We start from the raw sequence: 72,089 nt of genomic DNA, 5'->3' as shown, positions 1-72,089 counted from the left end.
CCTGTTCCTAAGCGTTTATGCTCAAGGCTAGCACACAATTGAATGAAAGACAGCAGAACTTCTGGGTTTTTTGTTTATGTGCACTGAGGAATCAAACCCAGTGCTTCATGCTTCCTTGGTGAACATTCAACCACTGAGCCCCAGGAGTGAATGAGATATAAATAGATAGAGATTGTTGTATACAAATATTATATACACAAAAAGAGAGATGTCTGGATATTATTAAATCATAGATAGTATTACTACCAATTATTAGGTATTAAATTATGTTTCCATTTAATGATGTGTCCCAGTTAACAATTAATAAAGCATTAATTAAAATTACTCCATATCCTGTTATTGTTTACCACATATGTACGTTCATTCCTACTATAATTATGTATTTTATAGAATGAGACATATTCCTATATATTATTAAATTATGCATCGTGTGTTACTACCAATTATTAGGTATTCGTGTTTCCATGAAATGTTTATTCTGTTAATGCTTAATAAAATATTAAACTTAATCCACGTCCTATAATTTTTGTGTTTAATTTTTTCTTAGAATGATTCCCTACTAATTCAATCTTTTTTTCATTTATTGTAATGACAATTCTTCCACCTATGACATTTTTTACATTTATTACATCCTATTACATAGCATATAGATTTGCATCTGAATTATACATCCTACCTGTCACTGAGCACTTTCAAAGAAAAAGAAAACATGTTTCACGCTCGGCTTCTCACATCTGAACTCACAGTCTACAAAGCCCAGTTCATTAATGGGTAAGTGTCAGCATTCCAGCCTGGAGCATATTAAGCTGACTAGCATTTCTAGCACCTGAGATTGAGCCCTAAGAGTTGACAAAATAAAAACACATTGATATGCAGATTGTAGTACACAAATAAATATAGATCATTATAGAGTGCCGGAGATGTCTACACATTATTCAGCTATATAGGCTATATTCCTGACAATTCTTGGGTGTTTATTATGCCTTCATGTAATTAATATTATTGTTTTCAGCCTTAATGAATTATTAATTAAATCAACCACTGTCCTGAAACTATAGCATACATGTAATTAATAGTATTTTTGAATATGTCAAAAAGCATTCATTAAAATCAATTGGCCTCCTAAAATCACTCTAATTGTATAATAGTATTCAGAAATAACTAATTCAACCTTGCTATTCATAATCTTCCATCGGTATTCCTATGATTAGGAACGAGACTCTTAGATATCTTAGGGGTAAAGACTGGGATTCAAACACAGGGCCTATGTTGCTGTGTTGGCCTATGGCTTCCTTGGTAGCCTGCCAGCTTTCAGCAATGCCAGGTTACCAACATTTTTCAACTGTGTCATTCAGACCCAGTATGGTCACCTAGCAAAAAAAAAAAAAAATGGAAAATTGGCAGCCATCTGCAAATTGCCAGTGTTTTTTCTGTTTTGCATTAAATTTTTTTTCCTGTCAGCCATTGGGACCCAGGAACCCAGGTTCGGCTATGGGTCCAGTGGCTGCACCCCAACCTAGAGTGATCAAACCTGAGGCAGAACTGCCACTACCTGAGTTCAAGCTCAGTGCTTGACAAAATAAAAATACATACAGGAGTTCCAGGAAGATGGCAGAGGAGAAGCTGGAGGCTAAACAAGCTCTCACATAGAAAGCAGTTTTAGTGCTCCAGTGAACCGTCCTAAGCCAGAGAATCACACCAAGTGTGCCATCACAGTCCACAGAGTTAGGCCAGAGAGAGAAAATCCAGCAAGGAAACAGATCTGTGCACTTGTCAGCAGCCACTGCTGTGGCGGCCATAGCCGCCATACCTGCAACACAGAGAGTCCAGGGCAACGACTCCAGATGCAGCAGGCGAGTTGATTCTACTCAACACCAGGAAGAACTGACAAGGAACAGACATCTTCATCCTGCAGATTGCAGAGACGTCCCAAGAACCAAGAATCTGGCATGAGTAGAAGCCTGACATCCTCACTCCTTCTCAGGGAGCAGAGGAGGTAAGAACATCCCTCCCCTCCCCAATACCAGAGATCTCCATCTTTGATACTGACAAAGGCCTGGCTGAGCAGCTAGCTCCAACTCAGGCCTTGAAAGAATACAAGAGTCATTTACCAGGTCACAGGAACCTATTCTGACATTCCAGGCTCAGCTACACCCAGCTGAAAGTGACCCAGCACAGCTGGAAAGCTCCACCAGCCCCAGGAGTGGCTTTCTTCTCTGGGTAAACAGAGCCAGAGGCTGCACCTCCCTATAGTAGCCTTGACAATCAATTGACATTCAGTAAACATAAACCCTGAGAATGGCTCCAGGCTGGGCTCTGTCGGTGTCTTAGAAGCTAGCCCCCAGGGAAAAGCTACTGTTTGCTAAAAGGCCTCCACCCTACCAGAAACTAGCCTCATCACAGCATCTCCAAACTAGAAGAAACAGCCATCTCCCTCTTTTGTGAAACTCAAAGCAGATCTCCTTCTCATTGAACTAGCCTGGGAGGAGGATCACAAAATTCTGGGTAAACAGAGCATTTTTCTGCCTGCTCAAACAAACTGACTTAAGAGACCAACCAAGCCACAGTAAAATCAAACACCACAAGCAGACCAGAGACTCCAACTAGAGACAGTTACAGACACAAGGGAGATACAGGATCTACCCATCCCCACCAAAAAATACCAAAGAATTCTTTTTTTTTGTACATTTTATAATTTTTTTAACTTTTTAATTTTTATCTTTAAAAAATATTTTTTATTAACTCTTTTTTTCTTGCTCTTATACTTTTTATTTTAAGGGTATATGTGTGTGTGTGTGTGTGTGATTTTTTCTTTTTTTTCTTTTTATTCATTTTTTTGTTTAGCTCTACAGACTTTTGATCCTTTTCTTTCTTTCTTTCTTTCTTCCTTTCTTCCTTCCTTTCTTTCTTTGTTTCTCATTCTTTTCACTTTTCCTCTCTTTCGTTCGTCTTTGTGTGACTTAATTGCTGTTCTGCTCATCCTCAGATATACCCGTAGTCGATTATTAAACATTATCCCCCATTTTGTACACACTTAATCCAGAAATTTATTACTCAGTTCAAAAACTCTTAGACTTAAATTCCTTAATAGCAGTATCACTTCTATGTACCTATATGATATTTTAAGCATTTTTATTTTTAAGTTTTTCACATCTCATTCTATCCCTTCACTTCTCTTATCCTATCCTCGTTCTTCTCTGAATATTACTTTGTTAATTTGCATAATTTATGTGTTTCACTTTTAATTTTTAATTTTTGTTTCTATTTTTTCTTGCCCTTTTTTTTCTTTCTTTTTTCTCTCTCTCTACTATCATTCTATCCAACCTATTTCCCACTTAGATATTAGTATTTAGTCAAGTTAACTCTCCCTCTACATTTCCACATCCCTCTATTCCTATTTTTATCCACATTTCTCCCTTAACCTAATAATGTCTGCTTTGCCAAATTCTTCTTTGCAGTTCGCAGCACACTAATACATACTTGTTTGATGTTGAATATATATATCTGTTGAACTAGATTGTATCTGCAGACTTTTTACTTTGCAACTACAGATTTTGGTTGATGCTTGCCTAAAGATAGTGTTCTAGCACAAAACTGGTGTTTCATTCATCCCAAATGGGCAGAACAAACCTGAAAAACACAAGAAAAATGGTAAATCCGGGTATCTCAACTCCCACTCATGGTAATCAGGGGACAGAACAGAAAATGAATAATCCAGAGGAGAGTTCCCAAAAAACTCTGCAAACACTACTGGTAAACATGATAAATGAAAAGATTGAAAACCTGCAAAGACTTCGTGTGAGCATGATAGGAAGAGAGAGAAGACAAACGAAAGGTCAATACAGGAATATCATGAGCCTGAGGAAGCTACTCAAAGATTGATACAGGAATTGTATGAGCAGCTTGAGAACACTCAAAGAGAAATAAAAGAATGGTGTGAGCAGGCTGAGATCAGTCAAAGAGATAGACAGGAATTGCGGGAGTTGGAGTAGAAGAGACAAAGAGAAAGTCAGGAATGGTGTTAGGAGGCTGAGAACACTCAAAGAGAACTACAGGAATTGAGTGAACATAAGGAAGCTAATCAAATAGTGATACAGGAATTGAGAGAGCAGCATGAGAATACACAAAGATCACTAAAGGCATCCATGGAATCTATAAACAGAGAGCTGAAAGAAGTCAGGAAGTCCACAAAGGGAACGCTGACTGAAACCCAACAGAAGTAATGGGAGTCCAAGGAAACCATAACCAATCAACTAAGTGACTTGAGAATAAACACTGAACATTAAATTAAGGAAGTAAAGAAGTTCATACAAGATCTAAAACAAAGCTCCAACAAAGAATTGCAAGCCATCAAAGCCAACCAACTAGAAGGAAAAGAAATAAATAACAAAGTAGAAAGTCTTGATAGTAGGTCCAATCTCAGGGATTGAAGACAGCCTAGATAATATAGAGAAAGAACATACAACCATTCAAGAAAAATCCAGGAAATACGATAGATCTATTCAACACATGGAAGAAACCATCAGAAAGCCTAATCTGAGGATAATGGGTGTAGAGGAGCACCTAGAAACAGAAGTTAATGGTCTAGGAAATTTGTTTAACAGGATCCTAGCAGAGAACTTCCCAAACATGCAAAAAGATAGGCCTATTAAGATACAAGAAGCTTTTAGAAATACAAATAGACATGGCCAAAACAGGACATCCCACTCTCACAGTATAATCCTCGCAGGATCAATTCAGACCAAGGAAAAGATCCTTAAAGCTATCAAGGAGAAAATATCAATCACTTATAAAGGGAAACCAATTAGAATCACCTCAGATTTCTCAGCAGAGATAATTCAAGCAGGAAGACCTTGGAACGATATATGCCATGCCCTAATGACAAACAAATATCAACCAACAATACTTTACCCAGCTAAACTCTCATTCATAACCCAAGGTCAAAGAAAGTCCTTCCATAGCAATGAAAAATTTAAACAATTTATCTCCACCAAACCAGCCCTACAAAAGATTCTTAAAGATGTCCTACACATAGAAAACCAACAAGACCGCCATAAAGGCCAAGAAACTAAACCCAAACTGAGAATCCAAGCAGCATAGGAAGAACTCAGTTGCCTCAGCCCCCAAGAAGGTGGATAAAATGGCAGGAACTCCCTAATACCTCTCAGTCCTCTCTCTCAACATTGATGAACTTAACTCTCCAATTAAGCTACATAGACTGTCTAGTTCAATTAAAAAGCAAGATCCTTCCATCTTCTGCCTTCAGGATTCACGTCTTGCTCATAAAAACAAAAATATTTTCAATATGAAAGGCTGGAACAAAATCTACCAAGCAAACAGCCCCCATTATCAAGTGGGAGTTGCAATACTAATATCAGATAAAATACACTTCAAACTAAAACTAGTGAGAAGAGATAAAGAAGGTCACTACAAACTAATTAAAGGATATCTACTTCTGGAGGATATTACAATTCTAAATATCTTTTCGCCAAACAACGGAGCACCCAAATTTATCCAAGCAACACTACTTTCCCTCAAATCCCAAATAGATCCAAGGACATTAATTGTTGGGGACATTAGCACACCACTTTCCCCACTAGATAGATCAACTCGGCAAAAACTGAAAAGAGAAATTGCGGATCTAAACAACTGCATAGGTAAATTAGATTTAACAGACACCTACCGAATATTTCAACCAGCAGCATCAGAATACATGGTTTTCTCAGCAGCACATGGAACATTTTCCAAAATAGACCACATTTTAGTCCACAAAGCAAACTTGTCCAAATTCAGATACATTGAATTTATACCTTACTTTCTCTCAGAACACAAGGGAATAAAATTAGAACTCAACACTGAAAACCACCAAAGAGGATCCTGTAACAACGCAAGGACCCGGAACAACACACTGCTGAATCACGATTGGTTCATGGAAGAGATTAGAAAGGAAATTCAAGTGTTCATGTTATTCAACAAAAATGAGCATACAAACTACCAGCTCCTCTGTGAAACAGCAATGGCAGTACTCAGAGGCAAGTTTATAGCTCTCAGTTCTTACATCAACAAATTGGAGAGATCTGAAACCAAAAATTTAATGAGACATCTGGGCCTCCTTGCAAAAGAGCAGTAAAATAAACCCCAATGCAGTAGACTAAAACAAATGATTAAAATTAAATCAGAATAAAATGAATTAGAATAAAAAAAAAACAGAAAGAATCAACACAACAAAGAGTTGATTCTTTGAAAAATCAAAGTGATTGACAGACACTTAGCAAATCTTATCAGAAAAAAAGAGAACACACCCATAATATGTATTATAATTTAGGTCAGGTGGTAGGAAAGGAAGTGGAAAACAATACTACATCCAGTAAAGCTGACATTCCTATTACATCACTAAGGAAAGAGTGTTAAGACCTGCACGATTCATAGGGTGGTTGCATGTGACATTACTATGTAAAACACTATTAACTATCATCTCAGACATCCATAACATTTTGCTTTCATTTTCAAGATCAATAGCCAAATATCTATGACTTTTTATTAATTTTGTGTGTTTCTTAGGAAGGAAGAAGGAGGGTTTGGTAGTTGATGATGGAAAAAAATATATGTATTATCTCCTTGTCCAAATATTTTGCAGTTTTATTTATTTATTTTTCTTCTTTATATTATTTTTATTGTGAAAATACTGTACAGAGGGGTTACAATTACATGGGCAAAATAATGAGTACATTTCTTAGCAAGCGTAGTAGCCTCCTCTTTTGATTCCCCTTCCCATCCCTTCCCATGTCCCCCCACTCAATCCTCCCCGCTACCCTCCCCCACCAAAGTTGTAACGTTCATTTTTCGACATAACGTCTTCTACATCTCATTGTTGCAATGGGTCCACCTGTATCTCTATTTAAACGAAGTTTTGCAGTTTGAAAAAGTGCTACTGATGAACTCACACTTACAGCTAATTGACTTGCTGTCTGCACAAGATGCATATAAATGAAGACATTTATTCTGTTGGATAGTCACATATATTAACAAAATCCATTTCTGGAAAATAAAAGATACTAGATAAGAAATTATAAAGTATTGTTTTTAAAATGGTTTATTTTCTTGGAGAACAAAAGGTAGTATTGAAATGATTAATCCAGCTTTCTTCGAGATTTTATGCTGTCTCAGTATCAAAATGTTCTCTAATTCCTGTAACATCCAAGCATAAAAGACGTGATTTGAAAATCTCAGTAGTTTTAGAATCAAAGGTATATAATACCTTCTTTCCTGCAGAGACATGTGAGCACAAGTATGATTGATTATATTATAGTTCTCTTTTTTTTCTCTTTATCTCAAGTGTTGCATACCTTAGTATATTACTTTATTTGTTGCATCAGCTTCTGTAGGTGAGATTTACTTCTACCTGCAATGTCAAAATGGGTTATATGAGTTATTTCAGCTTACAAAAGTGAACCAGAAGTGGAGAAAGATTATTTCTAGAGGAAGATTTCTATCTCATTGTCTGTGTCTAAAAGCTGACTTGTTTTCCCTTAGCCATAAAAATAGCATATTTCAGAGGGAGTCTTCCTTCAGTTTATATACTTGAAGAATATAGCATGTGAAATTGAAGCAAAACTCAAATACAGCCTCATACATATAAGACAGGCAGAATTAAGCTAATATTAGAAGGTGATATTAAGATGTTAGTTTCTTACCATCCTTGTACACCATTATGATAGTTGACTATAGCACACCAGAATTAAACAAATCCTAACCAAGAACTTAACAAATAGATAAAATTTTCTGTAGGAAATTATTACAATATTTTATAAATAAGCATTCTCCATGTGATCACTTGTAGGGTTATCTTTTCTATAGATGGGTTTAATCACTCTAGAGCACTGTATCTAATATCCATTATCATTATCCGGACCTTGTGATTTTGATGAGGAAGAATAAAATATCTAGATTTCTTCTTCTCTTTCCCTCTTTTCCTATTTCTAGTGTGAATTCTCTTCCTTTCTACAAATTCTATTAATAATGGAAGAATGACACATTGTGGATATCAAGCAAAAGGCTTCAAATCAAGAATTTCATTCTTTCAGAAACAAATGAAGTAAATCAGATTGGCTCAAGGGAGAATAAAATCAGGATTTTTTTCCCTTCTCTGGCTTTCACCTTAGAGTCTGAACATGACTCTAAATATCTAATAAACCATTTCCCTCGACTAATTTTTAAAAATATATTTTATAAAATAAATGATAATTTAAAAATAAATAGTAATTTTGTGTTTGTTTTTGGCAAGCATGAAATAAGACTGCATTAACAATGTGTGAGTTGAGAGACTAAATTATATCAGAATCTTATATAATGAAAAATAGTCTTTTTTAAGATAAATAGCTTGTAGATATATTTTTAATGTAATATACCCACAAAGTCATCAATTTTCTTCCTTTCCTCTCCATGCTGATTCAACTTCAATAAGCAGTTCATGTAACTCAAATGGCTGCCTTTCTTTCAAAAATAGATTAGACCCAAAAAAGTTAGAATAAGAGAACCAGTATTGGGTGATGCATTCTTTAAAAATAACAGTCAAATAAATATTAACCATAATTCCAAAATAATAACAATCAAATGCTCTTGAAAAGAGAAGAATGTATGCAGAATATATAAAATGTGATAGTGCCAGAACTGCTTCAAGCATTTATGATTTCTAGTACATGACAATGTTTTAATCAGGATTAATTGCTTTCAGGGAATAAATATTTTCTAGTTATATTTCATTGAAGAAATATCTTGTTCAAGTTAATGAAAGGATAACAGCTTATAATAGAAAGAATGCTACACACTCATTGTACATAGCAAAATACCTTCACAGAATATCTGTCTTTCCCACATACCTAATCCTTCAATTGTAGATTTGCATTATATATATATGTTTGTAAAATAATAACCTCTCATTACCCAAGGAGAACAAATTTGAATAATTATCATATGGGGGAAGTATACTCAAAGGTAGTTAAAATTCCCAGGTGTAGTTCAAAAGGGACATGATTAGGTAAGAACCATCAAAAAGATATAAAGATGCTACATTAGAAGATAAAGGAAAAAATAACAACCCAGATTCTGAATTTCTGGGAGGCAGAACAGGAGATAAATGTCTTTTCCACTATAATCATTTGAAAAATATTTTAGCTCTGTGGGTGTCTCTATTTTAATCTAGTGAGACTTCTTTTAGATTTCTGTCCTTTAGAACTGTAAAATGGTAAATACGGATTATTTAAGCCAAATAACTTGCAGAAATACTTTACAGCAGATTTGGTTTAGTAAATTAATTCAACTATAGCCTTTTCCTAATGAAACTACAGGGACACCATGTTTCCTAGTTTCTGAGAATAAGAAAAAGTTGCTGCCAGCTTAGTACACATGTATGATGTACATACTACTAAGGGCCTGGAATTAATGAAGCCTTGAAATTCTAAATAATATCTAAATAAGAAGCTCCCTGTCTTTATTTGCACATTTGGGGATCACTAAGTACCAAAATTATGTTGAAGGCTAGGGTAAGAATATGGAAATGAAATCTGTTTGCTAATATTATAAAGATAATTTATGTCATGTTGAGTTAGAGTTTCTAAAGTAATTAAAAAAAGGTAAAACAGAAACATAGAAATTAGAGAATCCAGTAAAGTTATAGTCATCAGAGGATGGTATAGAATATTATAGGAACACTAGATGGTGAAAAAGAAGATAACAAAAATGAGTTCCCTGGAACAATGCGAAACAAAATCTACACCACAGATTGTCATATAGCTAGAAAATAGTTTCCACTATGCTGTCTTTGATATTTTAGGTTTGTTTACACAGCAACTTTCACCTCTTAGGAAATGACCTTTATTAATACTCAAGGCTTTGTGGCTTATAACCCAGAAACAAATAATGCTTCTAAATTTAAACAAGCATGATACTAAGTGTAACCCAGGCTATAGCTAATAAATAAGAATGATCTTCGGGAATAGTCAAACAATCTTGAAATTTTTCATACCTTTCCTCTTCTCCAACATGAGAAGTTCTAGTCAAGATATGTAAAACCTTAATAAAAGATTTTTATATTTTTTATTGTTCACTCCAAAGCAAATACACTTTCCTCTTTGCAAGCCTGACTTTGGAAGAGTCACACCCTCACGATTATTTTATAAACAAATGTTTACTGCTTTGGCTTAGGTGTTTTCCTGCCTTTGGGTGTTGCTCTCTATTATTTTGGCAACTCCATAGAAAAACAAGATAAATCCATTATGCTTATATTGAATTGTTCAAAGTCAAGATGTTTTCAAACACTGTTTTCTGTTATCTTCTTCATTGCTAATTAAAGTTTCATTATTGCTCTTTAAATGCAACAAAAACGTGTTACTTTAATGTATATTCTCATTGAAACTGGTGATTAGAGGAGTATTTGTGATTGCTTTTTTAATTGTTTTCAAGTATTTTCCATATTGCCTTTGTTGTGGTCTTCTAGTCAGGAACAGAGGGTTACCCAAAATGATCTTCCTAAGCTATAAGATGTTAGGCAGAAAAAAAACTAGATGTATAATTAAAGATTTTCATCTCTTAAGAGACTGCAAAGCTCAGAAGACATTTTGCTATTATTGGCATGGTTAAGATGACATGAATGTTTTGGATCTTAAACTAAGTGAAATTCATGTAAAATGTTACAGTTGTTCCAAACAATGATTATACCTTATGCTTTTTTGCTCCAATGACATGAAATTTCTGATAAGGTTGGAGGGTATATCGATTTTAGGGTAGAAGGGTTAATGTTAAAAAGCCAAGTGAAATTCCTAAAACAGTATTGCTTATCACATATCATTTAATTATACTTATGGTATATAAGTATATAAACATACAAATATGAATTGAGTGACAAATATGTGATTTACAAAATTCAATGACAACTAAATCCAGAAAAAAACTTCTCTATATTTATATAAACTAGTATGTCTATGAGGATTTAAAATTTTTAGAATAGATATTTTAACATTTATGTCAAAATATTTATTTTAATTGTTTATTTTTATTCACTTGTGGGACTTGAAATCTGGGCCTGGAACTGTTCCTCAGCTCTTTAGCTCAAGACTAGTGCTCTACCTCTTGAGCCACTGTCAGTTTTTTGGTGGCTCATTGGAGATAAGAAGGTCATCGACTTTCCTGCCTAGGCTGGCTTTGAACCATGATTCTAAGCTTTCAGGCTCCTTAGTAGCTAGGGTTACAAGCATGAGCTACTGGCTCCTAGATACATAATTACTTTTTACATATTTCTAAAGTATTGAGTGGTAATCCCATTTATTTATATATTGTGTAATGATAAGCTCCATCATATCCATTAATTTCTGCATGTAACGTTTCTTTTTAGTGAGAATATAATAAAACGTATCTTCTGGGTGTGATGAAATATTTATTCTTAACTATAATAACTTTGTTTCTTGTGGTATACAATTAATATATTTACTTTTACTCAAAGAAGTCTGCTAATTTAAGTTAAATAAAACATGATTTGTAAAGTGAAAGTAATTTATGGTTTCATTGATTGTTTAAGAAAACAATTATGCCTTTTATTTTCAATTATATTTCTGTGGGAATGTGTGACACTCATTGATTTAACTTTAAAATTAATAACAGTTATATTATATCAAGTTGATTCAAACTTGTATTTGAAAATTGCACACTTAACACAAGTATACTTCCACTTTCCACTACCACATAATTAAAATAACAGTAAAGCAAAGATTGGTGTTAGCCATTCATGTGTATAATCCTAGAACTCAGGAGGCTGAGACCTGAATATTTTAGTTCAATGTCATTCCAAACAGATAAAATGTGAAAACTTATCTCCAATTATCCAGCAAGAAACATAAGGTGAGCATGTGACTCAAGGATAGAGTGTCATCAGCCATGAGCAAAACATACAAGGGAGACCATTAAACATCTAGTCAAGCCCTAAAAATGACATATAAACACAACAACAACAAAATATACTATGATTATCAATAATGAAGACAAAATAGTAAAAAAAGATCCTGAGAAATGTGTAAACATCTGGAAGACAGAAATCATTTGACAGAATTTTGATTCATGAGAGGGAAAAGTCACAGCCTCATTTGTACAATCTCATTGTAGTCATTTGCGTTGAAACCTGGCTACTGGGTAACATGTGAAAGAGTAGACTGGATTACCTGACATAGGAGAAATTGCCTGTGACTATGTACCATCCCACTCTGCAAAATTTAAAATCATGCTTGTTAATTTAAATAAAACTTATTGTTCGAGACTGTTTGGTCCACACAGACTGAGGTCCTTATTTTGAGGCTTCAGACAATTGCTTTTGTTTACAACCACTCCTGTTTTACCCCTCTTCCCTTGTGCAGCTATGCCTTACTTAGCTGGCACCAAGCCAAGTCTTTGAACTAGACACTCCTGCCTTAATGCCTCCCTTTCTCCAGCTACAACTCATTTCACATACTATCTCTGTCTTAGCATTAGTTGTTTTCTGATTAATCCCCATCAGAAAACACTTATATTCATGTAAACGCACTATAAATAACCTAGTTAGAAAAGGGAGAAAGGGTTTACCATTGGCTGAGGCTCTTATCTGTAGGTTTGCTCCCTAATAAATCTGTGCTACACTATCTCTTTTTTTCATTGCTTTTGAGTCTGACAAATGATTGATTTGGTTTGATGTAATCCCATTTATCCAGACTTACTTTGGAAATTTTGACCTATTCCAAGGAGCCCTCATGTTTCCCCTAACTCTTCCTGTAAGATTCTTAAGGCATCTGGACTTACATTGAGCTCTTCAATCCATTTGGAATTGATTCTGGTGCAGGAGGATATAAAATGATCTAATTTCAGTTTTCTGTGTAGAGCCAGTTAAACCAATTTTTTGAAGAGGCTGTTTTTCTTCCATCCTGTGTTTCTGGCTTCCTTATTAAAGATTATGAGCCTATAGGAGTGGATTCATTTCTGGATCTTGAATTCTGTTGCATTGATGGAATTTTGTGCTTCCATGGGAAAGAATGGTATTACCCCATTCTGAAGAAATGGAAAGACTGGGGGGGGGGGAATGCTATTAAGGGAAATAAACCAGATCCAATTAAATATATGCTCCATGGTTTTCCTCATTTCTAATAACTAGATATGCCCATAAATCTACAAGTTAATCCAATAGATAGTAAAAGACAAATAATTAAACTTGGATATGATTAACAGCACTCTAAGCATTCACATGGCAAGAACAATGGAAGCTATTCTTAGGAGAGGATCACAATGGCTCAATAGCTATTTGCATATGAACAGATAAATGTTGCTTATTGCAATGAACTCTAAGAATCAATCATATATATGAAATACTTATATCTATATATAATTTTAAAAGATGTCACAAATAACTGACTTCTCTGTAAACTCAAAAGCAAATTTCTAAGCTTAGAAGATAAAATTGAGTTTTCAACACATAAAATAAAATACATAGGGGAAAACATGGGAGAGAAAATATAAGATGAAAAGTATAATATTTAACTATTGAAGAATTCATAAACAATTTTCAAAACTATACAAGAGAGCTTGGGTACAGCTAAGTTGTAGAACGAGACTAATATATACAAAGCCATGATTTCAATCTCCAAACCTATAGGTCCAATAATAAGTTAATAAATAGTAATAATAAAATATTTACTTGAAATAAATGCTTTTATATTAGAGAGGCCTGAATCCTGAAACTGTAAACAAAGTACTGTCAATTCGTGTATCCATTGCAATGAAACCAAGAATGAAGAGAAAATATTTTCTTTTTATCCATTCCTTTCATTTTCTGTTTTCTTCTTTTCTTTTACTTTGGCACTACTGGTGTTTGAAATTGCTAAGGCTCTAACAACTTTAGATTATTTTTCAGGCAAAGCCTCCGTTGAGCAATGATCTCTTACCTATGGCTTCCACATCGTGAGATAACAGGAAAATTACATTATATCTAGCTTTCTTTGTTTTTGTAGTTTTTTTTACTAATTTTTTTTGTCAAAACTGTCCATTATATCAGTCTTCTAAATCTCTGCCTCCTAATTAGCAAGGTATATTTCATCTAAAGTTTGGGAGCAAACTTGGTTTTAATGTAAACATTCAATATTGACTTCTGTTTTCTAGATATCATTAAATTATATTGAGGTTAGTATGGATCTTTATGATGTTGTAAGAACACACATAATTCCCTTGAAATCTTTTTCCAATTTATTTAAGTATTTCTATTATACATCACAAATACGACATTAATATTTCACAAGTACCTTATGGAGACTTCAGTTACTTTATTTTGTGACATATTAACCACAATATAATTTTATCAAGCCTATATGAATATACAATATTTACAGATACATTATTTAGAGAATTAATTCATGTTTACTTTTAATATTTTTTGGTAAGTACTTGGGTTCAAATTCAGAGCCTTGAATTTGCCAGGCAGGCACCTTACCACTTGAATCATGCCACATCCAGTAATTTTTGCTTTGATTGTTTTTGATATAGAATCTTGCATTTTTTTATTCCTAGGCTACCTAGATACTGAACTTCCTAGTTGTATGTCCAGTAATAGGTAGGATGACATCCACACGTTGGCACATCCAGATTTTATTGATTGAGATGGAGGTCGCTTGTATGTTTTCCAGTTTGACCTTGAACTTTGACTATCCACGTTTCTATTTTCAGAGTAGCTAGGATTTGGCTTCTATTATTTACGTTTATGAAAAGTCTGAAAATATGAGAAAATCATCTAGAGGTTACTGCCATACCAGATTCTAGGTTATTCATTTGTTTGTTCTTTCACAAACTATTATGTGACAAACTGTTTTATATAGCGATATGGCACATCAATAATACAAATATATATTGCTAATGCCAATTCAAACAGCTGTGATGATCTAATTTCTATGTGTGGATTTGTTTCCTGGGAAAACATCCTGAGTACATAGGTCAAAAATTTGATATTCCTAACAAACAAAAATTTTCTTCCATTATGATCAGCAGTTTGCATGAGGGGTTCCATGCCTGTAGAGGAGACTGGTCACAGGGGAATTCCCTGCTGTAACTCTAAAATAAATCTTATCTTTTCAAACTAGCAGAATGGTAAAAATTTGTCAAAATTATTATATGGGAACTTTCTTGATCTGATAAAGAGTACTGCATTAGAATGAAAGTATTCCCAGTTGCTCTGAAATCAGGCAAGGATGTCATCCATTTTTATTCAAACACATAGGGGTTCCGGGAAGATGGCGGAGGAGAAGCTGGAGTCTAAACAAACTCTCGCATAGAAAGAAGTTTTAGAGTTCCAGTGAACAGTCCTAAGCCAGAGATCACACCAAGTATGCCATCACAGGACAGACAGTCAGGCCAGAGAGGGAAAATCCAGGCAAGGAGACACATCTGAGCTCTTGCCAGCTGCCGCTGCAGCAGCAGCAGTGGTGGCAGCAGCGATTGCAGGCACCATACCTGAAACACAGAGAGTCCAGGACGAAGGAGCCAGAAGCAGCAGGCGAGCGGATTCTACTCAACACCAGCAAGAACCGACAAGGAGCAGACATCTTCATCATGCATTTCACAGACCAGAGATGACCCAGGAACCAAGTGGACTCTTATTTCTGCTTGCAAACTTTCTGAGAAGCTTTTGCCAGGCCACAAGAAGTACAGATAAAATTTTCATCCCATATTCTCCTCTCTCAGTTCTCCTGTCCTGAAAAGCTGTTTACTGAACAAAATGGAGCAATGATTGCACAGTGATATAAAGCTGAGCAAGCATTATCACACTAGTAATAACACCAGAAAGGAACAAGTAGAGGAATCATTATCTGAGTTTCACCAGTATCAAATGACCCATTGCTCCACATGTTTAATTGGGACAACTAATAGATGTTTTGCTAGCTGCCAGTGGCTCACACCAGCAATCATAGCTACTCAGGAGACTGAGGTCTGAAGATTGTGGTTTAAAATGAGCCCAAGATAGAAAGTCCATGAGAGTCCTACCTCCAATTGACTACCATAAAGCTAGAAGTGGTAGTGTGGCTCAAGTGGGAGAGTACTAACCTTTAGCAAAGCAGCTCAGGGACAGCACTCAGGCCCCAAAACCAGCACACACACAAAGAAAGATGCTTCTAGTTCCTGGCCATGTTCTTTTTTATAATGCTTCTTTTGGTGAAGATTTTGTATGTCAAATAATCTCGATGCAAAGTAATAGCTATGCTGTCTTGGGCTTGTAGTCCTCTTCATCTTCTTTACCTGTACAATGAAGAAATTTCTTTGCCAAACTGGTTCAGTGGGAGAATCCAGTCATAATATTCAATGTACATGTGTGAAAATGTGACCATGTAAATGGAGGAGGTGCGATAGAGAAGACAAGATCAAAAAAGTGAAGAGAAGAATGATCAAATTGATGACATCGATCAAGATGTACTCACAAACCGACATATTAAATTAAAACTCCTTAGTACACTACTTGTGTATCATTTTGTAAATAGAAAAAAATGAAACCAGTGCTTCAGTGCAATCCACACATCTTAGGTATAGATTGTTCAAAGCTATTTCTTTTAAAGAATACAGGACAGAGAAGAGTGGAACAAATCATTTCCAGAATAAAACTGATCAACTCTACCCCAAAGTTAACATCAATAGTGATGTTGACCATACACCCTTGATTTCATGCACTGAGAACACATTTCCTCTCTTCCCCCAATCCTGGGTTTAAATTCAAGACCAAGATTCTGTCCCCCCACCCCCACCCTCATAGCTAATGCTCTAGCATTTGAGCCACAAATCCAATTCTGGCTCTTTTTGTTTAATTGGAGATGAGTCTCATGGATTTTCCCGCCCAGACTGACTTCAAATCATAATCCTCACATCTCAGGCTCGGAATATAGGTGTCAGCCATCAGTACCCAGCTTGAGAACTCACTTTTCCATTTTAATTCTCCTTTCCGAAACTTCATAGCCACAATCTTGGGAGAAAAGATTCAGAGAGCTGCCACGCCTACTCCAGTGGAGTCTGCTTAGCATGGAAAACCAGCTTTCAGACCTGAGAATGGGGCTTCAGAGACCCATCTCTGAGTATTGGGACTTCACTGAAGTTTACCTCAGAGAATGAGGCTTTACAGTGACCTATCTCTGAGTATTGGGACTTCACCGAAGTCTACCTCAGAGAATAGGGCTTCAAAGAGGCCTACTCCTGGAAAAGCTGGCAAACCCATGGGAAAGATGTGTTTCTGCTTTTCTTTTCTTTTCTTCACTGTATAAGAGTGCCTATTAATCTTTTACTGTTCTGCTGCTCATTGTACTTACTCATGCTCAACGTTCCTTTATTCAAAGCTCTTTCTTAAGAGTGTTGAAGACTCCAACATCTGATGAGTGTCTTAAAAATATGACTAAGTCACCAGAGTTAAGTGCTACCCTGAAACCCCTCTTAAGGAGGCGAGTAGACAAGTCATAAGTAAATATAAAAGTATTGGGGGTTTCATGAAGTCACTTCAGCAGGAGGAATTGTCTGTAAGAGATTTACAAGAAGGTGTAGGCGTGGCTAGAATGGAAAGAATGTATGGCAATTGCTGAGATAACTACTTAGGAGAAAGAACTTCCTGTTACTCTCTTTCATTTACTAAGAGACTTGCTAGATCTAGGCCTCAGTAACCTCACTATTAAAGAAGGAACAGGAAAGATCTTGTGGGACAATTAAGGCCTCTATAGAAATAAGGTAATGGTTAGATGGTGACAAACATCGAAACCCATTATATTTCTTAGAGATAAGCCAGAAACAAGTGTCTTTCAGGCGACCAGCTGGTGACCAACCAAGAATGAAGTCCTGCAGCAAAATTGTGTAACCTTTTGCCTTTTCAGGCGACCAGCTGGTGACCACCCAAAAATGAAACCCTGCAGCAAGATTGTGTAACCATTTGCCCTTTCTTAAGGAGACTTTTGCTATAAAAGTTTGTTATCCTCTGCATTAAATCACACTCAGCATCCACTCCTAATGTGTGTTTGTCTGTTTGCCATCTCCCCCCCCTATTCCAGGTTCCTCCCCTTGGTATCCTCCATCATCCCGACAGAGCCGGTCCGCGGCAGAGAGCCCCCAATTGAAGAACATTCTATAAAATGCCTTGTCCCATACTCCTAAAAAGGGAGAAATGCTATCTCTCTCCCTTTGATGAAATGATAGATGTTAGATTATTATATGATATAATAGTAGATATTATTATAATGCTCTCAATATCTACTCCCATCCCCATTGATACCAGGCTTGGTTGTAGAACTTACTTTGACAAATGACATGTGAGAAGTGATGGCATGTGTCTTTTCTGAGCTTTAGCCCTTTGGTTTTCACTCTTTCCATCCCCTGGGAACCTCCAGCAATCAGTCTGGATCCCAGAATGGACACCATGCTGAGTGGAAGTAGATCTGGAATAGGCTTTGTAGCATGAGAGAGAGTAATCAAAATTGTAAGGTATTGCATCCTTGGGTCTGGTTTCCCATATTAAAATTAAGCTCACATTGAGGTCCCAGCTCTAGGTAGTCTAGGTCACTTTCTCTCTATTCCCTCCCATTCTTCCTGAATATTTCCTTCTCATTCTTCCTGAATATTTCCTCTTTCTCCCAGGTGACACCAGTTCTTGAGTCTCCTTATCCTAGAAACTGGTTTTAGGTTTAAACATTGTGGCTTTCTGTTTTACATTTTCTCTTAAGTGTTTCTTCACTTTTGTCTTTCTGGAGTTTTCAGCCAAAAGGTCCCAAGTGTGATGGATCTTCAGATAAAAACCCTCTGCCAGGGCTGAGAAGGTGGCACAGTGTTAGAGTGCTTGCTTTGCATGCATGAGGCCCTAGGTTCGATTCCTCAGCCTCATATAAGCTGGAAGCGACACTGTAAAAGCTGGAAGTGACATTGTGGCTCAAGTGGGATAGTGCTAGCCTTGAGCTGAAGAGTTGAGGGGCAGTGCCCAGGCCCAGAGTTCAAACCCCAAAACCGACCAAAAAAATTTTTAAACGAAGTAAGCCAGGCCCAAAGAAGCATAGCTCCCATGGTTTCTCTTATTTTCAATAATTAGTACATGTCTGAGACAAGCAGAAACTGTCAGATAAGTTGATGTTAGGCGAAATGAACCCCAAGATAAGAACTCAATTTTTTTTCTTTCTTGTGATTGTTTCTATCATATTTATAAGATGATTTCTTTGTTGCTTTGTATGTCCCTCCGCCACGGTATGCCCACTGTGTTCACTGCACTTGATGTTGGCATACTTTGTGCAGGAGAAGTGAAAAAAACAAATTATTTAAATTGGGATACAGGTGGATCCATTGCAGCAATGAGATGTGCAAGACGTTATGTTGAAAAATGAACTTTACAACTTTGGCAGGATGGGGGTCTGAGGAGGGACCGCTGGGTGGGGGCGGGAAGTTGGGAAGGGATGGGAAGGGGAATCAAAGGAGGCTGCCACAATGCTTGATAAGATATGTACTCATTACCTTGCCCATATAATTGTAACCCCTCTGTATGGTATTTACACAATTTCAAAAAATAAATTCCTCTGCCACATCTGCCTTGCTTGCTTTCACTCCCCTCATGTTGGCATACTAGGAGGCAAGAATAACATGAAGCTCCAGAAACATTTCGGATTGAAAAAGAAACCGCTGCATGGGATGTGAGCGGTGTATTACAAGAGATTGGGGGCTGAACACAGGTAGAAGGGATCACAGCTTCAGCCTCAGCTGTGTTCTGAATCATTGCCCTGTTACCAGCTGTAACCCTTTGATCCAAAATCTATGTGGCGAATTCTGCAATTCTTACTGAATCATCCACACACACAGACTTAGTTAGGCATCCAGTATGACATAAAATATACATTTCTTAAATCAGAGAAATCTGTACCGGAGAAAATGTGCAGAAAGAACTTCATTTAATCAGGTTCACTTCATTTTTACATACTTATAATTTGACTGAGAGGACAATATCAAATTCTCTTAGCCTTCACAAAATCAAAATATACAAGCAATACACCACTGTAATGAAAAAAATCTTTTTACTAAAGTGAGTATTTGGAATGGGAAAAATCAAATATTATAAAACTTAAAAATTGATCAAATACCAAAAGAAAAAGAAAGACATTGATCAATAATGAACTACCAATGTGTTTAGTAAATAAATGAAATGTTTGAGATTCTTATCCACATAGGAAATACATAGGAAAATAAAAAGGAAAGTCACTACGATCCCATCTTACACACCAGAATAGCTATCACCACGCAAATAAACAAACTCCTGGAGAGGTTGAAATATATCAGGAACTGTGTTTGGTGGTGTGGCATTGTAAACTAGTGCAACCCATATGGAGATCCTGATAGAAGTTTACTTGATACAAAAAAGACACATATCTTGAAGACCATTATTGCAAATTGGATCCATACTGAAAGAATATAAATCAATATGAACAAACATGTTCATGGCAGCAATATTCATAGCAACCAAACTGTGTAATCAACCTGGATGTTCCATTAAGAGAGAATAAAGAAAATGCACCTTTCATAGCTATAAACATGTTTTGGTATATAAGAGAAGTGGATGTTTCTACTATATCATTGCTAAATATTTTTGGATAGATACCTAATCCTAATTTCACTGAGTTTTGTGGTATTGTGTTTTTTCTTTAATGAAGGACTTCCTTATGGATTTCAGAGCAGTTACAATAGGATGAAAATATCATATAAAATGTGCATATTAGATAAAAATTTAAATATGTCAATGAACACATACAGATCATCATATAGAGTTTATAATTTGAGGCAATTTTAAGAAGGCAACAGTAGGGGGAAAATACAAAGTTAGAAGCTTAATAACAAATATACAGATATGGAAAAATACCAAAAAAGGTGCAACTAATTAGTGCTAACAGTAACAAAACATTTTCATAAGTTTTAAAAATGAAACTATTAAAATAATACTTAATAACATCAAATAACTATGGCATGGAAGAAAATATAGCATAGACATATTTTCCCAAAAATTTGTTTTATTTTATAACAAATGGATTAAAACAAAATGTAATTACATGTCTGAAGATGACACATTTTCAAGTGTCATTGATTGAATCCAGCAAAGGAAAGTAACCGACAAGTATAGGGTAAGAACAACCTGGTTTATGGAAGAAGACACTGAGTAGAACTTTGTGAGTAAAGAATGTTCTCCTTTTTCCTCATTAAAATAGGACAGCTACCTTTTTGAGAGAACACTTGTAATGTATTGAGAGCAGTGGAGTTACTAATTTAGGTAGCAATTTATTACTTTTATTCCCTAATCTTGTGATGTGATTCCTAAATGATGTGTGATCCTAGATTTTCTGAGCCCTTTTTTCACCCAGAGTTTCTAATTCCTCCCCATGCCAATGATTCTGCTACTCTCATTTTTTCTTCATTGTCAACTCAACTCCTGTGGCCTTTAGTTGCATGAGAAAGAGCTGAAGAAATATGAGGATGGCCTGGTGTCTGAGGTAACATCCACTCCTGTTCGGAGGATCTGGGGAAGGATCACCATGTGGGCCTCATAATCAGATATTAATTGACTTCTTTGGAAATGGAGAAACTCACTCCCTCAGGCAGAATCTGTCATTCCTTGACTTTCTCTGAAGAGATTTGGTAATAGGGAAAAATTCAGAGAATGAGCTTTCTCACCACCCACCACAGCCTTTTCAAAATGAACAGGATCAAAATTAAAAGTGGCCTCAGTTCCCATAGGGCTAATCAAAAGCCAAGAGATCATACATTCCTCCTCACCAGGGACCGTCTGGTAGGAATAGAGTCTGGGCAAAGTCTAAGATGGAGATAAAAATGAGACTGGGCCTAAGGAGGACACAAAAGAATGACCCTCTCTTTGACTACAAGTGAGTTGTGTAGTGAGACATGACAACTTCCTTCATATATGAAAATTCACTAGGTGAGTTATCTCACTGTCACTTTGCAAGAGATCAGTTTCCCCAAAGGAGAAGTTGTTAAATGTTGTGACTGTCAGGTTGCTCTCTAGGCTGTTGTCTCTCCCACCCCTTCCTATGCCAGGAAATTGCTTCTTTTAGGCACTCAACTACTTGTCCTGACTCTTAGGCAGGAATACCGTAGGCTATTCTTTTGCCAACCTCTTTCATTTGAGGTAGAATAGGCCCAGGCACTGCTCATGCCAAGGGGTAAATTCAAGAAGGTGTGTATAAGCTCATATTTGTATTGAAAAATAATCATATTCAAAGAATTAAAGAAATTAATAATTGAGAGATTTAGGGTTTATAGCCGATAAATTTAAGTAATTATTACTAACAAATCTAGAATCATGGATTAGGAAGAGAACAGTGAAGTAGATTCAATATAATTTGCAAAAGATACACCATAGCCATAACAAGAGATGAGAGTGTGAAGGAACTGTTGGCATAGGTCCATTTACTATCTTAGGAGTGACATTGGATAGGAGGCTTTTAGAATAATATCTAAAACAGAGGAACTTGCTTGGCACTGGTGGCTCACACCTGTGATCCTAGCTACCCTGGAGGCTGAGATCTGAGTATTATGATTCAAAGCATGTCCAGACAGAAAAAGCCAGAAGTGGTACATGGCTCAAGTGGTAGAGCACTAGCATTGAGCTCTAGGACACTACATAGGCCATGAGTTCAAGCTTCAGGATCAGAAATGCAACAACAACAAAACAATAATGATAAAAATAAATAAAAAAGGACTTAAAGATGTGTGATGGAATGAGGCTGATGTGTAACTTTTTATGGAACCTACAAGGAGACAAAATTTGGAGCAAAATGATATCTATTCATGACTAACCAAGGATGCAAAGCAAATGCCAAATTCCTCTTCTCAAAAACTTGCAAATGTCGGCCGGGTTGGTGGCTCAGTGGTAGAATGCTTGCCTGGCATGCATGAGACCTTGGGTTCTATTTCTCAGCACCACATAAGCTGAAAAGGCCAGAGGTGGAGCTATGGCTCAAGTGGTAGAACACTAACCTTGAGCTGAAGAGGTGAGGGACAGCGCCCAGGCTCAGAGTTCAGGCCCCATGAATGGCCATAAAAACAAAACAAAACAAAACAAAAAAACTAAACTAAACTTCCAAACATATCTTTTCTCATAATTGAGGAGAGGCTTCTTTTACAGGAATTCTTATCTAGCTCAAGGTGATCAGAACTTCAGTAGAATTTTCCTGTTGAGATGTAATGTGCCTAACTGTACTGAAGCTAATCATGGCTAGGAAAGTATGGACTGATACATTTGTTGTATTTTTCTTCATAAATATATAATATCCTCAGGTATTATATGAAACATATTTCATAATAAACAATATATTATACATTATATATAATATATTACATATACTATAATATAACATATATATTAACAGACTTCCTAATTTTAGAGTTAGGAATAAGCAACATATTAAAAGAAAAATGCTTGAATCTCTGAGTAATTTCTCTACCACAGGACAATTCCAAGTTTCATTCTTATTACCCAAAGAGCAACCTAGGGAAGCAATGCCCATGGAGGTGGTTCCCTGGATTTTGGAAACTGTTATTGCATATATATATATATATATATATATATATATATATATATATATATATATATATATGTGTGTGTGTGTGTGTGTGTGTGTGTGTGTGTGTGTATGTATATGTATATATGAAATATTGTTTTATACTAGTGAATATATCTGAAACTATAATAACAGATAAATAAGTGAACACCTATGTGCACACACACTCAATCACTTTCAAATATAAGAATTTCTTTTCTATGCTGCTATTCACCTACAGAGAGAGTACATGAGTTGACATTGAATTGTCCTGGAAGTTCTTTATCTGGCTACTCTAGCTTCACATCCTTTGTTCTGTAAGTAGCCAGATGATATGTGTTCAACATACTTATTACAGGCTTAAGTATCCACCCTGACACACAGAGAAACTTGGATTTCAGAAATGCCACAAATAAGTGGGAGGTACACAGTACTTTTCAAAATTGAATAGATTATATATTTATTAGAAAGCTCGTAAGAAAAAATATTCAATGTAGGATGAAACACTTCCGAAACTATAGTTTAAATTAAGTATAACCGGGTGGAGGTAGCTCATGCCTGTAACATTTGCTAATCTGGAGGCTGGAATATGAGGATCACAGTTCAAAGCCAGGTTGAGAAAAGTCCCCGCGGGACACTTATCACAAATTAATCATTGAAAACTAAAATTGATTCTGTGCCTCAAAGTTGTAGAGAGCTAACCTTGAGCAAACGTCATCAGAAGCAGTGCCCAGGCTCTGAGTTCAAATTCTGTAATAGATAAGAAATAAAATAAAAAATAAATTACATATATTTTTTTTACCAACTCTGTAAAAGGAAAATAGGATATGATACATGGCAACATAAGACTTCAAGTTACAAAGTTCCAGGGCATTTCCTCACTATTGATAACTAGGAGTAATCCATATAAAAAAAAAAAAGATGAACGATTTATACCAAATTTCAAAATATGTTATACAAAGTAAATGCTATAAACATGCTTTCCGCAGTCTAGTAACATCATATTGTGTAAAGAATCTGATTAACTGATTCATGAAAACCAATACTATGCAGTTAAAAAATCCTATATCTCAGGTGTCAACTTAGCACAATACTTTCAAGCTATGATGTCTGTTTTGTATATTATCCACCCCTATCCATCCCACAATGGCAGAAAGCTCTTCCTGAGAAAGTCCAGAGACCTATCTACTGTGAGTGCCCAATGTAGACCTGTTCCCATTCTCTATTATTTGGGCATGTGATGGACTGAATATCTGATAACTTGGAAAAGGCACAATTTGGGACTGGCTTCCAGTAATGATATTTTAGTTCTCTGAAAAAAAGGAAATTGAAGACAGAGGGAAAATTTACCAGATCCCTGAAAGATTTCTATCATTGTGCTAAAACTGTACCCTCCTACTGACACTTGAACAAATGTCAGTAATTGTCACACCAACCACATGTCCAAAAAATAACTTTCCAAATATTGACCGGTTTTTACTTTGGTAAATCAAGACACAATATTGTGGCCGTGTTTTACTTAAACTATTAGCTATGTTTGGCCCAGGGATAATTGACCTTACAAATTTCTTAAAGTTTAGGTCATCACATACTCACTTCGTAGCCCTTAAACATTAAAAATACCTATCCATATAAGTCTGCATTACATATTTATTACTGTTTTTCTTCATTTGTCATGTTTTACATATTTGGCTATCCCAGGGCTTAGTTCTGTAATGTTCATTCTCATGGTTGTTATCACTGAATACATGTAATTATTTCTGTTTTTTTTCTCCAACTCTGTTTTTTTCTTTAATTCAAGTCCTTAATAGCATCCTGTTTACTATTCGCTCCCCTTCTTTGTAGAAAGGTTCTCACTATGAAGTGTCAAGTGGTCTGGACATTTCAAGCCTTGTCTCAGTGACAGAAATGATGGGATTAGGGACATGTTCTCTCATGACTGGCTTTTAGGAAGCTCACAATAAAGCAATACCAATATACATAAATAAACTTTTGTGAATGATGTGTATTCACTTCCTCAACTGCCAAAATTAAATTCATATATCAAAACATCAAATTACTTACATTATAATATATGCGGTTCAACTGGCATCACTAACACCTCCATAAATCAAATGCAAACTAAAAGCTCTACTTCAAAAACCAACTTCAAAGGCAGTGTTGGAAATACAAGAAGATAAACAACAAATCTAAAGTAGTGAGATCTTTAACCCAGGCAATGAGCAATGATAGCTGAAATTTTAACCAGGCTTGAAAAGTTCGGTTGACCACTAACTATGTGATTAGCGTTGCAGAGTTGACCTTGGGATCAAGATTGGAGGTAAAATTCAAAGGCAGCTAAGGTTGCCGCAGTATTGTAGCTCGATACAGTGTGACCCTCCCTGATAATGGTAAAGCATAGAGTAGAAGCTAAGTCAGTAAAATGTATAGGAAGGATTCTCCACTGAGAATAATAGCAGGGGGTGATCATCACTCTTGCTTTGAAAATGTTCAGCCTATCATTCTACTTTAAGCTCTAGCATAATTCTGATATAAAGACAATTATGACACAACAATGTGCCATTAGTGCTGAGCAGTGTGGGTGTATATTACGCTAACATATGTAAAATCCTTAGAGGTATGGAATGGCCTGACCCTCACACTTCGTTCTATGTTGTTGAGTTTCATGGAGAAATGTTCATAATTAGGGAATTCACACTCATCTAAATCTGATTCAGTCAACTGAGATAAGACATTAGGGTCATTACTCCAGTGACGTGGTTTTGTAACCTATGAAAAAAATTAACATTATTTCACAATGTATGTATTTTTCTGAAAATTTATGCAATATCAAGTACAAAATATACAAAAAGACAATTATCCATCTCTTTATATTATTAAAAATAAAGATACTTCTGAATTGTACTTTCTTGCTAGAAAATCTCAGGATGACTGCTGATGTTTGCTATCTTTCGAGGTGCTCCTATACACTTCTGAATCTTGTTCAAGGAGGTGTTTTTCCATAGTTTGTTTTGAGGTGATCAGAATATCAATACTGTAACTAACAACAACCATGGAACAGCAAAGATGATGGGATACCTGGCCAAAAATCTGAGAAATCACAGGAAGTGATAGGAAAGAAGACACCAGAGGACCCACAGCCTCATTGCCAGCTTCTGGATCCCAAAATCCTGCTTAACATGCTTTATATTCAGTCTACTACAGGGGTGGGAGGTGGTCAGTGCGTACAGGTATGTCCACAAACTAAGGCATCAATCTAGCTTGTGGTTACAACTATTAACTTGAGGTATTGTTTGTATACATAATGATAAATCCCTTTTTGTTAGAGAGCCAAAGGGAGCAATAGCCATTACAACCATAGCACAGACATCCATCTTGTCTCCAAAGTCTTAATCTTTTAGTGTCCAACAGCTCTAACTTAAATACTCTTGAGGTAATAACTCATACCCTTGTCTTCCCTTGACTGTTTGACCTTCCCAGAGCACCGTTCTCAGCTTTTTGATTGCTGTTTGAGATGGCTTCCCAATCTATCCTTTCCAGGTCTAACAGTTTGACTGTAGATTCCATCACAAGTACTGTTACAGTCAATAGTCAGGAACCTGAAACATGAGAATTAGGAGTTGAAGAAAGCCTGGTCTAAACTGCAGAATCTTGTCTCCAAAGAAAAGAAATTCTATAAATATTAATCTACTATGAAACATACAATACATTAAATTTATATAATGGAACAAATAGATCATTGTTAATGGAAATAAAATTTTGGCAGAAGTTTTAAACACATACATATGTATATATATTTAAACTTGGAGAAATAAAATTTCAAGTGGTATTATATGCAAGTTTCAGTCTACCTGCCACCTACCTATTTACTGACATGCTTATTTCGGATTAGTCTTCACAAAACACTGTTTTCTTACATAAGTACCAAAAAAATTGCAAAACAAAAAGTACAAAAAGTGCAGTATCAAAATACAAGTGTAGTTTAATCCCTACCAAAATAATTTAGAGAAAACATGCATTAAGTTAATGGCATTGAGTATTTCTCAAGAAGGAGAGTCTAGAAGAATGTGTATATTTTGTAAATTGTGTGTGTGTTTGTGTGTGTGTGTGTGTGTGTGTGTGAATGTGTGTGAGTTTTCCATAAGTAAATAATAGAGTCAGAAGTAGACATATTATTCTTGCTTAGTCTTTTTGCTCAAAACTGACACTCTATTACTTGAGCCACATCTCCACTTCTGGATTTTTTTTTTTTTTTTTGCCGGTTGTGGACCTGAACTCTGGGCCTAGGCGCTGTCCCTCAGCTCTTCAGCTCAAGGAGAGCACTCGACCGCTTGAGCCCACAACACCACTTCCGGCTTTTTCTGTTTATGTGGTGCTGAGGAATCGAACCCAGGGCCTCATGCTTGCAAGGCAAGCACTCTACCACTGAGCCACCTTCCCAGCCCTGGATTTTGGTTTCTTAATGGGAGAAATATCTCACAATTTTCTGCATGGGCTGTTTTAAACCAGGATCCTCAGTTTTTGACCTCTAAAGTAGCTAGGTTTTAAAACATGAGCCACTGGTGGACAGCACTATGATAACTTTTTGCATGTTTGAATACATTTTAAAGTAAGACATATATGTTACTTGTGAGAATGATGAAATAGTAATTAATGTTAAACAGAATTTAAAGCATACATAACTGAGAATGGCAAGTAGTTGAGAATTGTATGGAATAAATCAAAATTACCTCTGATAGTTTTCATCCGGTGCACATTAATGATTGCATTGTTGGACCCTAAGGCCATCAGATAGCTGAGCTCCAGCTGGCTGCTATGCTCATTAGGCCTGCTAGTGATTTTCACAAAAATGTGATGTTGTTGGATGACAAGGTTCATTTTCAAGATCAGAACCTGAAATATTTCTAATGATCTAGAAGCAGCAACATACCAGGACAAGAAATGTGATTAACAGTGATTAACAGCAAAAACCATCCAATCCAAGGAAGACAGAATAACTTTCTATATCTGAAAAGAGTATCACAAAGAATCGTGGACTGAATATGATGGTCAATGTCTGTAATCTCTGAATTTGGGAAGCTGATTTAGGAGTAGGCTTGGGACCAGTCTAAATTTTAGGCCAACAGAAGGACACATAGTAAAATGCTATCTTAAAACAACAACAACAAAAGACTCAATGACTAGGAATGTAGTAGAGTGCTAGGGTAGCATGCATGAAGCACTTGATTTGATTCCTCAGTATGACATAAACAGAAAAACTGGAAGTGGTGTTGTGGGTCAATTGGTAATGTGCTAGCCTTGAGCAAAAAATGCTCAGAGAGTGTGCCTAGGCCCTGATTTCAAGCACCAGGGCCAATGAATTCTTTATACTCAATAGAAAATTGTGCTGTTGTACATTCATAATAAACTTTGTTAGGAAAAAGTAAAATAAATTAATGAAATATTATCTGGAATTGGACAGGACATAGTGAGATCTGAAAATGATTGCTGCCGATGGTTCCTTGATACAACTTATGTTACAGATACACTTGCCATATTGTGAATTTTTAAGAATACAATCGTGGGTTTTTTTCTTTTTCAAAATAATTGTACTGCCAGGTGCTAGTGGCTCACACCTGTAATCCTAGCTACTAAGGAGGCTGAGATTGAAGGTCTCTTTTCAAAGCTAGCACTGGTGGGAAAGTCTGTGAGACCCTTATCTCCAACTTAAGGGTCAGAAAATGTGAACTGGCACTTTTGCAAGTCTTGAGCTGAAGAACTGAGGGACAATGCCCAGGCCTAGTGTTCAAGTCCCACAACCGACAAAAAAAAAAAAAAATACTAGTAATAATAGTAATTATGTAATTACTATTAAGGTGTTATGTATAAGGGCTACTAATTCATAATTTTTTCCTTTGCTAAAATAAACACATATCCATATACAATACCAACAGTCAGGATTTGGCCATCTACTTTGCTGCTGATCTCTGGGTGTAGAGGCAATGTGTAATACAAAACAATACAAATCAGTTCTGACTATAAATAATTTTTCTCTACACATCTTAAAAATCAATGCTGACAACATGAAATAAAAAATCCCTAAGTTTAAAACATTCTTCTAAACAAGTTAGAGAAATCCTGGTAAGAATAATTTCAGAGAGCTTGAACTCAGGGCCTGGGGTCTGTCTCTGAGGTTTATTACTCAAGGCTAGTGCTGCCACTTTGAGCCACAGTGCCACTTCCAGTTTTCTTGTGGTTAATTGAACAGAAACGACTCACCAGCTTCCCTCTCCAAATTGGCTTTGAACTAGGATCTAGAGATCTCTGCCCTCTGTGTAGCTAGGAATATAGGCATGAGTTCCTGGCGCCTGGTTAGAATAATAGCTTACCTGAGACAGAGGCCAGTTAATATTAAATGTCAATCATGTTTAACTTTGTAAAATAAAATTAACTGAAATGCCTTCCACTAGAAATAAGGAATCAAATGTATAGGTGGGTTACAAAGTTCTTACCAGAAGCTACATATTTTCCTTTTTTTTTCTTCCAAAATTGTGTGGTTTCCGAATCATACCTTATCTTTCCTTGCGATTTCTTTAGTTTATTTCATACATGCCCACAGCTTTTTCAACTATCATTTATTTATGTGAAGAGCTTTCAAATACCTATTTTCAGTACAAACTCCTTGTATGCATCTTTCATTCATATACTCAACTGTCATAAAAACTTGAGAAACAGTATTCATCTCTTTTCATTACTGGATATTATTAATGAGTAAGTAAAATTTAGGAAAATAAAGAATAACATCAATAAATATAACATGATTTTAATAGTACTGTTAAACATAAATATAACGTTGCTATTTTCTGAGCAATTTAATAAAAACCTCAAAGAAAGAAATAAACTTATTTGAGTGCAGATATTGTGGTTTAAACTCTGATATTGTGGTTAAACCTTACCTTCTCACTTAAGCTTTTTCCCTAACTGGTGGTGCTCTATACTTGAACCACAACTCCCTTCCAAATTTATGTGGGGGATTATATACAGATAAGAAGCTTGTGGAATAAAAATCATTTATGTCCCTATCTTGGGGTTCATTTCACTTAACAGCATCTTATATGATTATATGGTACCCTGTATTAGTTACTTCAAGTAAGGGAAACCATGGGACCTATGGATATTTTGGCCTGGCTTATTTCACTTACTATATTTTTTTCACATCTTTCCAATTCCTAACAAATGGGATGATGTCATTCTTTCTGATGCACGAATAGTATCATATATATATATATATATGTATACATACATATGTATGTATATACATACAGATATATACATGCACATATATATGTGTACGTATATATGTATATGCATATATATACAAGAAAGTGTGGCACATATATATGTATATATACACACATAGGTATATATGTATATATTCCATACATATGTATATAAGTATATATCCATTCATCCACTGAGGTGCGTCTGAGTCCATTTGATATCTTAGCTATTCTAAATAATTCTGCAATATACATAGTTGTGCTGGTAGCTTAGTATGTTCTAGTTTTTGATCATTTGGTAAATGCCCAAAAGTGAGATTGCTGGGTGAGCTCTAAGTGGAGTTTTGGAAAAAATTATATTAACTGAAATAAGTCAGACCCAAAAAATCATAGGTCCTATGGTTTCCCTTATTTGCAATAAGTAGTATATATCTGCGACAAGAATAAAAGTTCAAAAAGTATGTACATATGACCAGATAAGATATTCTTAAGCAAATTGAACTACAAGATAGGGATTTATAATATAACATCTGATTTTTTTGTTTCATTGTATGTTCCTCCACCATGGTATAACCCCTGTTTTCTCTGTATTCGGTGTCAGTGCCCTGTATCTTGTATACACAATTATCTAGCTTTGGGAGGGGAAGGGAAAAAACAAATTGTTTAAATAGGGATACAGGCTGACCCATTGTAGCAATGAGATACACAATGCACTATGTTGAAAAAGGAACTTTGCAGTTTAGGCAGGGAAGAGGGGAAGGTGGGAGTGGAGGAGTAATTGTGCAGGTGGGAAGGAAGGAAGGGTAGGGGAAAACAAAGGAGGAGGTAGCAAGGCTTAATAGAAAATTACTCATTACCTTGCTCATGTAACTATAACCCCTCTATATTTTATTTTTAAATAAAAACCTCTTTGAAAAAAAAGGTGTCATGTACACCTAGTATAGTTGCCTACATCTGTAAACCCAGCTGATCAGGAAGCAGAAATGAGGCCAGGCCAGAGAAAAAAACTGCCAAGTCATCCATCTCAACAAATGAGCTGGCCATAGTGGTTCACATCTGCAATCCTAGCTAATTGTGTGGGAGACATAAGAAGCAATCTAAGATCATTCAGTCAATCTAAGATCAGACCCTGGCAAAAAGTTCAAAACTTCAAGTCAATAAAATGAACTAGAAGTATGCCAAAAGTAATTGAGCTGCTTGTTGCTATAAAAATAAAGTCCTATCTAGCAAGCAGAGAACATCTGAATAGAACCCTAGTAATACTCCTCTCTTCCACCAAAAAGCCTAAATAACTTTTTCTCATTTGAACATCTAATTTCAAGGCCACTGAAAGATTAGAGATGGTGATATTCTCTTTAAAATTATGTATTCAAAGGAGACAAAGTTATTTAGGCTTTGAAATAATTGACTAAGAATTAAAATGCATGTGATTTTTGTTAGCTCCATAATTCTCAAAAATATAAAATATATTCAAGTATTTAATATATACCCATATGTGTACAAATATCCATGTATGTATGTATATACATGTATGTGCATATATGTATATATACATACACGTGGTTCATCTCTTTTCTGTGTAGCAAATGGTACAAATGAAACTGTGCAATCACTACTCAAAGGCATGAATAAACAAAGAGAATGAGCATAGAACTCATATTTAGGAATCTATGGCTAGCCGATAGCACTGACAATTTTTTACATCAGTTTGCATGTGTCACTTACTGCAGTACAGGGACAGTATGACAACAATGGGATACCAGGCAGAAGAAAGGAGAAATGAGAGATACAAATAGTACAATACTCTTTCTGAAGGGTAAGTAGGATTTCCTCTGTGTGTGTGTGTGTGTGTGTGTGTGTGTGTGTGTGTGTGTGTGTGTGTGTGTTGTGTGTGTATTACATTTTCTTGAATCATTTCTCTCTTGAGGGGTATCTGGGCTGATTCAGTAAGCATGGTTGTGCTGAAATATTTACTATATCCTGGTTTGTAATCTTTTAAATAAATGCCTAGGAGTAGAGTTGCTGGATCATATGTAAGTGGCTAGTCAAAACAGAGGTGAAGGGGGAAAAGGTACAAGAATGACCAGGAGAAAATGGGGGAAGTGCACAGAGTAATCGAGTAAATATCCTACAAAATTAAGAGTGAAGGAAGAGGTGCATAGAGGAAGGATGTGAATGTTGAAAGGGTTGGCATTGATCAACGTATATTGTACGCAGAAACTGCCTTGTTTAATAATACCTTTGCTACTTAAAATAATAATTAAAAAATCATGTCCCTAAAATATTATGCAATTAGAAGCCAACCATAAGAATCTGCTCAGATTACCTCTAGGGTCTATAAATCTGTTTTGGTTAGTATAATTTTTAGAACAACACTAATGATACATATCATCTAAAGAAAATTTAATGATTTCCAGCTATTTAAGATAATCATTTTTGGAGATATAGCTCAAGTGGCAACTTGTTACCTAGTGAGCAATGCTTTCAGATATTGAATTCAATGTTGATCTTGAACAAAAGTAAAAACAATTAATAAAAGTCAGGCACTTTCCATGGCACTTGTAGCTCATTAGTTTAATCCTACCTTTAATAATAAGGCAGAGATTTGGGAATCTCAGTTCAATGTCAGCTTGGATAGGAAAATCTGTGAGACTCTCATCTCCAATTCACTTCCAAAGAAAGATGGAAGTGGAATCATGGCTCAAGTGGTAGAATGCTAGCCTACAGCATAATGCTCAGGGATAGAACCCAAGCCTTGACTTCTAGCCTTAGAAAAGTGCATAAACTTACACAAAGGAAGTAAGTCACTCAAGTTCTCAACCTTCCATTTCCATAATCCTAACTCTAATCCTGGTCAGAACCCCGAGAGTAACCTTGATGATAATAGTAACCCAATCCTAAAATTAATGGAAAATATATCCTAAGAGATATTCATGGTCTTTGAAATGCTGTATTTGCACTTTGCACCAAATCCTACAGATTCCCTAAACTGGACTCTGAAATTGTTCCTATTATGAATATTAACCTCAAATCTTCAACTCATGAAAACTATCATAGTTTCCACTGATCTTAACTTTTACTGAACTCCTATATCTCTAAAAAGAAGTTGCAGGTTTACTTAAATGATACTCTACTTCCTAACCCTAACTATATATCTAAACCTTACTAGAAACCTAACTCTAAATTTAACCCTATTGAACCCTGAACAGGAAAATTAGGAAAACTCTGTAGTTTTTGTTAAATTTCACACTTATTTTACTTGAAAATGTTAGCAGAAAACTCTGTTTTACCTTAAAGCTTACCCTTCCTTAACCCTAAGTCTAACCTGAACTAGAACAGTAACCCTAACCATAGTACTAATAGCCTTTGGATTCTAAAAGCCATACAAATACATTAGATTTATTCATCCTAACTTTGATTCAAGTAATCTCTCTAAAAATAGTTTGTAGTTTTACTCATTATCTTGCCATTTTTGTAACCCTAACCTTAACTGGAATATTGAGGCTAACCCTCACACTAACCATATCCTAATCTTAATATAATTAGCAGGTTCATATTTCACATTCATCCTAATTCTAACATGACTTGTTATTCAAAGATAGTTTCAGTTTTACACTAAACTTATCATTGCCCTAATGCTAACACTAACCACAGCTGCAACTGAAACCTAACTTTCACCCTAATGATAGTCCAATTCTAATGTTTAAGAAAAATAGTTTAGTTTTAATCAGTTTGCACCCTGGAAATGAGTTTCAGATTGCCTTGATTCCCACAAATTTTCTGACTCTTCCTCTGAAGTTATCTTGTTCCCTAACATGAACCATTATAAAATAACTTGCCCTCAAATTCTATTATCAGGAAAAATACTGTAGTATCCATTGATCCTACATTTTCCTGAACCCATGTAGCCTAAAACATTTTCGGATTTACTTACCATCTAGTCCATTACTTAACGCTCTTAACCTAAACTGGATGGAAATGTCTCATTTATTCATTAAAAAATGATCACTAAGAAATAAATATAATGAAAATACTTTAGTTGCATCTCAATCTACTTAAAATAGGTTGGTTGCTATTATCATCAAGGTTACTACAGTCTCAATTTGGTACCAAAATATTTGTGTTCCGGAATATCACTCATTTTTAGAAAATGACTAGTCAAACAAAGCTTATATTATATTTGAAATTTAAAAAATGAAAAGGATACCCAGATTAATGACCTTACTGAGACATTCAGAGATTAGAAAAATGTAGAAATATCCTCATTTATGTTGGTCAAACATGGAAGAGAGGATAGGGCAAGCCCAAAGCCACATACCAATGGCAGAGATACTTAACAAAGTCCCATGAAGTTGAAATCAGTCTTAAAAGGGAGATTTTGGCATAAAGGAAGTAGGGCATAAGAATGGAGATAGAAAAGGTGGACTAATACAGTCATATAACTCAATATAAATAAGTGAGAATATAAGTAGGAGACTGGAAGGGATATGTGGGGTTCGGGTAAAGGAAGAAAGAAAAATGGAAAGGTTGACAATTATCCAGATGCATTGTACACTGAAATGCACATATTCTCTATTCAACACTGACATGATGAAGCAAAACCCCTTTGGACAATTATCTAAAAATTAATTTTTTTGAAATTTTAATGTTAATGGACCAGATGCATAAAACTTTACAGATAAATAAGAGGATAGCATTCACATATTGTTGAGGCTTGTGCTCCTTTCAATATACAAAAATTAGTGTGACAAGTCTACTCCGAATGTAAATTGTGTTTTGCCAATTCTTCTTGCCAGTTGCTTAAAATATAGAGAACCAATTTCCAATATCCCTACACTTCCAATAAAAAAAATCTTATAGACCTTTGGGTTTTTCACTTGTTTCTAAATATCTTAATGTAATGTATTGGAACTAATTTCATTCCACATTTAAATTTAACTTTTAGATCACTAAATTCTTTTAAAATCATTTCACTCCATCACAGGTATGGACAGATAACTGATGTGGGCAGAATTAGAACTATTCAGAAGGTTGTAAATAGATGCTTACCTAGTTTTCTCTCTTCTGGAGCATAGAATATAGATTGTCTTAATTGGAAAAAGTTTGCCTTCCCAGGTTTTCTGCATATGAACATTACATCAACATTTGGTTATTAGAGGATTATTCAAGATTAGCTAAATGTTGATTGATAATGACTGAGCTTGACAGAAAGGTGAGGGAAAACAATCTACACTTCAATGAGGTTCTGACTTGTGTTTCACAAAGGGTTATGAAAGCTCTCCATTAGAAATCTAGCAGCTGTGCTTCTAAAAAGTCCTTGCGTGGTTAGACTTTCTGATGTCTCAATTCAAGTACTTCTCCTTGGAGTTCCATACTATTCAAGATGCTGTATTAGATCCTTTGAGCAGACAGCCCTTGGTGATGAAATTTGAGCTTTTCAAAATTGCTCTCCCAATTCCATCCACAAAATGCAGACAAAAAGACAAAAAAAATTGAAAAAAATTGTATCTGTTGATAGTGCATATACTTTTATTTTCCATTACAAACATAAAATGTAGTAAAATGTTTCATAGCAATTACTCTGAACTAGGTTATGGACACATTCTAATGTAAATAATATACTGTGTTCAAGTAAAAAGTTTGAGGATCCAACATTTTAATATGCCTGTGGTCCTAAAACCAATACCTTACTGATATTGACTGATAAATACAACTTCCCATAAGTACAGAAGTTTTCCTTGTATCTTTTTAATATATATTATTATTGTAAAGACACTGTACACAGGGGTTACAGTTACATAAGGAAGGAAGTGAGTACATTTCTTATTGAGCATTATTACCCAATCCTTTGTTTTTCCCCTACCATACCTTCCCTTCACATCACCCAAATCCTCCCTCCAACCCCCCTCTGACAGTATATACTCTGATAGGATATTCTCCTGCTAGTTTGGTTGTTGAGAGTCTACAAGAGCAAGCATTCCATGGGGAGCAGGGTGACACCATACGGCCTTTACTTACTGAGATTTCCAAATGACTTCCTATCACTATTACTGCATTTTGCAAGTAGAATCTCATGTCTTAAAACGTACCAGTTTTAAGAGATAAGAGGAGTGGTAAAAGAACTCTTAGAGACAAATACATCTTCAACATATTTGGTTCCAAGAATTCCGTCTAAGGCATATTCAACAACTAGTGAAACTTATGTTGAATGTAACTATGTGTCTTTCTCAATGTGTGCATGTATACATGGGTATATGTATGTGTGTATTTGTGAGCATAGTAACATACATGTGTACACATATAAGGGCACATACATATATGCATATATAAACAAATGTAAATATATAAATATATTTGCATATATATATATCAAGCGTTCAGTGATTTAATGTATAGTTCCTAACACATTGTCATTCTCACAAAGTGTACATGATAAACTGCTCTGAGGATCTGTGCTCTATGACGGGTATCCTTTGTACTCACTTCCCCACTATCATGTTTTTCAGTCTACTTTCCATAGAATAGTTTTGTTTTCATTACATGTAGTTACTCACTGATACTCAAAGGAAAAGGTTGTTTGTAAAAGGAAACGTACTTTTAGATCACAGGTTGAAAGTATCTTATCTATCCCAATTATTCCTATGACATAAAATTTATAATAGTAATAAAATTGAAAAGGAATTCCTAGATCTGTTGTTTTACCATTTAGAATGGCAAATAATAATATCACATCACAGTTGTAACTCTTCAATAAGGCAAAGTAACTGATTGTCCATATCATGTTCCCACAAACCAGTGGATCCTGAAGGATAATAGTAGACCACCAGAAATTCTAAGCAGCAGACATGAAGCATGAAAGAGAAAGTGAGGAAATGATAAAGAGTATAAGAGAGAGAAAAATATCATAATAGTGAAAGTGCATAACAGATAAATAAGAGCTGTATGAGAATATTCATATGCCTATCTTTTGACACTACATGTACATTTGAAGGTATTTGTTGCATAATAACCAATCAACATAAAATATAAAGCGTTTCATGGAGGTCGGAGGAAGATGGTAGAGGAGAACCTGGAGGCTAAACAAGCTCTCACATACAAAGCAGTTTTAGTGTTCCAGTGAACAGTACTAGCCTAGACAATCACACCAAGTGTGCCAACACTGTACACAGAGTTTGACTAGAGAGGGAAGATCCAGGCAAGAAGAAAGATCTGAGCACTTGCCAGTAGCCACGGTTGTGGCAGCATCTGTGGCACCCATAGCCACCATATCTACTACAGAGTGTCCAGGACAAAGGCGCCATATGCAGTGGGTGAGCGGATTCTACTCAACACCAACAAGAACTGAAAAGGAGCAGATAAATTCATCCTGCAGATCACAGACCAGAGATAACCAGGAACAAAGACTCCTGCCTGAGTAGAATCCTGACATTCTCACTCCTTCTCATGGAGCAGAGGAGGGAAGGCTGCCCCTCCCCCTCCCACCAGACATCATCTTTGATACTGAGAAAGGCCAGGCTGAGCAACTAGCTCCAAGTCAGGCCTTGGAAGAAAACAAAAGAGTCATTTAGCAGGTCACAGGTATCTGACCTGACCTTCCAGGCTCAGATCCACCCAGGAGAAAGTCACCTAGCCCAAGCAGAGAGAGTTCTGCCCCCCAGAGGAGTGACTATCTTCACTGGGTTAACAGAACCAGAGGCTGCCCCTACCTACAGCAGCCTAGACAATCAATTGAAATTCAATAAACATAAACCTTGAGAATGGCTCCAGGCTGGGGTCTGGGAGTGTCTCAGGAGCTAGCCTCTCAGGGAAAAGCTACTGTTTGCTGAAACACCTCAACCCTACCCCGAACATAGCCTCATCACAGCATCTCCAAACTAGAGGAAACAGCCATCTTTCTCTTTCGTGATACTCAAAGCAGATCTCCCTCCCACTGAACCAGCCTGAAGGAGGATCACAAAATCCTGGATAAAGCGGAGCATTTTATTGACTGCTCAAACAAACTGATGTAAGAAATCAATCAGGCCACAAGAAAACCAAACACCATAAGCAGACCAGAGACTCCACGAAGAGACTGGTTACAGACACAGGGGAGATACAGGATCTTCCCATTCCTCACACACCCCCGAAAATTAAACAACTCTTTTTGGTACCATTTTTTTAAATTTTAAATTGTTTTCTATTAATCGTTTTTTTCTTCTTCTCCTAATTTTTATTTTAGGTGTGTGTGTGTGTGTGTGTGTGTGTGTGTGTGTGCTTTTTAAAAAAAATTGCTATTGACATTTTGGTCCTTTTTAAATTGTTTTAACTTTTTTTGATTCTTTTCATTTTTTTGTCTTTCTTTTTTTTTTTTGAGTGACTTAATTGCTGTTTTGCCTCATCCCCAGATAAATACCCTTCATCGTTTATTAGAACTTATCCCCCATTGTGTACATAATTAATCCAGAAATGTATTACTTAATTCACAAACTTTTAGGCTTAACTGTTTAATAGCAGTATTATATCTTTATACCATATAATTTTCAAGTAAATATTTTAAGAATTTTTATTTTTTAGTTTTTCATGTCTCCTTTCTATCATCCCCTCCTGTCATCCTATCCTTTTCTTCTCTCAATATCACTTCTTTAAAGTTACATAATTTTTAAATGTTTCACTTTTTAAATTTAAATTTTTGTTTTTCGATTTTTGATTATCTTCTTTTTAATTTCTCTCCAATCATTCTGTCCAATCCCTTTCCCTTTCTGAGATTAGGACTTGGTTAAATTTACTTTAACTTCTCCACATTTTTCTAATCCTATTTTTCCACACATTTCTCCCTGAACATAATAATTTCTGATTTGAAAAATTCATCTTTGCTGTTCTTAGCCCATTAATGCATAGTTTTTTTGATGTTGAATAGATTGTATCTGTTACACTAGGTTCTATCTGCAGCCATTTTGACTATGCAACTACAGGACTTTGGTTGATGCTTGCCTTAAAATAGTGTTTTAGCAAAAAAATTGGTGTCACTTTCATATCAAGTGTGCAGAACAAGACGGAAAACACGAGAAAAATGGCAAGTCTGGGTATCTCAACTCCCATTCATGATAATCCAGTGACAGAACAGTTAATGAATAATCCGGAGGAGAGTTCCTGCAAAGCACTACAAACACTACTGGTAAACGTGGTGAATGAAAAGAATGAAAGCTTTCAAAGGACTCAGTTTGAACGTGATAGGGAGAGACAGAGGAGGCAAACCAAACATTAGTACAGGAATTTCATGACTGTGAGGAAACTATTCAAAGACTGATACATTAATTGTGTGAACAGGTTGAGAACTGTCAAAGAGAAATAAAGGAATTGCGTGAGCAGGCTGAGAAAAGTCAAAGAGAAAGAAAGGAATTGTGTGAGCAGGCAGAGAACAGATGAAGAGAGACACAGGAATTGCGTGAGCAGACTGAGAACAGTCAAAGTGAACTACAGGAATCGCATGAACGTGAGGAAGATAATCAAAGCATAACACAGGAATTGTGACATCGGGATGAGAATAGACAAAGATCAATAGAGGCATTCATGGAATCCATAAACAGACAGCTGAAAGAATTCAGGGCGACCACACAGGGAATGCTGAATGGAGCCCCGACAGCAGGAATGGGAGTCCAAGTAATCCATAACCAATCAACTAAGTGATTTGAGAACACCAAATTAAGGAAGTAAAGAAGTTCATAGAAGATCTAAAACAAGGCTACACAAAGAATTTGAAGCCATCAAGGCCGACCAATTAGAAGGAAAATAAATAAACCAAGTAAAAAGACAACAATAGGTTAGAGCATGCAGAAGATCGAATCTTGGAGATTGAAGACAGCCTAGGTATTATAAAGAAAGAACATACAACTATCCAAGACAAATCCAAGAAATATGATAGATCTATTCAACATTTGGAATACACAATCAGAAGGCCTACTCTGAGGACAAATGGTGTAGAGGAGCCCGTAGAGACAGAAGTTAATTGTCGAGTAAATTTTTTTAACAGGATCCTAGCAGAGAACTTCCCAAACACACAAAAAGATAGGCCTATTCAGATACAAGATGCTTGTAGAACCCCAAATAGACCAGACCAGAACAGCACTTCACATTGTCACATTATAATCCACACAGGACCAATTCAGATCAAGAATAAGTTCTTAAAAATGTCAAGGAGAAAAGATCAATCATCTATAAAGGAAAACCAATTAGAATCACCTCATATTTTTCAGCATAGATAAGTAAAGCAAGAAGAGCCTGGCAGGCTGTATGCCATGCCCTGAAGACAAACAATTTTCAACCAAGAATAATGTACCCAACTAAACTCTCCTTCATAACTGAAGGTAAAATAAAAACCTTCCATAGCAAAGAAAAACTGAAAAATATAGCTCCACCAAACCAGCCCTATAAAAAATACTTAAAGATGACCTACACACAGAAAACCAACAACACCACAATAATGGCTAAGAAACCACACCCAAACTGAGAATCCAAGAACCATACGAAAAACCAAGTTTCCACAGCCCCCAAGGAGGTGGATAGCATGGCAGGAGCTACCAAACACCTCTCAGTCCTACCTCTCAACATTAACAGACTTAAAGCTCCAATTTAGAGAAATAGACTGTCTAGTTGGATTAAAAAGCAAGATAATTCTATCTCCTGCTTTCAGGAGGCACACTTTACCTATAAAAGCAAACACATTTTGTTAATGAAAGGATGGAATAAAATCTACGAAGCAAACGGCTGCCATAAACAGGAAGGAGTTGCAATAATAATATCAGATAAAATATGCCTCGAATTAAAATTAAAGAGATAAAGAAGGTAGCTACATATGACTTATGGGTTCTCTACTTCAGGAGGATATTACAATTCTAAATATGGAATTGCCAAACAATAGAGCACCAAAATTTATCCAAGAGACACTATTTTCCCTTAGATCTCACATAGATCCAACAACATTAATTGTTGAGGATCTTAACACACCACTATCCCCACTATATAGATCAAATCAGCAAAAAAAATCAACGGGGCAACCACAGATTTAAACAACTGCATAGAGCAAAGAGATTTAACAGACATCTACTGAATATTTCACCCAGTAGCAACCGAAAACTCGTTTTACTCTGCAGTTCATGGATCATTTTCCAAAAGAGATCACATTTTAGGTCACAAAACAAACATGTCCAAATTCAGAAACATTGAAGATACATCTTGCATCCTCTCAGAACACAAGGGAATAAAATTAGAACTCAACACCAAAAAAGTCTTCTAACACATGGAGGCTGGACGACACACTGTTTAATAACCAGGGGGTCATAGAAGAGATTAGAAAAGAAATTCAAATGTCCATGATATTCCACAAAAATGAACACACAAATTACCAGCTCCTTCGGGACACTGCAAAGGCAGGACTCAGTGGCAAGTTTATAGCTCTGAGTTCCTACACCAAGAAATTAGAGAGATCTGAAACCAACCACTTAATGAGACATCTGAACCACCTTGACAAAGAGCACCAAGAGAAACCCCAATTCAATAGATGGAAAGAAATAATTAACATTAAATCCGAGTTAAACGAATAAGAAATAAAAAAAAAACAGAATGAATCAACAAAAAAAGAGTTGGTTCTTCGAAAAAATTAAAAAAATTGACAAACCCTTAGCAAATCTTATCATAAAAAGAAGGAACACACCCAAATAAATAAACTCAGATGTGAGAATGGAACATCACCACAGAAACAACCAAGATTCTGAACATTATAAGGGAATATTTTCAAAACTTTATGCTAATAAGTTTGAAAACTTGGCAGAAATGGACCTTTTGCTAGCAATTATCAACATGAAAATACTAAACCAAGATGAGTTAAAGCATATTAAGGGGCCCACATCAAGCATTGAAATAGACAAAGCAAAAAGAGACCTCCCATGTAAGAAAATCCCAGGACCTGATGGATTTACAGTGGAATTGTACAAGAGCTTCAAAATAGAGCTCACACCAATACTACTCCAACTCTTCAATGAAATTGAAAGAGAAAGTTCACTACCGAACACATTCTATGAAGCCATCATAACCCTCATCCCGAAACCAGGCACGGACTCATCAAAGAAAGAGAAGTATAGACCCATTTCTTTGATGAACATTGATGCAAAACTTCTCAACAAAATTTTGGCCAATCGACTTCAACAATTCATCCAAAAAATCATACACCAATATACCGGATTTATTTCAGGGATGCAAACCTGTTTCAATATACACAAATCAATTAATATAATTTATCACATCAACAAGAGCAAGGATTAAAACCACATGGTTATCTCAACAGATGCAGAAAAAGCATTGGACCAGATCCAACACCGCTTTATGATGAAGGTTCTGGAAAAATTAGGAATCCATGGAACTTTCCTCAATACAATAAAAACTGTATATGGAAAACCTACAACCAGCATTATAATTAATGGTGTAAAACTAAAGCCATTTCCTCTTAACTCGGGAATGAGACAAGGATGTCCACTCTCTCAACTTCTCTTCAATATAGTATTAGAATGCCTAGCTACAGAAATAAGACAATATGCCAACATAAAAGGGATCCAAATAGAGAAAGAAGAAGTAAAATTCTCTCTCTTTGCAGATGACATGATCTTGTACTTAAAGAATCCCACGGACACTACTCCCAAATTACTCAAGCTGATTCAAACCTGGAAAAATAGCAGGGTATAAAATTAACCCTGAAAAATTAATGTCTTTTCTGTACGCCAACAATGAGAAAAGTGTGGCTCAAATCAGGAAAGCTTTTCCATTTGTAATAGCCCCACAAAAAATAAAATTCCTAAGATTTAACTTAACCAAAGAAGTGAAGGACTTATATGATGAAAACTTTAAAAATCTGAAAAAGGAAATCAAAACAGAACTTAGAAAGTGGCAAAAACCTCCCATGTTCCTCGATAGGAAGGATGAACCTTGTGAAAATGGCAATATTTTCCAAGGCTATCTACAAGTTCAATGTCATACCTATCAATATTCCAACCGCATTCTTCAAGGAAATAGAAGAGGCAATCCAAAAATTCATATGGGACAACAAAAGACCCCCAATTGAAAAAAGCGATCCTTAACAGAAAGAACAGTGTTGGAGCAATATCAATAGCAAATTTCAAACACTACTACAAAGCCATAATAATTAAAACAGTTTTGTACTGGCACAAGAAAAGATCTCAGGAACAATGGAATAGAATTGAAAACCCAGAAATGAACCATAATCATCTAATATTCGATAAAGCATCTAAAAAGATAAAATCAAAGAAAGGCTGTTCAGTAAATGGTACTGGCAAAATTGGTTAATCACTTGTAGAAAATTAAGGCCAGATCCTTATATATCACCCTGTACCAGAATCAAGTCCAAATGGATCAAAGACCTCGGGGTCAAAGCAGATATTTTGAAAACATTACAGGATGGAATAGGAGAAACCCTAGGTCTCCTTGACAAAGGCTGAAATTTTCTGAAAAGAAATGCAAAAGCACAACAATTGAAAGAAAGGTTGGACGAATGGGATTGTATCTAATTGCAGAGCTTCTGCATGGCAAAGGACATAGCTAGCAGGATCAATAGAAAGCCCACGGAATCGGAGAGGATCTTCACTAGCCATACAACTGACAAGGGTTTCATATCTAAAACAGACCTGGAAATCAAAAAATTAAATCCCCCAACAACAAATACTCAAAGAAAATACTGCCCAATAAATAAGTGGGCTAAAGCCATAAATAGAAACTTCTCTGAAGAGGTAAGGAGGGTGACCAATAAGATATGCAGAAATGCTCAACCTCCCTAGCCATAAAAGAAATGCAAATCAATCAACACTGAGATATCACCTCACCCAAGTTACAATGGCTATAATCAAGAGCTCTAATAACAACAGATGCTGGAGGGAATGTGGACAGAAGGGAACCTTACTTCATTGTTAGTGAGAGTGTAATCTTTTTCAACCACTTTGGAAAATAGTATATAGGTTCCTCCAAAGACTCCACATAGGGCTCCCCTATGACCCAGCAATCCCACTTTTGGGCATTTACCCAAATGAACATAAACAAGACCATACTAAAGCTACCACACAGATATATTTATTGTAGCATTACCATAGCTAAGATATGGAACCAACGCAGATGTCCCTCAGTAGATGAATGGATCAAGAAAATGTTGTATATATACAAAATGGAATTCTATGTCTCTATCTGAAAGAATGATATTGCCCCATTTGTTAGGAAATGGAAAACTTGGAAAAAATTATATTAAGTGAAGTAAGCCAGGCCCAAAGAAACATAGGTCCCATGGTTTCCCTTATTAGCAATTACTAGTGTATGTCTGAGACATGCAGAAATTGTTAGATAAGTTGATGTTAGGTGAAGTGAACCCCAAGATAAGAATTCAAATTTTTTTCTTTTCTGTAATTATTTCTAACATATTTATAAGATGACTTCTTTGTTACTTTTTATGTCCCTCCCACATGGTATAATCCCTGTTTTCACTGTATTTGATGTTGGTATAATTTGTGGAGGGAAAGGGGAAATTTTTTTTAAATAGGGATACAGGTGGACCCATTGCAACAATGAGATATACAAGAGATTATGTCGAAAAACAAATTTTACAACTTTGGTTGGGGGAAAGGGGAGGGGGAAATGGGTGAGATGGGAAGGGATAGTTAGTAGAAACAAAGGAGTATGCAACAATGCTTGATAAGAAATGTACTCATTACCTTGCCCATTTAATTGTAACCCCTCTGTCTGGTATTTTCACACTTAAAAAAACACAAAAAAACATAAAATATAAAGTGATTTTTATAAAAAATAAAAATGACTCAGAATAAATTATCAATGCAAAAACAATCTTTACAGAAGCAAACTCTCAGAGATATTACATGACTTTGAAAAGTATAAAGTGGCTGAATTTAATATAAATTTAGAAGTATGACCATTCAAAAATATAAAAAGATATTCTTTATTTCATTATATAACACAAAAGAGAAAGTAAATGTTGTCTCTCATGTGCTGGGAAGGTGGTTCAGTGTACAGTGCTTGCCTTGCATGCATGAGGTCCTGGGTTTGATTCCTCAGCACCACATAAGCAGAAAAAGATGGAAGAGGTTCTGTGACTCGAGTAGTACCACTAGCCTTGAGCTGAAGAGCTGAGAGACAGCACCCAGGACCCAGAGTTCAAGCCCCAAAACCAACAAAAACAAAATAAAAACAAAACAAAACACAGTCTCTCACTTTTGTGTGCTTAACATTGTAACACTAGTGCTTCAGTCTAGGGCTAAGATTTTAGGTGTGGACATTTATCAACACTCCTGATTCAGATTCTAATCGATAAAATTTTAATCAATATTTTGTTCTTATTAATTTTGCTCTTTGTAAATTCACATATACCTATAAAAAAGTGTGGCCATCCCAATAACATTCTCAAAGTACTTCCTAATGATGACTTACAAAAAGTTGTTTTATATTACAACAAGGAAAACAATGCTACAAATAAGGAAAACCAATACATAAATATTAATGATTAATAAAATAAAAAAAAACAATTACCACTGTTTCCAGTATTTGTAATGTACTACATATTTGATTTATTATTTTCTCATATTGCTGTACATTTAAAACTGCCTAAGTCTATGATGTTCAACAAGAATTTTGTAGGCTATGAGTAGCCTTTAAATATTATTATTATTATTATTATTATTATTATTATTAAGATTATTATTTATGGTTCATCTCATCATTTGTATATGGTTTATACCATCATTTGTTCCTCACTAACATATAAAGTAAAGAAGCCTTTAAATTTTAACAGAAACTGTGCAGTTAATGTCTTAAATCTGCTTCTTTACACAAACACTTTGCAACTTCTCATTAGTAAAGCTTCTATAAACTCTGAAATGTACATATTTAGTAGTATGTACCATGAATATTAAATGCTTTATGAAAAAGTTTTACAACCTGCTAAATAGTCTTAATTTTTGTATATATGAGCAAATTCCCAAAATTAAACATATTTAAAACATTAAAACTTTTAACAAACCTTAACACTTTCTATAGTGTTCATTATGGCAGGTTCCTTGTACAGAATAATTGAATTCCTCCTCCTACACATCTGTTGAACAACAAATATTTGGTATTATTTTGTTTTTGACATATCAAACTTGACTTTATTCTTAAATGTGTTCTTATGTAAGAAATACATGGTTCTAAAATTTCACAACAATTCTTTTGAATTTAATTTTTGTGGAATTGTCTAGGTTAAGAAAATCAATTACACTTTATGTATAAAAAATGTTCTGTGCTCAATTCAGTAGCACATACACTAACATTGGAACAATAAAGAGAAGAATAGCCCCTGACTGAGGATGACACTCAATTTCGTGAAGCATTCTAGATTTTTAAAAGAACAGATGCTGGAGGGGATGTGGACACAAGGGAACCTTAATGCATTGTTGTTGGGAGTTTAAACTTGTTCGAAGACTTTGGAAAGTAGTATGGCGGTTCCTCAAAAGACTACAATAGAGCGCCCCTAAGTCCCAGCAATCCCATTTTGGGCATTCACCCAAATGATCACAAACAAGACCATACTAAAACTACCAGCAAAACTATGTTCATTGCAGCATTATTTACCAAAGCTAAGATACAGAACAAAACCCAAGGCCCCACAGTAAACGAATGGATCAAGAAAATGTGTGTGTGTGTGTGTGTGTGTGTGTGTGTGTGTGTGTGTGTGTGTGTGTGTGTGTGTGTATGTGTGTACTGGAATTCTATGCCTCCATCAGAAAAAATGACATCACACAGTTTGTTAGGAAATGGAAAGACATGGAAAAAATTTTATTAAGTGAATTAAGTCAGGCCCAAAGAAGTGAAGTAAGCCAGACCCAAACAAAGATAGGTCCCATGGTTGCCTTAATTGCAATAACTAGTATGTGTCTGCTACAAGCTGAAAACATCATATAAATTGATGTTAGGCAAAATGAACCCCAAGATAAGGATACAAATGGTTTTCATTTCTTGCAATTGTTTCTAAGATATTTATAAGATGAATGCTTTGTTGCTTTGTATGTTCCTCCTGCAAGCTAAAGCCCCTGTTTTCACTGTATTTGATGTTGGTATACTTTGTGCAGTGGAAGGGAAACACAAGTCGTTTAAAAAGGGATGCAGGTGGACCCATTGCAACAATGAGATGAACAAGTCGTTATTTCAAAAAATGATTTTGGCCAGGTGCTGAGGGATGTGGACAGTGGGGGGGGGGGGTTGAGATGGGGGAGGGTTTGGTGGGTGTGGGGGGTGGGAGATGGGCAGGGATGGGAAGAGGAAACAAAGGAGGAGCAAGTGGACCCATTGCAACAATGAGATGTACAAGTTATTATGTCAAAAAATGAACTTTACAACTTTGGGGGGAGGAGGACAGGGTGGGGAAAGTGGGGGAGTGTGGGAAGGGATGGGAAGGGGAAACAAAGGGGAGGCAACAATGCTTGATAAGACATGTACTCGTTATCTTGCCCATGTAATTGTAACTCCTCTGTCAGTATTCTCACAATAAAAAAAAATGTACTCAATAACTCACGCATGTAATTGTAACCCCTCTGTATGGCATTTTCACAATAAAAAAAAAAGAAACATAGGTCCTGTGGTATCCCTTATTTGCAATAACTAATGCATATCTGGGATAAGCAAAGAAGGTATGGTAAGGTGAAAAAAAGGAGTAGGCAACAATGATTGATAAGAAATGTACTCATTACATTTTCCATGTAATTGTAACTCCTCTGTATGGTATTTTTACAATTAAAAAAAAAGGAAAAAGCATGTGCATATGACTAGATAATATGATGTTAAGGTAAATGAACCCCATGATAAGGACACTAGTGGTTTTTTAATTTTTCCTGTGGTTTCTAATATATTTATAATGTACGATGTGATTTTTATATGTGCATCCCCCACAGTTAAACCCCTGTTTTCACTGTATCTGATGTTGGTGCACCTCCATCTTGTATATACACTTCTCTAATTTGGGGATGGAAAGGGAAAAAACAAAATGGTTAAATAAGGATACAGTATGACCCATTGCAATAATGTGACGCACAAGATAGTATGTTGAAAAACGAACTTTACAATTTAGGAGGGTGGGGGACGGGACTGTACTTCTGGAGGTGGGTGGGAAGGGATGGCGGGGGAAAACAAAGGAGGAGGTAACAATGCTTGATAGGAAATGAACTATTACTTTTTCATGTAACTGTAACCACTCTGTACAGTACTTTTACAATAAAAATATAAAAATGTTATGGGATGGAAGAGAATATTTCTCCTATTTTACCCATATAATATCGTTAACAAAGAAATTAATGAAAAACACTGATATGCAGATATTTTGAATAAATGTGTTTGTGTATGTGTGTGTGCGTGCCTGCTCATTTTCGTTCTCAGAGTTTGAATTCAGTGCATCAAGGTCCCGCTAGGCCATTCCTCTCTAGATGGATGAGCTACTATATAAGCTACATCTCCATTCTTGGCTCTTTGCTAGTTCATTAATTTTTTTAATATTTTTATTATTTTTTTTATTGTGAACATACTGTACAGAGGGGTTACAATTACATGGGCAAGATAATGAGTACATTTGTTATCAAGCATTGTAGCCTCCTCCTTTGTTTACCCTTCACATTCCTTCCCAGGCTCCCCCCACACCCCCTACCCCAGCCTCCCCCCCACACCAAAGTTGTAAAGTTCGTTTTTGACATGACAACTTGTACTTCTCATTGTTGCAACGTGTCCACCTGTATCCTTAAACGACTTGTTGTTCCCCTTCTCCTCCACAAATTACACCGACATCAAATATAGTGAAAGCAGGGGTTATACTGTGGGGGAGGGATATACAAAGCAACAAAGAAATAATTTTATAAATGCGTTAGAAAAAATTTCATGAAAGAAAAAAACATTTAAATACATATGTAAGGGTTCATTTTCCTAACATCACATTATCTGACCTTTTCTGCTTGACTCATACATATACTAGATATTGCAAATAAGGGAAACCATGGGACCTATGTTTCTTTGGGCTTGGCTTACTTCACTTAATATATTTTTTTCCAAGCCTTTCCATTTCCTAACAAATGGGGCAATGTCATTCTTTCTGATGGAGGCATAGAATCCCATTGTAATTTTTTTTAATAATCTCATGAATATTTTTTTGTCCTGATTGGCTTCCAACGGTTATCCACAGATCTCAGGTTCCTGAGCAGATACCCGAGTAGACAGGATTACAGGTGTGACCAACCAGCACAAGGTTTTCAGAATAATTTAAAAAGTAGACGAAAATTTACTTCATGGAGACTTGTTTATCATCTCCCGCTTTTAAAGCATTTTGGAGTGATTATATGTGAATTTATTTCATTTTTGGATTCTTAAAAGACAGTAAGTGATGGTATTTAAACGTTTTAATCTTTTTTTTAATTGGTCATTAGGCATGAACTCTGGGCTTGGGCGCTCTCCCTGCATCTTTCAGCTGAAGGTGAGTGCTCTACCCCTTGAGCCACAGTGCCACTTCTGTTTTCCTAGTAGTTTATTGGAGATAAGAGTCTCACAGTCTTTCCAGCCTGGGCTTGCTTTGAAGCGCATTCCTCAGATCTCAGCTTCCTCTGTAGCCAGGATTATAGGTGGGAGCCACCAGCTACCGGCTAGTTTTAGTACCTTTTTTTTTTTTTATTTTTTGGGGGGGTCCAGTCGTGGGGCCTGAAATCTGGGCCTGGGCACTGTCCCTTAGCTCTTCAGCTCAACGCTAGTGCTCTACCACGTGAGTCACAGTGCCACTTCCGCCTTTTTTTCTTTCTTGCTTATGTGGTGCTGAGGAATCGAACCCAGGGCCTCATACATGCAAGGCAAGCGCTCTACTACTGAGCCACCTTCCCAGCCCTTTAGTACCTTTTTAAAATATATACTGGAACTGTGGAACAGAAGAAATTTGTCTCTCTTTAGACCTCAATTTATGAGCTCAGCTCTGAGCATGAAAACCCAATATCACCAACACTGTGTTGAAGACAAAATGTGACAGAAAACAATTACCGTGGGCAATAATTGCTATGCTATTATTTCTTGGACAGCATGAATATTGAGTTGAGAGAGTAAGGGAATGTAGAGGATTTTATCTACTTTTTTATAGCTTACTTTTTGAAATTTTGAATCATTTCCTTCCCCACTGTGTGTCTTTGGGCCATGCATTTAGTGTCTTTAATTACAATATTTTCTAACACTAAAATGGTACTAATATTAGAATTATAGCAAATGCTTTCTTAAGAATTAAGAGAAAAAAAACTTGTGAAATACTTAACATAAACTTCTAGGAATAACAATTACAACTACAGGGGCAAGATAATGAGTATATTTCTTATCAATCATTGTTGCCTCCTTCTTTGCTTCTTGTTCCCATCGCTTCCCATCTCCCCCCACACTCCCCATCCCACAATCTCTCCCCCCCACCAAAGATGTAAAGTTCATTTTTCGACGTAAGGACTTGTACATCTCATTATTACAATGAGTCCACCTGCATCCCTATTTAAATGATTTGTTTTTTCCCTTCCCCTCCACAAGTTATACCAACAACAAATACAGTGAAAGCATGGGTTATACCATGGGGGATGGACATACAAATCAACAAAGAAATCATCTTATAAATATTTGAAACAATTGCAATAAAGAAAAAAAAAACAATTGAATCCTTATCTTGGGGTTCATTTCAGCTAACATCAACTTATCTGACATTTTCTGCTTGTCTCAGACATATACTAGTTTTTGCAAATAAGAGAACCATGGGACCTATTACCTATGTTTTTTTGGGCCTGACTTAATTCACTTATTATAATTTTTTCTAAGTCTTTCCATTTCCTAACAAATGGGGCAATGTCATTCTTTCTGATGGAGGCATAGAATTCCATTGTGTATATATATATATATATATATCATATATATATCATATATATCATATATATATCATATATATCATACATATATATCATATATATATCATACATATATATCATATATATCATATATATATCACATATATATATCATATATATCATATATATGTATATATATACATCACATTTTCTTAATCCTTTCATCTAGTGAGGGACATCTGGGTTTGTTTCATATTTTAGCCATGATAAATAATGCTTCAATAAACATAGTTGTCCTGATAATGGACAAGGGTCTCATATCTAAAATATACCTGGAACCCAGAAAAATTAAATTCCCCAATGACAAATCCTCAAAGAAACAATGCCCAATAAATAAGTGAGCTAAAGACTTAAAGAGAAAATTTTCTGAAGAGAATAAAAGTATGGCCAATAGACACATGAAGAAATGCTCAACCTCTCTAGCCATAAAAGAAATGCAAATCAAAACAACATTGAGATACCATATCACCCAAGTTAGAATGGCTATAATCATGAACTCTAAAAACAACAGATGTTGGTGGGGATTTGGACAGAATGGAACCTTAATGCATTATTGTTGGGAGTGTAAACTTGTTCAACAGCTTTGGAAAGTAGTATGGAGTTTCCTCCAAAGACTCCACGTAGAGCTCCTCTATGATCCAACAATACCACTTTGGGGTATTTACACAAATGGTCACAAACTAGCCAGCAGTTTTTTTTTTAATACTAAATAGTATGCAATCAGTATTACAAAAGCCATTACATGTAATGAGAAACCAGAAGGCATGTTCTCTATTGACCATGCTCTGCTTCAAAGTCAGCCAGGTGGATAACTTCTCATGCTGTAAATCAAACTGGTTTTATTATGTCGTGACAGTATAAAAACATCAGGGACAGAATAATGACGGAATGTTGTAGACTGAGGTGAAGTCCATTGAAAATGTGCAAAACTGATGAAAACGTAAAAGTCTCTGAGTAGTATATTGTGTTTTACATCATTTAAGTTAAATTGCAAAAATAGGGAAGACCGAGAGGAATGAATTCTCTATTTGATAGCCAATCAAAGGTCCTTAGAAGATTGAACTTTTTCCTCATTCTTGTAGAGGCATCATCAGATGAGAGGAACTCTATTGTTTTTGTGCTTCTTTCCATTTATACTTCAGTTTGAAATCTGAACTACATGAGACTGAAAGAAACCTAGAAAAATTAGACACGCAGGCATGGAAAGAGCCAGGAACGAAAAACAAATAAAATACATATAGCCTTGTAAAAGGTCTAACTAAATTTATTTATATAGTCTTAAGTGTAAACAAAAAATGATTTAAACAATATAATATTATTGAAAATTTAAAAATGTTAGGAGTTGCTTAATTTTTTTCTTTCTACTATATTGAATTAAGTATTGATTTTGTATAGAGAGATTAAAGATGAGATTAACAAGAAATGATTAAAAATGGACAAAAGTTCTTAATAGACACATTTTCCAAAAAGTCCTGAAAAGCACCAGTTTGTTTACAAAGTTGTGTTTAATACCACTTCTATGCTAGGTTAATGCTTTGTGAACAGAAGTCATTATAGAAATGCAATTGAAAATTACTAGGATACTACTTCATAACTATAATAACTCTTATCAAAAAAATCAAAGGAACCAGGTATAGTGAAAAGGCTTGCAATTCCAAGCATTTAGCAGTTTGGAGTAAGAGGATTTGGGTCTAAGGCCAGTCTGGGGTTCTGCACATTGTAAAAACCTGCCCTTAAAAAACTCAAAATGTAATAATGTTGGTGAGAGTGTGAGAAAAGGAAATTTTCTACACTCTTGGTCAAAATACAAGTTAGTATTCTCATTGTAGAAAGTAATTTGCAGTTTTCAAAAGAAATGCAAAGTTGAAATACCATCTGACACACCAATCATTTGATTATTTCTCTCTGGGTAACTCGAAAATATATCTGTAGTTATTTGTTATTCACATTGTTCACAACAGCCGCCCAGATATAAATAGAAGTTAAGTGTTCAACAACAGACTAATAAGGCAACTGTGGTGCATGCACAAATATATTTTTCTGTTTCATCTTTAAAATAGCAAGAGATTTCTCCAATTAGGCATAACTTACAATGACCTGAAAGATGTATTCTAAATGAAGAAAAATGTTGTCTTCTGATATTTATAAAACTACACACACACACACACACACACACACCAACCTCAATAATTATGAGAGAAATTTTTATTTAAAGTAAAGCAAACTGGAATTGCTGGGGCATTTAGGTCACAATGTAGAAGATAGTAAATATACAGGATGACCAAGTATACAATTTTAATGTACAACATGAGGATACAGAGGACAACACTGGCCTAAGATAGGAATGAAGCTAAATGAGTAGTTGTTCTTCCTAGTAGGGGCTGCTCTTTTAGATGTTCTTCCTTCAGTAATGGATGACATTAACGTAATTCTTTAAATATACCTGCCTGTTTGCAGAAATAACAAACAAGGTAGCAATAATGTTGTATGCTCAACATAGAACAAAATGTCAAATTTAAATACATGAGATTATCCTAGATGTAAACTATTAATTCCAAATAAGGGAAACCATAGGACCTAGGTTTCTTTAAGTCTGGCTTACAGAACTTAATATGATTTTTTCCCAAGATCTTCCATATCACTACAAATGAGGTGGTATCATTCTTTCTGATGGAAGCATAGTATTCCATGTGTGTGTGTGTGTGTGTGTGTGTGTGTGTGTGTGTGTGACATTTTCTTGATCCATTGATCTACTGAGGAGCATCTGGGTTGATTCCTTATCCTAGCTATGATAAATAATACTGTGATAAACATAATTGTTCTGGTAGCTTTAGTGTGATCTGGTTTGTGATCACTTGGGTAAATGCCAAGAAGCGGAATTACTGTGTAATAGGGGAGCATTATTGTGTACATCAAGGATAATCGTAGTAGATGAGAAGAATAGCTCAATAGCTATGTACATATGAGGGTGTATTGTGATTCCAAGGGAAATGATCTCCAAGATATGTTATTTCTTGTTGTTCTAAATGTAATATGTGATTTCTTTTTATCCTTTTGTGTTTTCCACACCTATGGTTTATCATCTGGAGTAACTGTATTTGATTTTGATACCCTGGATATTGTAACTATGTTGATCCGAACTAGTTAAGGGAAAGGGAAAAACCAAAATGATGAGACAAATGACAAAAGGGGGAACTTATGCAACAGTGATACTCACAAGACAATACGTTGGAAATAATCTTGGGGGGGGCATTGGGATGAAGAGGGAGAAAAATGGGGGAACGGATAACAAGTTATAAAAGAAATGAATTCATTAACTTACTTATGTAACTATAACCCCTCTGTACATTAACTTGACAATAAAATTTAAATATAAAACATAAAATACATGATAGCAAGCAGCAATACAGGAGATGTGAGTGGGGAAATACTGTACTATACAAAGAAGAGTAAAACAGCTATGGACAGCAGTAATTTGACTTTAACTTAGGAAGTAATAAACTAGCATGCAGATTTTCAGCCTCATGTCAGTTACTAAAAAGGGAAAACAAAATGTACAATCAGTAAACCAATAGAGATAAAATAGAAAACTAAACAATTAAGGTGAAAAAATGACTTGGACCAAGAATAAAAAATGACACAATTAGTAAACAAATAACAAGCTGGTAAGTTACAAAATATTACTAATAATTCTAGTAATGTTTTCTTAACCTCATAACTTGTTGGAACTATACTTCAAATCACAGTTTAATAGTATATCATTTTAAAATTAGGTTACTTCTAATTGATTTCTTAATATTGAATGTTTAATATATAATTTTAATTTCAGTAGCTATAGAAAAGAAAGTGAAACTATGTTTAATAATATATAGCATGAATTGTAAAATTGAGAAGCATTAGAATTTAAACGAATAACATCATTATTGTTTCATTTCTGTGAATTAATGTAATAATTCAAAGTGTTTTCTACACTTCGCTCTCATCTTAACATCAAATAATAAATTATTGCACATGACATCGTATTAGGTGGAAGGGTTCAGCACTGTGTTAATATTCACACCACACAGTACATCAGAGTTTGGCTCCTCTCATCTAGCTTAAATTGTGGAAATTTGATTTCTACATGCATGTTAAATTCTTGCCAAGGTGACATCTATAAAGTTATAAACAATTATGTATATGAGGAGTGTTTCCGATGATAGTTAAAAGTCACATTCATTAATTAAATTTTATTGTTTTCTACCAAATAAATATTTATAGAGAGACTGAATTTCTGAGTTGAGGATTATTTTATATCCCTGCCATTGTTTCTATAGTTGGATTTAATTTTCCATAAAGGGTTAAGTGTATTATATTGGATATATGAAGGTAAACTGAATGTTTATTCTATCAATATTTTGCCACTTGTTTAATCCCAAGTTTAAATTATCCATATGTTTGAAGTAATGAAAATAACAACAGATATAAAAAAGATAAATCAGTGTGTAGTAGATAAGTATTTTCACCTTTATTTTGATAGTTGGTCCTCTTTTACCCTACAGAATATTATAAGGAAAATGTGCTCAAGGCTGACCACAACTGTAGAATATTATGGTTTGGTCTCTCATAAGAGAAGGAAGGATGGGGTACCTTCCTTCCAAAAGTCTGCTCCAAGGAATGTGATCTGTTTTATGTTGGTGACTTGAAAATGAACATTTTTCACGGTCAACCTTGAAAAGCCATCTTGATAGACCATTTTTTAAGTGGTTACATTGGATTATCCATGGCTTTGCAAAGATGCCGGATTGCCTCATTTTGAGACAATTAAAACAGGAATGTATTCAGCTATTCTTTGTATCTGTAGGAAAAAATCCCATTGACTCTAGGTCTGGGGATCAAAGGGGTCCAGAGAAGCTACTACCATGAATAGTAATCCTAGGCCTCTAAAAACAAAACAAAACAAAACTCCAGTAGGAACAGCAACTCAGGGCAACTATCACAGCCTACATGAAGTCAGGCAAAATACGGAAGCTGAGAGTCATTTATCTGATAACTAATATATTTTAATGAGGCAGACTGAAATAAGACTTCAGAGAGAGGGTCAAAAGACTGATCAGAGAGACTAATATTGGTCACATGAAGATTGGAAAATACAATTCCTTGTACAGTAAATAAATCTTAGAAAGCCTGTGCATATAAGAACAAGACAGCAGACCAAATTCCAGATATGTGCATTCTCTTAGAGGTCAGCTTAATGAATTATCAATGGAAATCTTTGTATTCTTAAACATTTGACCACATGTAGGAGAAGGCCAATTGCTGAAGAGAAAGAAAACATCATCACTCAATTACGAGGTCCAATATCACATTAGGAAGGAATCAAGCACAGATTTGTAATAAAAAGAGAAAAAATATTCCAAATGAGGGTTTCATTTGTTTTGATGTAACAGTTTCTGATTTATGTGCTAGCAAATACCATACAATTGATCCATTCCCACAGCTGAGTTGATATTTACTGCAGTATTCCCACATGAAGGAAAAGAGAAAATTTAAAAATGTCTGATGAAATGAGTTGAGGGTGAAGTGTTCTAATAGTGATATCTGAGCTTTAGACATAGATGAAGAGGGGGATTTTCTTTTTTAAAAATCCCCCATTTTTAGCCTGGTGCCAGAGGCTCACAGCTGTAATCCTAGCTACTTAGGAAGCTGAGAACTGAGGACTGCTTTTCAAAGCCAGCCTGGCAGGAAAATCCCTGAGACTCTTATGTCCAATTGAGTTGAAGAGCTCAGAGACAGTACACAAGCCCAGACTTAAAGCCCCTCGACCAAGACCAAAAAAAAAATCTCCCTTTTGTTGGACTGCCTACATCTTTTCCTAACATTCAACAAAGAAGCCATTTTATCACCCACAACATTTAAATCCTGTCCTAGCTACTGCAAATAGAATGGTTTGTTATCTTATGTCAAAAAGTTCATATTTTCGGGATCAAATACCAGCAATGGTAACATTTTTTCCAGTCCTTGAACTCTGGGCCCGGGCCCTGAACATGGTTATGCTTGTAGCGTTAATGTGAGTTTGTTTATTTATTGGATTACTGCCCATGAGGGGAATTACGGAGTCATAAGAGAGATCTATGTTTAGTCTTTTGAGGAAACTCCATACTGTATTCCAGAGGAGTGGAAGAAGTTTAACTTCCCACCAACAGTGTAATAGAATTCCCAATTGGAGACGGGTGCTGGTGGCTCACGCTTGTAATCCTTACTACTCAGGAGGTTGAGATCTGAGGATCATGGTTCAAAGCCAGCCCAGGGAGGTTCCCAATTGGTTACACCCACGACAGCATTTGCTATTATTAGTTTTCTTGATAATGGCCATTCTAACTGGGAAGGGGTAGAATCTGTCTTGTTTACTTGTAGATTTGTAGGCACCTTCTAGCTACTATAAATGAATGAATCAATGAAACCTGTATTTTTCTGCATCTGCATTCCTTTCGCTTACCATAATTTTCCCAAGCCTTTCATTTTCCTTAAAACTGGTGAAAAGTCATCCTTTCTAATGCGTGAATAGAATTCCATTGTGTGTGAGTGTGTGTGTGTGTGTGTGTGTGTAAGATGACTATAGGCCCATGAGTTCATTTTTAAGCCTAATTTTTCATCTGTAATTCTCTAATTTCATATTAAATTTGGATTGCTTTCTCTACTGCATTGAAGAATATTGTTGGGATTTTGATGGGTAGTGCATTGTCAATTGTTTGGGGGCAGTAGTGCAGTTTTCACAATGTTATTTGTGAAAGCATTGAAAGATTTTTCATTTCCTTGAATGTCCTTCAATTTCCCTTTTTAAGTTTTTAAATTTTCACAGTAGAGGTCCTTCACATTTTTGGTTAAATTAATTCCTAGTTTTGTTGTTGTTGTTGTTTTGTTTTGTTTAGATTTGAGTTGATTTTGAGGCTAATACATATGAGGTTGTTTTTTGGATTTCAACCTGGATGTTCCCATTGTTGGTAACAAAGAAAGATTACTGATTCTTGTGGGTTTTATACCCTTGCTACATTGCTAAAGGTTAGCAACACCTTTACTAACTTGAGGAAGGTAGGTATACAGTCTCTAAATACAGGATCATTTCATCTGTACAAAGGGATCATTTTACTTCTTCCTTATTTGGATCCCAGTTATGTTTTTCTCTTGCCTATAGCTCTTGCTAGAATGTCCACTACTATATGGAAGAGTAGTAGAGAGAGTGGACATCCTTGTTTCATTCCAGATTTTATTTTATTATTTTTTGAGTTTGCAAAATCTGGTTTAATTCAAACTGAGGAGCACATTGTGAAAATACATATACATAAAAATCTAATAAATGATAGATAAACAACATATTACTTTACAATAGAATAACCACAAATTTGAAGGCTCAAATTGAGTCTGTCAGTTGTAAATACAATTTTATATTTGGCTCAAATGGCTACTGAATTTCAAATGGTGCCAAGTCCTTCCAAAGCACTTCTTGACCCCCTCAGCCTTGGGCGGAGTTTCACCAGAGTCTCAGTCGAAATCCCAGTCATCCCTTCAACTCTTGGGGCCAATGGAATCATTGGTACCCAAACACAACTGGAGGCCAGGGATTTCCAGTGGCCAAAAGTTATTGCACAGAGAACTCCATTGTAAGCCAGACTCATGGCTAAGAAGGTGTGAGATTAGCCCTTTAAACAGTGGTGTAACATTAACCTGGTCTATGTTAAGAAATAGCTCCTTAGTGAGAATGTACTAATTACTAGTTGCCACACCAACAGAAAAAGGCAACATGGGAGCTTCACATTTCACATGAAAGATGAGCATTAACTGGGTCTGGCTTCACTCACGTAGAGTGATTCTTTTATTTTAGACCTAAGAGAAAATGAGTTCATAGCAGTCATTTCTTCACATAAGATTTGTGTAGCATTAAAATTGTTTAACGCTAATGATGAGGCCATGCAGGTAAAAAAATGTGTGATTCTCCACTGCCAAAACAGAAACACCCCATTTCGACTCCTGTCCAGTTTCCAAATTATATATATATATATATATATATATATATATATATATATATATATATATATATATATATATACACACACACATACATACACCTTTGTTATTGCACATCTTTCACACAAATCTGTGTATGTATTTTATATAATATATATTTAAATACACTACACATAAAAAGACTATGGCACTTTACAGAATACATGTTTAACAAAGATAATTCATTACACCACAAATGTTTGAAATGATACAAAACCCTTAAATTATTTAATGTAACATTGTGAATTAAAACACAGGTTTAAAGCATCCACAGACTCCAAGACAAACATTTCTGCTTTAGAATTTATTGAGAAGCCCAGCTTATCACAAATCTTCAAGAAACAGATGCTAGAAAAATTAATAAGACTTTTCTGGTATTAGCAATTGTGTTATTAGAAAAATAGTTGTGGGTCAAGTGGTTTTTAAAGAGCTGTGTAGAAGAGTTTTAGTCTAGAATTCATTCCCGATTTTAATGTCTTCATGTGTCCACTGTTAGGTACATTCTTTGTCATATGCATACTCTGTATAATATTGAGGAAAGTTGCATGCATTCCTAGCTTCTCAGACCTTTTAATCATAAAGGAGTATTGGAGCTTATTAAAAGATTTCAAAATCCATATAAAGATCATGTGGTTCTTGTCCCTGCTTCTGCTGATGTTGTGTGTTACATTTATTGACAAGTATGTTGAATCCAATTGTACCCTATGATGAATCCTGTTCATTATACCTCAAGCAGCACCATTGGTTGTTACTGGAAGTAACGGTTACTGGATGTGGAAACTGATCCCAGGAGAGGAATGGAACATAGAGGAATGACAAAGTTCAAGTTAATATGTGCTTTCCTTTTTACTGTACAAGAAAACAATCCCAAGGCTTGAAGGAAACTCTGTCCCTGACTTTTTCGAGTGTGTTATTTACTCATATTAAACTTTTCTGTAAACTTTTAGTTGAATATTACAAAAAGAAATAATGTGTTATTTGAAGGCCAGCATAGAACAAAAAGAAATAACATTGTTTTAAAAGTGTTCTCCTAGCCGGGCGCTGGTGGCTCACGCCTGTAATCCTAGCTACTCAGGAGGCTGAGATCTGAGGATCGCGGTTCAAAGCCAGCCCGGGCAGGAGAGACCGTGAGACTCCTATCTCCAATAAACCACCAGAAAACCGGAAGTGGCGCTGTAGCTCAAGTGGTAGAGCGCTCGCCTTGAGCTGAAGAGCTGAGGGACAGCGCTCAGGCCCAGAGTTCAAGCCCCACGACCGACAAAAAAAAAAAAAAAAAAAAAAAAAAGTGTTCTCCTGCAAAGAAACAAAGACATGAAAATTTTAAAATGCCTTATGCGTGGATATTTCGTTCCTGAGATGATCCTTTTGTTGCAGGAGTCAGTTATCAATTACTTAGTATGGTCCTGAGTTCTCCTTAGCAATAAGGATTCCAAAACGCAGAATCCAGTGAGAATGATCAACAAAAGGAGCCCCTTCTCTTAAAAGAGTATTCTTTTAAGGAGGGTCCCAAAGAAATATCTCTGTTGCTATTGTTTGCTTGTTTGTTTAGTTTGTGCTGGTTGTGGGGCTTGAACCCAGAGGCTGGAACCTGTTCTTGAACAGTTGCCTTTCCTGCCCACCTGCCCCCAAAGCCAATACTCTACTGTTGAGCCAAAACTCCACTTCTGGATTTCGGGTGTTTAATTAGAGATAAGAGTTTGACAGACTCTCCTGCCTGGGTTGACTTTAAACTAAGCTAGTAAGAAAGCTATGTGATATCAACAGTATAGACTTCTCTTTTGAAATAAGAAATATTAGATGAAGTTTATTGTAAAGCTAATATTTGACAATTTTTAAAAGAAGAGATTATGTCCAGAAAAAAAAGCCATAACTTAAATAATTCAGCAAAAGTAGGTACACTGAATCATTTTGGAATTATTTTTTCTGCTTGGAAAGATTATTGAACTTGTCGTTCCTTTTGTGGAAACTTAAAGTCACATTTCACTTTTTTTGTTGGTCGTGGGGATTGAACTCTGATCCTGGGCATTATTCCTCAGCTCTTCAACTCAAGTTGAGCACTCTACCACTTTAGCTCCAGCACCACTTCTGGGATTCTGGTGGTTAATTGAAGAAAAAGGTCTCATGGACTTTCCTGACCAGGCTGGTTTTCAACCACAATCCTCTAGTCTCAATCTCCTGAGTAGCTAGCATTACAGGCGTGAACCATCAGCACCTGGCTCATATTTGCATTTATGTGCACTTAATGACACTATGTAGACAAAGTATGGAAATTTGAACCAAATGATGACATTGCAGCTTTTCAGAAAAATTGAGGTAGCAATAAATATGTCCTCCTTTTCCATGTTGTTACATTAATGACTCATGAGACCCTTACATTAACATCCTCTGCCATCTGTATAGGTGTATTTAGTATCAGGAAATGTTCATAGAGAAAAATAGAAAGACTGAGATTTTTAGAAAGCAAAGGAGATTGAGTAGGAAAGAACAGCACAGAAGGAGATACATTTATCACACAGATATTAAGAACTAGCCTAAGAGATTTAGACTGCTAAATGCAATGAGGAATAAGCTTAGTTGATAACTAGTTCTTCAATAACCAAAAATGGTTCTCAAGAACAGTTTCTGGTACACCTTAATTACTATCATTTATTCCTTCCATCGAGTTATTCCTTCTATTCTGTCACAACTGTTAATTAGCCTCTGCGTTTTTGGTACCATGATTGACCAAAAAGATTTCCAAATGTCACTTAGACTACCCTTCTCTCTGTGATTAGCAGTGACCACACAAAATCCTGGCATCAGTTGCTTTGACCTAATGATCAAAACTTTTTTATCAACAGAGTATGCTATTATAAGTAAAGTACATGAATAAGGGACTATTGTCAGGTGTCAGTATGGAAGGAGCAATTATATGTTCAAAGTATGGTTTCTTTATTTTGCATTTGCTAACTAAATGGTTTTTTTTAATTGTGAAAATACTGTACAGAGGAGTTACAGTTACATGTGTGCAAGATAATGAGTACATTTCTTATCAAGTATTGTTGGCTCCTCCTTTGTTTCCCCTTCCTATCCCTTACCATCCCTCCCATCTCTACTGCACCCCCCTCCAAAACTGTAAAGTTCGTTTTTCCACATAACGACTTGTACTTCTCATTATTACAATGGGTCCACCTGTATCCCTATTTAAACGATTTGTGTTTTTTTTCCATTCCCCTCCACAAATTATACCAACATTAAATACAGTGAAAGCAGGGGTTATAACGTGTGTGTGGGGGACATACAAAGCAACAAAGAAATCATCTTATAAATATATTAGAAACAGTCACATGAATGAAAAAATATTTGAATACTTTTTTTTATTGCCAGTCCAGGGGCTTAAACTCAGGGCTAGGGAATTATTGCTGAGCTTTTTTTTTTTCTCAAGGTTAGCACTCTACCACTTGAGGCACAGCACCAATTCCAGTGTTTTTCTGTTTATGTGGTACTAGGGAATTGAACCCAGGGTTTCATGCATGCTAGGCAATCACCGTACCATGAAACCACATTCCCAGAATCTTAAATGAATTTCTTAAGAAAGCATGACATTTTGATTCTGTAACTATGTATCATAAATTTGGCCAGGTGCTAGAAAATGATGTAGAAAACAAGTCAATATGAGAAGTCCAGTAAAGCTGGATGGAAATGAATAACCGTCATGGTCTAGCCAGGGTACAGAGGAGCTTATTTCATGGAGCTGTTTCAACAGGCTGAGTGAGACAGCTCCTGACCCACAGCCCATCTCCAGAATGAGAGGGCCACCATGGGTCTAGCCACATGGAGACAATGGGCCACCTCCTCCAGCATACATTCAACCAGTTCATGTGAGAGAGAGGGAGAAAGAAAGTGAGAAGTACACTTAAGCCCTGTGCCGGTGGCTCAGAACTCTAATCCCAACTACACAGGAGTCTGAGAAATGAGGATCATGGTTCATAGCCAGCCCAGGAAGGAAAGTCTGTGAGACTCTAATCTCCAAAGATCCACCAGAAATCTGAAAGTGGTGCTGTGGGCTTAAGTGGTAGAGTGCTAGTCTTGAGCTGAGGAGCTCCTGAACAGCGCCCAGACCTAGAGTTCAAGCCCCATGACTGGCAAGAAGTGGACTTCCCACTACAAAAAGTGGACTGAACAGCACCCATTTAACTAGGGAGCATGGTAGAGAAGTCAGGCCTAGCTTCCTGTGAACTTGAGGTCATAAGTAGGTCACCCAGCTTCTCCATGCTTTGTTTTCCCCAGTTGCAAAACTCAACACAGTGAAGGATACCCTTCCTCATGGGGATAGGGTAATGATGAAAGAGAGCCATGTTTTGTTTCATAATCCCACACCGGTTGCCCCATTAATAACAGGGGCCACCTGAACCCTTTCCAGGTATCTTCCTGTCATATGCTCACAGAATTGTCGAGAACATTACCTGAAGGCCACTCCCTCTGGGCCTAGCCATGTTTCAGAGATCTCTCTATATAAATCCCTTGTTTCCTCACAACTGTCCTGTGAAGAGACTGAGTTCCAATGGTTGTGGCCCTACCCAGAGCTTTATCTGTGGTCAAGAATCGGTTGCCATGGCCTAAGAGTTTGTGATATCCATCCAAACTGATGACTAAGCATGGCTCTACATGTCTACCATTCCAACTACAGAGGACCAGGACTGGTGGAACATACATGTCACAGATAGGAGGACCGCCTGAGCTCAGCCCAGCCTAAGTATATATTGTTTGTTTCTCAGAAATGCACAAGACAGAAAGGTGGCTCCTCAGAGCCAGGGAGAGGAAACAAGCAGGGGGTCATTGTGCTCTCAGAGGGGTTTCTGACCCGAGTTGGGAATGGTGTTGGGGCGGCCACTCACCTGTGCTGCTGGGAGACGCTGTTGGCAGCTGATCCAGGTAGAGCAAGCAGGGATGGCGGTGGCATGGCAGACACATGGACCCAGAGCAGAGGACCAGGGGCAGGGACCAGGTCAGGGCCTTAGGCCCGCTGAGATTTGAAATCCAGCACCACAGGAAGGGGGGGTGGCGGGTGGGACATGTCAATTTCCTACTATTCTCTAAAGTTACCTTGAGTCTCTTGCTCACCACTCAGCCACCTCTACCTTCCTTAACTGCTGGTAGTGGTGTACTAAAAGAGGGAATCTAGGTGCTACCAGGCATCATGGAATGTGGGCGTTGACACCATTCTTGTATCCCATTGGTCACAAAGAAACATGAAATAATGGGGGTGTGGCTAGAATCCTGTGATGCAATCAGCATGGGCAGAGTCAAGTTGACAGGGGCTCTCCCAGCCCTTTTCCCAGGGAACTCTGTCCCATTCAGTTGGGGACAAGAGGGAGACCACTTTAGCTGGATGGCTACACAGATTGTTATTTATGTCTGTTTGTTGCCAGTCCCGAACCTTGAACTCAGGATCTGGGCACAGTCTCTGAGCTGCTTTTGCTCAAGGCTGGCCCTCTACCACTGGAGGTACAGGGCTTCTGGCTTTGTTGGCACTGAAATTGGACAGGGTCTCAAGGACTTTCCTCCTCAGGGTGATCTTGACCATGATCCTCCCATCAAAGCCTTGTAAACGTCAAGGAGGAATGTTGATAGCCACTGTTGCCTGCCTAATCATTGGTCTTGCTGATGTTCTTGGACAGAACAGTGAGTTCCCTGTTCTCGGGTTTAAGTGGGGGGAGCTAGAACCCAAAGTTCGAATCCTGGGGCTGCCACCTCCAAATGGCAGGAGATCCTAAGACATTCATTCATATCCATATGAATACAAATGGGATGGGATGTATGTCATGATTGAATGGGCAGTTCTTGAATGATTCTAGGATAAAATTATACATAATTATATTATAGGACACTAATCGATTTTATTTAATACTTTATTAAACATTTAAACAATCACATTCATAAAATGGAGGAATAATGAAATACCTAAGAATTGGGCCTCACATACTATAAAGGTGCCATTTTTCTGCCAGGACTGGGATTTGAACTCATGGTCTGGTTAACACTGTTGTACTGTGTAGGAAGGGGAATCTGGCCTCCTTGAAGTCAAGAAATTCAAGTCTGTTCCTTAGGCCTGAAATCGATCCCCACCTATTCATGTACAATTTAAATATATGATTTATATTTATATACATATGTTGACTCCATATTGCATTCAGTGTAGTTATTGTATTTTTTTGTTTTATTTATGTATTGACCATTTATTTTACTGATTATTACGACACATAGAACATTGGTCACACATTGGGCCTCACATATAAAGGTGCCATTTTTCTGCCAGGACTGGGATTTGAACTCGTGGTCTGGGTAACACTGTTGTACTGTGTAGGAAGGGGAATCTGGCCTCCTTGAAGTCAAGAAATTCACGTCTGTTCCTTAGGCCTGAAATCGATTCCCACCTATTCATGTACAATTTAAATATATGACTTATATTTATATTTATATACATACGTTGACTCCATATTGCATTCAGTGTAGTTATTGTATTTTTTTGTTTTATTTATGTATTGACCATTTATTTTACTGATTATTATGACACATAGAACATTGGTTACATTGATTACATAGGATATAGGCCTGCATATGTATTCCACTTCATATCTGACACCAGGACATTCACAGAAAAGGAAAACGTGTCAGCATCAACTTCTTACTCAACGATTCATTGGGAGTGCTGGTATCTGAACTCATGGCCTACAGGGCCAAATTCATGAATGGTTGAGTGTGAACACGCCTTCCTGGGGCAAACTGAGCTGACAGGCTGTTCCCAGGACCTGAGATCGAGCCCAGCAGTTAACAAAATATGAACAGATTGAGATGCAGATGACAGTATACTAATAAATATATATCTTTATAGAGTGCCAGAGATGTCTATATGTTATTGTTATAAGACTACATTCCTACCAATTCTTGGGTATTTATTATGTGTCCATGTAATTAATGTTATTGTTTTCATCCTTACACTATTAATTAAATCAATCAGTGTCCTGAAATTATTGTGTTCCTGTAAATAATAACATTCTTTTAATGCTTCATAAATATTAAATAAAATCAATCAGACTCCTGAAAACACTCTGTTTAATTTTATAGGAGCATCATGATTAACTCATTCAACTGTGACATTGACAAAATTCCATTGTTATTCCTATGGATGGGAACCAGTTTCTGCCATTGGTTGGTCAGGTCCTATGTTGCCACGTGGGCCTATGGATTCCCTAATAGTCCGCCAACCTTCAGCAATGCAAGGTGAAGTACCCTTTGCAATAGTGTCATTCAGACCTAGGAGGGTTACCGTGCAAAGGAAGAAAACATAAAAAGGCCACATTTTTTCTGTGCATTGTTTTCCCTGAAGGGCCTGACCCATTAGCAGCTGTGGGTCCAGTGGCTACATCCCAGCCTAGAGTGATCAAAGCTGAGGTAGAATTACCACTACCTGAGTTCAAGCCCTGTGCTTGACAAAAAAAAAAAAACATACAAACATACATACATGCATACATACATACATACTTACATACATACATACATACATTAAAAATATTTAAAATATTATGAGGATCCGTGGCTTGTAATTCTTGCCATTTTTTTCTGCCAGGCCTGGGATTGGAACTCAGGGTCGGGGGAAATCTGGAGCACATTGAGGGATGGGAAGATCACCATCCTGGAAGACAATAAAGGCCTGTTCCTAGGGCCTGAATTCAAAAATAATATTTGTATACATTTTAAAAACATGATTTATATTTACATGCAAATGTTTACTGTATGTTGTGGTTAGTGTATTTTTTATGTTTTATTTATTTCTTATGCATTTGTGTAAGTATGATTACACAGATAACATTTTTTGCATCCTATTACATAAGACATAGATTTGCTTATGTATTCTACATCATTCCTAAGGCCCAGGACTTTCACCGATAAGGAAAACAGTGGGACAATTGGGTTTTCCCACAAGATTAAGTTTTTGCCAGTTCTGTGCCTTGAACTCAGGGTCTGACAGGCCCACTTCATGAAAGGGTAAATGTTAGCACACCAGTCTGATGCAAGTGAAGTTGGTGGGCCCATTTGAGGACCTGAGATCAAGACAAGGAATGGCCAATATATAAACAGATAGATGTTTAGATTGCAGTGTGTGTGTGTGTGTGTGTGTGTGTGTGTGTGTGTGTGTGTGTGTTTGTGTGTGTGTGAGTGTGCATGTGTGTGTGTGTACTAACATATGTATATGCATCTACAAAGGTATACAGAGAGAGACAGACATTTATGTAGATTCTACTGTATAACCCTATATAAAGAGTGATGTCTATATCTTATTTTCACATATTCTATTACTACCAATTATTTGGTCTAAAATTATGCCTCCATTAATTAATCATGGTAGGATACTTAATAAAGAATTAATTAATGATCTATATTTATTGCATACAATCTTACACTGGAATGACTATCTAATTAGTAATTCAGTTAGCACATTTCAAACATTCTATTAGTGTTCCTATAGATAGGAACAAATTTCCTAAGATCTTCAGCCATGTGTAGGTGGCAGGCCGAGGATTGATCTCAGGGCCTAGGTATCTGGGTTGGACTGATGCTTCACTGACAGCCCCCCAGCCTTTATCCATGCAAGGTCACATACAATTTTCAAGCCAAGTCATTGAGCCCCAGGAGGGTCACAGTGCTAAGTAAACAAAAGCAAACCTGTTGTGTAAAATTACCTGGTTTTTCATCATCAATTTTCGTTGGTTTGCTGTATTTTTGCCAGTGCTGGGAATTGAACTCGGGTCCTAGTATCCCTGGGTGGGTGTAAAAGCTGCATCCCAACCTAGGGTAATCATGGTTTAAGACACAATAAAATGCTTCCTTGAGCAAAAGGAGATCAGGGAAAATGTCTAGACTCACAGTTCCAGCCTCAGGTCCTGCCACAAAAAAGAGCCAGTAACTCCATGTGTCTGTGTATATATGCATGTATTTGAATTGGTGAAGATCCAGAGTTGCTATGAAGAATGGCACCTAGCTAAGAAATTTGCTTTGAATAGAATGATTACTTAGCACAGAGTGTGCATTCAAGACAGTGCATGTTCTGGGGCTCCCCACACTGTTCCCAGTTAACCTGAGGGGGTCTCCATACCCCAGGCTGCTGGAGGAAATCTGCCTCATTGTTGGAACAGGCAGACAATAAGCCTCACTCCTGTGCATCTGGGTAACAAACAATTCATCCAAGCCAATTAGTGAGGATGAGTGTGCCCATGCTGTTAAGGTTAGGAGAAAAAGGCCACTTTGAACCCCAAGCAATCTCTCTCCCCTGTGCTCTGTTTTGACTGGAAGCTTTCATTTGTGCCACCTGCCATGGCAGACCAAGTTCCCTACACTCATCCTGTCTTTGTCAGACTATGTTTCAGTGTTGAAACAAACTGCTACCATTAATTCAACAGTCCTTCTCATAGACAATTAGGGAGCTGAACAGAATGAAATGATTCATTATTGGCAACAGTGCCTCCGTGTGTGTGTTTGTGTGTGTGTGTGTGTGCGCGCGCGCGCATACACCATCCTGGTGATTGAACTATGGACCTAACCACTGTACCTGAGTTTCTCCTGTGTAAGGACAGTACTCTTACCACACAGCCATTTCAGGATTTTTTTGTAGGGATGTGGTACTGAGGATTCAAACCCAGGGTTTCACACACACAAAGCAGTCTACCCCTAAGAAACATTCCCAGCACTCCAATTCAGGTTTCTTTCTTTCTTTTCCTGTAAGTTGGAGGAGTTGAAGTCTGGGCCTGGATGCTGTCTCTGAGCTCTTCATCTCAGTCTAGCACACTACCACTTGAACTACAATGCCCCTTCAGGCTTTCTGGTGGTTTATTGGATATAACCATCTCAAGGAATTTCCTGCCAAGGCTGACTTTGCACCGTGATCTTGGATAGTTTTGAAATGAGATCCTCAGCTTCCTGAGCAGGCAGAATGATGACCTCAGCTAAAGACATCTAAGCCATGACACTTTGCTGCAAGTGGGTCCTTGACTCAGCATGGTAGAACATTAGCCATGAGCCCAAGAAGAATGTCAGCATCTATGCTCTGAGTTCAAGGTTCATGATGGAGTAACCTAAAACAATTGTCTGCAGGAGACAAATCACTAGAGTTTAGTACATATGTAAATTTGGCCCTGCCTTGCGGACATATCTGAGCCTCAACTTTCTCATCTGCACATTCATCTTACTTGTGTAGCTCTTATAAGGACCAGATGAAAGAATACAACTCGTGAAGGACTTAGCACACAGCACCCTGTGAAGGACTCAGCACTCAGTACCCCATGGACAACCCAGAAATACTCAACACCCAGCACCCCAGGAAGGACTCATCACATAGCTATATCCCACAAACTGTCATTAGAATCGCTATCACCATTCTTTCAGATACACATCACAAACGGCACAAGTTCACATCTAATGGTTTAGAGGGATGTTTTGTGGGGGAGAGTCATCAGCCTCAGGGATTTCACTCATAGGTTAGAGCTACTGTCCTAAGATCTTTTCCTCAAGGCTAGATCTCTACCACTTTCAGGCACAGCTCAGAGTCTACGAGACTTCCTGCCAGGGCTGAGTTTTCAACCTCCAGTGTCTGATCTCACCCCCTGAGCAGCTAGGGGTGAGCCAGCCGTGTCTGGTTCCATGATGCTGTGCTGCAACTATTGACCTCTGGCTAAGTCAGGTAACATGACAGCCGTCAGTTTCAGACTCCCAGCTTGCTCTGTGATGAGGTATTTGAAATCCTGGCTTTCTATAATTGCAGTCAGAACATTCTACATTCTACCTTGTTTTTGGTTCCAGTATTGGGGCTTGAGTAAGGGCCTAGACACAGTCCCTAAGCTTTCATGATCAAAGCCAGTGCTCAACTGCTTGACAGCACTACTTCCGGGTTTTCTGTGTATGTAATAATGTGGAATTGAACACAGGTCTTCATACATCGAGGCAAGCATTCTACCACTGAGCTCCAGGAATGACAAGTGTAGAAATAGATATGTAGATTGTAACATATATACATATATATATATGTATGTATATATATATGTATATATGTATATATATATGTATATATGTATGAAACAAGACAAAGAAGTGTGTATATTATTTAATTATATATATTATATTACTAACAATTATCAATAAATTATTCCTTCCTGTATTGAAGTATTATGGTTGAATACATAACAAAGTATCAATTGAAAATTATTCAATATAGTATAATTACTGTGTATAATTTTATAATATAATCATACACTAAAGTAATTGTTACTTTACAACATTCCATTCATAAGGATGTATATCAGAATGCATTTCTTAGGATATACTAACATTCATAGGTGGGAGTCCTGGGATTCACACCCCAGGCCTAGGTTTCTGCTTTGGGCTATGGCTTCCCAGATAGCCCACCAAAATTCAGCAGTGCAAGGTCATGTACAGTTTCCGAGCCCTGCTTGCCATGCAAAGGAAAAAAAAATGTAAAACCGCCTCTGATACTTCCGAGTTTTAACCTTTTCCTTTTTTTCCCCCTCTCTTTTCTTCTTTTTTTTTCTTGGTTTTGGGGTCAGAACTCTGAGTCTCGGTGCTGTCCCTCAACTCTTCAGTTCAAGGCTATCACTCTACCACTTGAGCCATAGCACTACTTCTGGCTTGTTTCTGCTTATGTCATACTGAGGAATCGAATCCATGGCCTTATGCATGCAAGGCAAGGACTCTATTACTGAGCTACCTTCCCAGCACTTCTTTTGTTTTTTGACAGTCCCAAGATTTGAATTTGGATCCTAGGATCTCAGGATAGACTGTGGGTCCAGAGGCTACACCCCAGCCTAAGATTATTGAAGGTGAGGAAGAGTTACCACGAGCTGAGTTCAAGCCCCAGGCCTGGCCAAAAAAAAATAAGGTCCTGGCTTGGAATTTGCACCATTTTTCTGGCGGGCCTGGGATTTGAACTCAGGGTCTGGGTAACTGTGGCACTGTGGGGGAGAGGAAGCTCACCGTCATTGAAGACAAGAATTTCAGCCCAGTTTCCAGGGCCCGAATTCAAGCCCCAGCACTGAAAAAAATAATATTCATATGTGAGATCTATTTACATACATGGGTTTACTCCATGTGACATTTATGATCCATATTTTTTATTTTGTTCAGTATTATCACATATATAACATTTATTTCATCTTATAACA

General features: G+C 36.4%; 1 long non-coding RNA gene and 1 other non-coding gene across 3 annotated transcripts; one reads left to right on the top strand and one right to left on the bottom strand.

Moving 5' to 3' along the window:
• Positions 1-24,054: 24,054 nt before the first annotated feature.
• LOC138834443 (uncharacterized) lies at positions 24,055-65,033 on the bottom strand. Of its 2 annotated transcripts, XR_011374109.1 has the most exons (4): positions 64,755-65,033; positions 46,923-46,994; positions 27,051-27,202; positions 24,055-24,353 (listed from the first exon to the last, which is right to left on the bottom strand). It is a non-coding gene; the product is annotated as an uncharacterized lncRNA (long non-coding RNA). The 2 variants fall into 2 exon arrangements; XR_011374108.1 differs by lacking the exon at positions 46,923-46,994.
• On the top strand, positions 47,181-47,282 carry LOC138834458 (U6 spliceosomal RNA). Its single transcript, XR_011374113.1, has one exon. It is a non-coding gene; the product is annotated as a U6 spliceosomal RNA (small nuclear RNA).
• Positions 65,034-72,089: the final 7,056 nt, after the last annotated feature.

Source organism: Dipodomys merriami, unplaced genomic scaffold (genome assembly GCF_024711535.1).
Source record: "Dipodomys merriami isolate MVZ:Mamm:240054 unplaced genomic scaffold, mDipMer1.0.p SCAF_215, whole genome shotgun sequence".
Lineage (NCBI taxonomy): Eukaryota > Metazoa > Chordata > Mammalia > Rodentia > Heteromyidae > Dipodomys > Dipodomys merriami.
Note: the sequence above shows the minus strand (reverse complement) of the source record. Positions and strands in the feature narration are given on the sequence as shown.